The 55,652-nt window shown below is 40.2% G+C and overlaps 1 protein-coding gene and 1 long non-coding RNA gene across 4 annotated transcripts; one reads left to right on the top strand and one right to left on the bottom strand.

Moving 5' to 3' along the window:
* Positions 1–11,143: 11,143 nt before the first annotated feature.
* Positions 11,144–44,089, top strand: tbl1xr1b (tbl1x receptor 1b). 3 transcript variants are annotated; one of them, XM_041992807.1, is made up of 16 exons: positions 11,144–11,356; positions 16,065–16,118; positions 21,988–22,091; positions 22,246–22,391; positions 22,562–22,775; positions 26,004–26,136; positions 28,903–29,044; positions 30,461–30,524; positions 30,611–30,708; positions 34,094–34,154; positions 34,474–34,595; positions 34,703–34,777; positions 35,525–35,652; positions 38,192–38,357; positions 38,434–38,535; positions 41,824–44,089. In XM_041992807.1, exons 3-16 carry the CDS (start codon positions 22,034–22,036, stop codon positions 41,848–41,850), a joined length of 1,536 nt encoding a protein of 511 aa, XP_041848741.1. In that variant the 5' UTR covers positions 11,144–11,356; positions 16,065–16,118; positions 21,988–22,033; the 3' UTR covers positions 41,851–44,089. The 3 variants fall into 3 exon arrangements, with proteins under 3 accessions (XP_041848741.1, XP_041848740.1, XP_041848742.1); XM_041992806.1 differs by lacking the exon at positions 11,144–11,356 and adding an exon at positions 11,593–11,748; XM_041992808.1 differs by lacking the exon at positions 11,144–11,356 and adding an exon at positions 11,593–11,744.
* LOC121644714 lies at positions 25,266–41,729 on the bottom strand. The gene is made up of 3 exons (XR_006011304.1): positions 41,660–41,729; positions 35,501–35,504; positions 25,266–25,278 (listed from the first exon to the last, which is right to left on the bottom strand). It is a non-coding gene; the product is annotated as an uncharacterized LOC121644714 (long non-coding RNA).
* Positions 44,090–55,652: the final 11,563 nt, after the last annotated feature.

Consider the following 55,652-nt stretch of genomic DNA (forward strand, 5'->3'; position numbering starts at 1 on the left):
TCCTCTTTGGGCACATCAGTCTCTTGCTTCTGTCTCTTCTTGCTCACTGCAGGTCCTGTTATTAGCAGAAAACACATCCTTCAATGCCAGAAATGCAGCATTTACACATTCAGATGAACGAGCACCGTGAGTACCTCTTTAGTCCATGATTTAGTTATGATTTTATCAGTCTCTTGAATCATTGTGGAGGAATTTTGGCTGACCAGTGCTTCAGGTCATGGAGGTTTGTTTGTGGACAAATCTTTTAAAGTGTCATGATGCCATATCAGTCAGGAGTCTGGAATTTGGAGCACTGCAACACCTTGAACCTTGTCTTTTTCAGATATTCTGTTGCAGATTTACTGCTGTGTTTGGGTTTATTGTCCTGTTGTGTGAAATGATTTGGCGGTCACACAGATGATCTCATGTTTGACTCTAAAACACTTTCCTATTGGGTGGGGCCTCTGCCTTGGGGGGTGAGTCACTCTCGGGTTCCTGGGGCCCTGGCAGGGCCAGCAGCTGCCGTCCCTGTCCTCTTAGGGCCTGTGCCTCATGGCCCCGGGGTACTCTAGCCAGGGCCTTCCACTGCCACCCTCTGGGCTGGCTGGGACACGTGCTCCAGGGTGGCGGCTGGTCGCCCGGGTCCTGGGGGCCCCCTGGTCTGCCTCTGATCTTTGCAGGGACCTGGTCGCATTTGCATGATTGTCTATTGTCACCATTTTTATCGTTTAGTTCATAAACTCAGCAACTCTATTTGGTCTGAGTTCGCTCATGCGCCCCCTAGTGGAATCATCTTGTAACATGCTTACTACACAAGCAAGTATGTCAACAATTACACTTAAAATGAAACCTACTGCCTACTTAAACATAAGGTTAAAAAGCAAAAATATTAATGGCTTTGTTTCTTTGTTGTTAGTCAGGTAATTTTATTGATGATTTATACATTAAAATTAAACAGGGCCAGAATTAAGAAGAGATTTCTTTCCCTGCTTGAAAAACAAGAAAAACAAAGTTGTAAACATATTATTTCATAATAAACATGCAAATTGTCTGGTTAAACTCTGCTCCCTTGTGGTGGTCACTTAAACATATAGTTGCATAATTCGCCTTTAAATAAATGATCACAGTGCAACATGTCTTCAGCTGAGGTGGATTTAATAGATCTTTTGACTTGGACAGGATGAGATCGTTTTTAATTATTTTCCTAAACTCTAGAACTGAAAGCGTCTGTACTTTCTTTTTCACAAAACAGGCATATTTTGGTTCTTTGATATCATTCATTCATTCGTTTTCTGTACCACTTATTCCATTATTTATAAAAAAAAACAAAACAATATGCTGCCATCCATGAAACCAGAATCAGGAATCATTCGTCAAACATCAGATGATGGTGATCATGCTGTTTATTTACTTCTCTTCAGATTGTGTTAGATCTTTTATTCTGCACTCAGTTGAAGATGAAAGCAGAATGAAGAGGCTTTTTTTAATGAATAACAACCTCTCCAGAGTGCTTTAAGCTGAATAGTTTGAAAACAAGCCAACAAGTTCCTCACAGATGAGTAATTTCCTCCCAGTTGCTTATGGGAAAGGTTGCTGAGAGGCAGCCTGGGTGTGACACAAGACGTCTGAAGGAAAGCAGACGTGTTATCTACAAACACGCTCTCTTTGAAACATCCCACAATGATTTGCATGCACACCCACAACAAAGTCTCCCTCACATAAATTTTATGCCCTGTGTTGCTACTAACCAGCTTTTCTCCTCCCTGAAAGCGTGCTGACCGTTTCTATTGGAGTGCCTCAGGTTCCACACATAACTGTATTGATTTCAGCTAAACATGGACACACACCAGTTTCAGAGGAGCCGCCTCGCTCCTTGTGTCTGCTGCTCAGCCAAGCAAAAGATTTTTAACTGTGCAAAGGCTGTCAATGTGTTGTTGCCTGATGCTCCATGCAGGCTGGATTTATAGCGGCAGACTAACTAACTAGAACGGACTTAAAGATATATGGTGCAGACAGGCTCTGCCATGCTTTGAACTGACATAATGGGACCAAACAAGCTCCAAATGTTAGACACAACCCAAAACATTTAGATAAAAATGTGTTGAAATGTTGTTTTTATATGAAAAGAGGTTATTTGTGCGAAAAGACCTAAACTGAGCTGAAACTGAATCATTGTCAGCTGTGTCTAATTGTCTGAATGAAAACTTTGGACCATCCTTCACTGCATGAAGCTCTGGAGGGTGATTCTTTTAAATCTGAACTCCATACGGCAGAATCGGGTTGTTCAGGCTCGTCTCACATCACCTTAATAATGAATATTCTGAGCTCTGGGCAGATAGAATCAGCTGACCTCTCTCTGTGCTCTTAATGTGTGCACACTTGATTCCTACTTCTTCCAACTTTCTCACTATAATTTTGTGAGTGAAAATAAGCTTGAATGAGAGATAGTAAACCGAAATGGCATGTGGTAGACCACATAATTGTGAAGCAGGTGTTATCTTATACTGTACACAGAGCGATTACTGAATGGGCCTATTAGGTGCTGGCTGGTGGAATAAAAGGTGCCCGACAGCGTTTCCTCATCTCAGGTGTTGACAAATTACTGAAGTCCTGCAGCTTTTCAGCCAGCAGCTGAATATTCAGCTTCACCTCCAACACAGAAAGAGACATAAAGCTACTATTACCCCAGAAAACATGCCAAAAGTCTACAAAGAATCACAGAATAATCACAATGAAAGATGTGCAAAGTTAAAACAAAGGCACAATGCATGTAAATGTGATCATCAAAAAAATCACAAATATGAGAAACTGACCACAAAAAGCAAGTATGTGAATAATTCCTCTCACAATGGAGCTGGTTGCTTAAATGCTTAAAAAGCTTAAAAAGCAAGAATATTCTCCAGCTTGTTAATTGTTAGTCAGGTGATTTTCTTGATGATTTATACGTTAAAATAAAATAAGTTGTAGATGAAATGACTACATCCTTGTGCAAAGTTGTAAAGAAATTAAACAAACACCTCCTAGACTCAAAGGGATATTAAAAACTGACCACACAGACACAAAATCAAACATGTTCAGTCATTCAGAGGATACTTTTACCCAAAGCGACTTACGTCACACTAAGAAAAGATGTTACTGAATGTCAATGCAAAACAAAAACAGAATATTGTTTTTTTCCTTTTATGCAAGCAAAATATATCCTCCCGAGTACAAAAGGTTCTGGGGCTCTTCATTACATGAGGCATGTTCGTTTCATCTTGGTGCAGATACTGAACAACCTCCTATGATCACACTTTGATCCGGAGTGTCTCGGGACGTATTTATTGCTGTGATTATTGCTTCTCGTCATGTGTTCCAGTGATTATTACTGCAAGAAAAACCACTTGTTCTGCATTATTCCACACAGACGTCTACTAACATGCTGCTCATGGTTTGATATATATGTGAGATTCACTCAGTACACAAGAAAGCCTGTTCTGAACGACCTTATTCAGAGGGTCAGATACAAAACCTGCTCTGTAGTTAAATCTGGTCACTTCAGATTCAGCATCACATGTGAAGACCAGCACATGGTCTGTGTTATCTCTGGTCACCGTCTCAGGGTTTCCTCTCTCTTGCTTGTAATAACCTCCTTCTTTTGAGTAAGCCCCAGCTTTTGGGAGTGATTAGTGTTTTCTGAATTTACATAGCAGTGGTAATATGTACAATCTGTGAGGTCCTACCTCTTGTCGCTGGGTTGTTACTGTAATCCATACTCTGGTCTCCAACTGTCAGCAGTGGCTCTCCCAACGAGGTCTGGACTGCGAGGGGACGGCAGCTGCCTCCCTCTTATTTAAACTCTTAGCCCAGATGAACGGGATGCCTGCCATACCTGTGCTCGTAATATGAGTTCCCTTTATAATGCCGTCATGAGTGGCTCCAGCACAATGACTCTCCACTGTACCTCTGAATAAGTGGCCCTGACTGCGGGCCAGCTGCTATATTTGTTACAGGCACTCCTGCACATCTACGATTCAGGAATTTAAAGAGCTTTGCCTTCGCATGTTACAAATGTACAAAATGTTTAGGCAAGTTGAAAGTCAAGCTGTGTCCAAAATAAAAAAAAAGAAAAGAAAAAGAAAGTTTGTGACCACAAGGTGTCACTGCAGCCTCAGAAAGTGGAGCTTGGTGACTTTCTGGTGGGTTTGTTGCTTTGATTTCTAGTAATAAATAAAGATGGAAAGCTTTTCGTTCTGTCAGATGATTATTTAACTTGTCAGTGAAAGAAAAACCATTCTTAACCATGACTTAGTATAAATGTTGTTTTTGTTCCCTTTCAGTCTTAGAAGGTTAGGAACCTTTCATCTGTATTCCGTTACTTAACCGGCAAATGGATAGAAATTAATGTGGAAACACACTATTTTATTCTACAATAACATCACAAATAAATGAATTAAATTCCTATATTTGTTACTTAAACGTACAGCATGTGTGATACAGTATTGTGCAAACGTGTTAAGCCACCCGTCGTTTCTTCATTACTAAAAAAAACTGGAAATGGATGCCATGTTTTATTAGGGTGTGTGGAAACATAAATCTAAATGCTGTTTATGAGAAAAACCAGGGTTTGTGCTTTTATAAACATCAGTTTTATTCACACAGTCAGAACTCTCCTAACTTCTTTAAACCCTGTACATATTTCTTAGGCCTCTGCTTTAAAATTGCATACTCACAAGGTCAATTTGATTACTACTAATAAAGAAAGATTAGTTAAGATGTGTAAATGTCAGTATATTACTGGTAAAGAATAGAGAAAGATGGAACATAGCACATATGAAAACAGTTTCAGGCTCGCCCCAAACACTTCCAGGATGTATCTCAGGATGAACATTGCCTCTATAAGGTCATCTCTGTCAGAATTAGAGGTTTTAGTTCAGACTGGTCAGGAAATGTCTGACAGTTTGGCACAGCTTGGCCATCTGTTCTCAACGTCCCCAGATTTGGAGACCTCTGGTTTTAAAAGTCTAAACAAGTTTTCTTGTATTGATGTCTTGTACTTATTTGCTGAGCTGCTTCATCCGTATACGTCCTGCCGCAGTTTGACGTCATCCAGTCAGAGTCTTTTGATGGTCCTTCGCTTTAGGAGATGGATCTTTCCAGGCAGCTGCAGCCAGACTGCAGGATGCTCTGCCCTTATCCTTACGTAGTTTGGATATTGTTAAAGCGGAACTGAAGACATTTTTATTCTAACAAGCTTTTAGTTTAGACTTCGGCTCTTATGACTGATTTTATATTTTGTTGTTGGGAATTTTATAGGCTTACTTTCTCTGTGAAATCTGTGGAATGTGCTCTAGGAACAGGTCCCCAGACTTCCTGAAGGACTCTCCATTCCTTGTCCAGATGATTTCACGCTGCTTTAATATTGTTGAAGTTCAGGTTCTGTGGAGGATTCATCCTCCGTCAGACCTGTTGTTGCTGATTTTCAGTCCAGTTCTTGTGTCATGTGGCATTCCTCAGCCTCCTGTTTCCCTTCATTAGGAATGACTTCTGGACAGCCACGTTTCTATGGAGACCATTAATGATGAGGTTTTGGACAACAGAAGATGGATAAGTGTGAGCAGAACCATCTGCAGATCAACATAAGAAAAACTCAAGAACTGGTTGTGGACATGTGGAGGTCAAGACCACCGATGACCCGTTTCCATCGGTGGTGTAAATGTGGACGCGGTGGAGGACTATAAATACCTTGGAGTGGACTTCAGCAAAAACACTGATGCCATCTACAGGAAGGGTCACAACCGATGGTGGAGTTCCTTCTACATCTGCTCTACGATGCTCAGGGTACTTTATGAGTCTGTGGTTGGCAGAGTCCTTCTTCATGCTGTTGTGTGTTGGGGCAGCAGACTGAAGGTGGCGAACACCCAGATGACTCAAAAAAATGATCCCTAAGGTCGGTCATGTTGTTGGAGTGGAGCTGGACTCTCTGAGGGTGGTGTCAGAGAGGGGGATGATGTCCAAGCTAAGAACGATGTGGACAGCCCTTCCCACCCTCTCCACAACATGGTGGAGAACTTCAGGAGCACATTCAGCTACAGGCTGGTTCCACCTCACAGCTACACCCATGATACGCTGCATAACTCCGCACTGAACCAAGTCTCAGCCATAACCTCGTGTAAATATTGTAAATACTGTAAATATTTTGTTTTTAATTTATTTTATTTCAGCACATTATTCTACTTTTCACTTGCATTCTCATTTTTCTATTTTTTCCTTCTCTCTCTGTGTCACGGTTTTAGGGACTAAAGATGGAAAATAGTCATTGGCTATAATCTTCCATATATACATGAAAATGTACATTAATGTGGCTCGTCCCTATTTTTAGATAAATAAAATATTCCCTCTGGGATTAATAAAATACGTCTGATTCTGGTCAACTGAAGGTCCAGATGCATGTCTCGGGTCCTGTGTCAGGCCTTTTATGGATTTATTCTTATTTCTGGAACATATGACTCTTCCTCTTCATCTGCTGTAGATCATTTTTTAGTTCTGAAACTTCTTTTGTCTTCCAATTGTCTAGTTTCCTCAGATGTTTTAAGGACTCGCTGCACACCATGCTGAGATGTGCCAAGTTTCAGCTCTTTGGTGATCAACCTGCCAGTAGGAACAAAGTAGGAACAAGTTTTGTCTTTCCAACATGCTGCTGTTAACAGAGAAACTCATGGATATCATCTAAAACTGGTTCTTTGCTAAATGTGTTATGTGTGGAGACTGGTTTGTCTGTTGAGTTAGGAGCCTTTTTCATACATATATATGTCACAGGACAGTTTTAACCCTTTAAAGCCCAATCCAAGAAAAAAATGGATATAAAATTCTATTTGTATTTTTACCTGAAGTCTTTGTTTGGCCCTTTAACAAAATGTAGAAAATAATTAACAAAAATATGTTAATATTAACGTTTATTACTGTGTGATGGCTAATTTATTGTAGTGTAAAAGGTATCCACCAGGGGCAGAAGACAATATCAGATTATGTACAACAGGGTTTTGAGCAAAGTATTTACCATAAAGTGATGCAAAAGGTCTCATAAACTGGGTTAATGGCTAAACAAACATTCTCTGAAAATGTTACAAGGACTGGTGGGCTAACAAGTAGTGGAAGAGCAACAAAGCTTTAAAAGATGTTCAGAAAGTCAGGAAACTGCTGCTCAAGTCCAAGGATTATCTGATTATAATTAAGACTGGCTGCTTGGAAAAGAAAATATCCTTAAAAATCATCCCTCCATCAGACCTACTGCCACTGATCTTCAGCCTAGTTCTTGAGTCATGTGGCATGCCTCAGCCGTTTCTGCCTGTTTTCCTTCTTTAAGAGTGGCTTCTTGACAGCTACGTTTCCATGGAGACCACTAATGATAAGACTTTGGTCAACGGTAGATGGATCAACTGTAGATCTAGGTGCATCCTTCTGGTCCTAGCTCAGGTCTTTGATGGATTTTTTTTTTCTTTTTCTTCAGGACATCACTTTCACATCCTTTTCTTCTGTAATGTTTTTTGTCCTGACATTTCTTCTTTAGTCCTTCACTTGCTTCCTCATGTTCTAGGGACAACATGCTGAGATGAAACCAAGTTTCCAACGCTTTAGTAACAACCCGCTGCAAACATACGGTTTCATATCTGTCAGCCTGAGTCATCTTTGGCTTATTTTATAGATTTAACTGAAGAAATGGGAGCAAATTATGCATTTTGTGACAGGCTGCTACTAACAAACAGCCTAAACGTACTATTAAAATGTTCTTGGTAATGTTGTCTGTTCTGCGTTGACAACAACACTAGTTCATTTCTTCAGTTGCTCGACTGAAAATGAGTGAAAAAGCAGCAAGTAACTGAAGAAAACCTTTAAAGAGCTTCAGAAGGTCTGGAGAACGGTTGATTGAGACCATTTGGCTGCTTGGAAGCAAAAGAAATTAGGGCTGGATCTGGACTTTTGCACAGTATTGGTCCATTCTTCTTCTTTCCTTTTCTTTTTGTTTTTTGTTCCATGCTTTTTCTGTAAGCAGTCACTTCCTCAACAGTCTAACCAGATGGAGGATTAATGGCTGACCTAAACTGATCTTGCAAGCTTTCCACATCCTCTTTGGCGTGTGAGATTATATGAGTCTGTTTCATAGCAGCAGCACATCCGATACCACTGGAGTCCCAGAGGAACTCTTTCCCGCCTCTTAGCTCAAATGCTTTGCTCTTTAATTACATTATATCTCTACCTTAGATTATAGCTTATAGACAGCTAGAAGAAAAACAATCCTTCCTGCAGCATGAATAAAGATGCACAGATATATCGAGATGAGAGGCGGCAGATGGACAGCCCTTTGTCTTTATTTGTGTTGAGGACTAAACATAGCCACGTGGTGCCAGCTGTCTTCAGGCACCACATTTAGAGGTGAAACAACACGTTTACGTGGGGCTTGAAAGGCGATGCCGCTTCTTTTGTTCCTTAGGGTCTAAAAATAGCTCTTGCTGAGCAGGCAAGCTGAGCAGCAGTCCCTTTGCTTCCTTCCTTTTTCCTCTTTTTTCCTGCCTTCACACACATCTGAGATGCCAGAGAAGTTCAGGTCTGAAACCTGAAATTCACAAAGTTGCTCTTGTGTTTATGATTTATATCACTGCTGAAACAAATGATGCAGTAAATGGAGCCTCAGCTGGTCTGGGTTCCACACAACGCTGGCGGGAGGGAATAAAAACACGTATTAAGGAACAACCTGCTATAAGTTATTATCCATGTCGTTATGGGTTCTTTTCTCAGATAAACTGGGCTTATTTATTTTAAGTAATATTTAATTTAATCTTATTTAAAAAAAACTCAAATTCAACTGAATTGAACAAAGCTACTGGCATTTTTCATTTGTATTTATTAGATTTAATTTCATTTAAAAAATAATAATAACAAAGAAAAATAACATGACACTGATTTTGTTTTTTGTTTTTTTGTTTCTTTACAAAATATCACTTTAATTTATTTGGAAAAATTAAATATTGTAAAACAAAATAAAAGTAAGCTAATATAAGCAAGACTTTAGCAAGCAAGAAATTATTTAATTTAATCTTATTTATGAAAATAAGACAAAATTCAATTCAGTTATGTAAAGGAACTGACTTATTTTGTTGAACAAAATAAAATTAAATAAAAAATAAATAAAATAAAAAATGAAATAATATAAATCCACTCAGTTTTTATTGATTTTATTAGAAAATTTGAATAAAATATTCTACAATTCATTAAAATAAAATAACATAAACTAAAAGTAATTTAATATAATCCTATTTAAAGCTAAATAAAATTAAATTGGATTCAACTAAATTAAATAAAGCATTGACTCTTTTTACAATTAAATTTTTATTTGATTTATTTGATTTATTCTTATTTTAATGTGTCTGTCGACACATAAAAAACACATGACCACAAATGAAAAGACAATCCTGCTGTTGCTACGGCAGCTGATAAGGCCTGATCCGGAAGCAATGATTAGCTTCTCACCTCCACACAGATATCAGACAGAGTCCTTCCACGCTCACATTTATGAAGGGAAACACTGCTATTCTCACTTTGCAGACGACAACTGCACTTATTTTTGGGGTGAAATATGAGCACATATCTTATATCTGTCCTTGTGTAATGTAGGCCAACATGTGTACAACAAAGAAAATGAACGAGTAAGATTTACAGAGACAGAGAAGAGGTGAGTCAATTCACAACTTGTCTCAGGAATGAAAAATATACTGGGTAACGCCTGGTGTTGGGCATGAAGAATTTGCTTCACATTTCTTCTCTGTTAGCCAAAACGCCCTCGCCAAGTGGGAGTGATGGAGCACATATTTCTGTTTCTGCTTGCTGCAGAAAAGAGAGCGTTAGGCAGACAAACAGGGACAAGCAGCTCTGAAGCAGCTTTTGCTGAAGTTTGTGCAGAATGTTGTGAGCTTACCACCACTGAGACCAGTCCTCCCAGCTTTACACTTATTGCACTGTAACATCAGTGCAGCTTGGCTTGATATACTTGACAGGAAGGCCAGGTTGACAAGCTGAAAGGATGATGACATGTATATATATGTATATATATATTACAATCAGATATTGTTATTGGTGGTTGAAGGACAAATGCATTTAAATGAATATACTGCATGTTATCCAACACTGCAGGGCCAGCCCAAGGCATAAGCATTTTAATCATGGTTGCATGCAAATAATAGTAGTTTAATTAATTCCTGCCTCCTCTGCTGTATAGTGCATTGGCAGTTTTCTTTCTTTTTTTTTCTTTTTGGTGCAGCAGACTGCTGTAGAATCATTGAGTTTCACTAACTAAAGTCAAGGACAAGCTGGCTGAAGTTTTATGGTATTTTGAAGACGAAAGCATTTTTTGCACACCATTGTGCCTTTGTTCAAAATTTTATATACAAAAGTCATCAGACTGGTTAACTTGTCAGCTGATGCTTTTTCTTTCAAAACAGATTAGTATGCCCCACTCAAACATCACATTTTTTTCTAAATTTGCTACCCAGTTAAGGTTAAAAATCATAACCGAAGTGACACCACTTTCATTTCAACCAACTACAAATAAATTAAATGAATGGACGGGTTACATTTACAGCATACGAAATGATCAGTCACTATTAAAAGTTAAGCACAAGTGCTGTTGAGGTGGCCTTGCCCCCTAAATCAAATTCATCTTGAGGTCCCATCAAAGGTCAGGCCACACTGTATTTCAATGGATGTCATCATCTCACACTGGAAAAGTGAAGCTGTGCAGATACTGGAATTAATGCAGCCTGTAAGAACAAACAAGCCACTTATATTCAGATGCAGCGTGGACTTATATTTGATTTTAAAGGTCAGCATTTATAAATCAAAATAAATCACTGTAGGTCATTGATAAAGAATAAAATGTTAAATGTTTAAAGTGAGAGTGAAAATATCTGGACTGTAATCATCATCCTCAGCATTGAGGAAATGGTTATAGATGATGTGTGCAGCATAAAAATCAGTGTAAAATACAGATTGCAATGATGATGTAAGCTTGTTGTTGACTTTCTCGTCTGAATGACTGAGCAAAGGAGAGGGGGTGGGGTGTCATTAATCCATAGCTAGTGGTGACCAGCAAGGCAAAAATGAGGTGTAGTGGGGGATGGGCGCGAGGACACTGTTATGACTGGTGCTTGGCTGCGGTACAAACTTCTCGAGGCCTTGGCAGTCTATTTTTTTTCCATCTAGGTCGGATTCAACGTGGAAATGCGGATTTATTTTGCGTGAGTGCGTCAAACCCACCAGGAGGAGCTGCGATTTAAACAACGCTGGAAGACGCTGAGTAACAGAAGAGAAAAAGTGCAGGTGTTTGATGGCTTTTTGAAAATAGGTTAGTGACATTTATAGGTTTTCCGTCCTAATTACTTTCGATACAAATGAACCGCTGTTTCTTTACCTATGTGTACCCCACTCCAATTTGTGTTATTCAACCGACGACGCGGTGAAAACACGCCTTACTCCAGCTCGTGGTGGCGGGTTAATAATCTTTACAGTAACCTATAAAGTGGCGCTTTGAAATAACAGTAGTTACAGGCAGCCCATTTTTGCATGTCGGGTCACCCCTGTGTCTGAAGCTGTTGCTGGCTTCATACCGGCGGGCTTTAGCTTCAATATTATAACCTCACGATAGTTAATCTGTGATTGAAACCAACCACTTTTGCAATCGATTAAAGAGATAGCATGGTCTGACTTGAGCACAAGAGCTGTGGAAGATCCAAGTAGGTATGAGATTGTAGCTACACTGTCAGTAGCTTAGCATGCTAGGATAGGTTTAGCCCAGCTAGCTAGTTGGCAAATGTACAGTGGGAGCGGGCGGACGACCTTACGGTACTCGACAGAAATGTCTTTTGAAAGAAACCAAGTTGACATTATTGTTTTAACAAGCAGTATACATAAAACTGGTCAAATCTGCGTTAGTGCTATTTGTCTCGGAAGTAAGTTGGCGTCCTATATAAAAAAATAAATAAACTGCAGTCCGCCTTGCTTGACTTACATGTGTGGTGTCGACACGGCAACCGCCATGCCCAACTTATGATACCACGCATGTTAGCTTGCAAGCTAACATGTAAGGCGCTGCCTTAAATCTGTAACTAATAAATATTTGTTTGCATCATAAACTAGTTGAATTGAAAAGGAAGCATAAGTTAATACTGATCTGTAGGAGAATCAAAGCCGATAACGCTATTTCCAATTTCCCCCAGTGCACACACGTTGTGACTCATGACATGTGGTAAGCTGTCAGCATACCATTACTTCATTGGCTTCAATTACTGTTAGCGGTCAGAAAAAAGTGTGCTGCAAATAGATATCGGGTCATTGTATTTAGAATTGTGTGAGGCACAAACGATACAGTATGAGTCAGCCATGAACCAATTTGTCCCGTGAACCTACACACTGAAGTTTGTGTGCATATGTGTGCGTGTTTTAGTTTGGTCTCAAGCTCATTTCGCTCTGGTGACATAATTACCGGCACGTTGACGTGTGTTTGTACCAAATTTCCACAAAACCAGTCATATGGAAGAAGGCATGTCACAGTGGGAGATCTGTTTGACCCAAATGAGATTATAACAGAATCTGAATTGTGCAGCTGAATGTTGTAACACACAAACCTGCGTGTTTAACCCATAAATGATCCAGCATTAGAAACAAGATGCCGAGGAATGTTATAAAAGAAGCATCTGATGCATGGAAGCACATTTTGACCTGCATATGTCAATCTGCATGAAGCTAATATAAAAGGCTTTTACAGTGCTTCTAGCTGTAGTGGTACATAAGGCCTGCTAAAAAGTAGGAAGATTAAGTCATGCACCATTTTTCACATCCATTACATCACGGTTTGTTAGATTATTATTCAAATGGCTATGATGCAATTATAAAACTGTCGGTGCAACCTGATGCATCTTTTTTTACCTGTGTGATTACTTAACACCTTTAAAAGCAAAGTATTTATTACCCATAATGAATTTACTTCCAGTATCTTATTTTAGAGAATTCACTGTGTTGGGGGAATACTGCTACTGCTTACATGTACACTTTCAGGCTTTTCACTAGCAGACTATGTTAAAAACATGTTTAAATATGCTGGAAAAAGATCTACTGCGATAAGCTCACAAGAGAAACGCAGTCGTTACGATTCAAAAACAGCACTAATTAATGAATAACTAAGACCCTTACAAGCTGCTGTACAATGAACGAAGTTCAGGTTTAGATGCGTGGCCACCCCTTTCAGTCCTGGACATCAGTGTTTACATGAAGTTCCTACACCTGTCATGAATTTAAAAACTACATATCAAATATTCATTTAGCGATTTTATAACCAGATGGATGAATACCTGCGAGTCTTCGTACCATCGTACTGAAAATGTTCATATCAGTGAAATACTTTGCTAAATCTGATGGCAGTGACATTCTGAAACTTCTGAAAAGAGTCAATTAATTTGTGATTGGGACTCGTGTTAATCAGAAAAGAAAGCTCACAATCTAGTCGAGTGAAGTGATGCTCTCATCTTCACATGGGAGCGTCATCCAGATCTGTACGGTTCCATTTAACAGCATTTTAATGAACTTCACGAGAGTCAAGTGCGACGGTTTTTAAGACACCGTATGCTGTTTGTAAAACATGTTTAGTTAATGACATTTAGAAATGAGTGAAATACAACTATATATGTTCAGTTTGAGTTTATTTAACTTTGGTGGACATGGTGTGAACCATGTACTGTTTTATTGTTGTTTCCTCTTGTTTTTTGGTCTAAAAAAGAAGGGTGGAAACATTTAATCAAATTCAATGTATTGCCTAAAGACTAAATAAACTTTTTAAAAAATGGGAGTGGGAGTCATCCTAAATGGGAGCAGGATGGGATTGGGAGTCATTTTATCGGTATTGGTATGGGACAGGGTTTTTTCTTTTGCTTTGGCCCAGGATTGGGAAGATTTTTTTTTATCTGTGGGAGTGGGATGGGACAGGAGTAATAATGCACTCCCGTGTCATCCTCTACTACAAAGCAATGTTGTTCTGCATGAACCAATAGATGAATGGCGTTTCTTCTTCATGTATGCTTCATCTTCTCCTTCAGTAAATCTTGGTGTGGCGCCTGGCAGAGAGTGGAGCATGTTATTTAAAATGTCTGATTAGTTTGAGTAATCCAGAGTGAATGCAGTTTGTCTGGAAAAATGTAAATGTTCGAGCATTGCAGACGTACTTCCGATGTACACAAGGTCCGCTTTACAAATCCCATATGTATTTAATTTATTTTGTACGTTTAACGTGAAGTAATTTTAGACTTTCGATGTCGTCTGCCACCGTTTTATTCCTTGGTCGGCCGCCATACTTTTCCTCTGGCGGACTTTATTGCTCATGTGCATTGAGCAACTCTCAGCAGAGATGGGGAAGAAACTAGGGCTGCTCGATTATGGGAAAAATGATAATCACGATTATTTTGATTAAAATTGAGATCTCGATTATTTAACACGATTATAGATAAGGGGGGGGGGGGGGGGGGGGGGGCGTGTACCTTTAGTTTACTGTGGTAATGCCGCCTAGTTTCTTTCCACCAGGTCCTCATAGCTATTGTTTGTCTCAGACCAGCAGCTACGTTCCGCCTGGTGTGATCTGGAAAAAAATAGTCTGGAGACATTTCGTTTTCACGTTGAAATCCGCGTCAATTAAATGTAGCGCGACATTTCTATACGGCTCTGGTGCAGCTTTACCACAGGTCCGCAGTGGTGGCGAAACATCGGACTGTCACCACGTCTTTCACACACCCTCACTACACTCATCATACAGGGAAGAAAGAGACAGTCCACTAACATGGTGGTGAGATGGCAGTGATGCCGTTTGTCCAAAGTGTTGATGAGTTTCTGAAATCCCGGATTGTTCACTGTGTTAATTGAGAAAAAAGTTCTGTTTGTTTATAACGTTTGTCTCTCTGTCACTCTGGGAGCTGGTGGATTATTTAGTTGTGACTCACAAAAATTGAACATTTTTCTATTTTTTTGTGATGCGTCGCAAGCCCCCGTGTGCACGTCTGTGTGCACGAACGCAACTTTTAACATGCACGACTGTCGCCTGTCGCTTGGCTGGAGGAGGGCAGCGATTTTCGCTTCCTCGCGCAAGTTTACATAGAAAATGATGGAGAAGGAGCGACGCCGCCTCCCGTGTGTCCAGTTGTCTGCAACTCGATCTGAATAAAACTAAAGCGGTCAGGGCTGTGGGAGGAGTCTGCAGCAATGACAGCTGCGCTCGATTTGAAAACAGCACAAATCAAAGGACAAAAAATAATCGGACCATTTCATTTTTATGATCGTTGAAAACCCATATCGTAATTGCGATTAAAATTCGATTAATTGCCCAGCCCTAGAAGAAACGATGTTTCTGTAGGTTTTTTTTTTTTTTTTTTTTGCGCCAACAATAGTCGACGGGTAAATTCGTTGTCGAATATTTAGTGTCGACTATTGTCGACAACGTCGACTAACCGTTGCAGCCCTAGTTTGCTCTGCTCTCACATATAGACGCTCACATATGAGGAGGAACATAAGGGCAGGTTCAGTAATTTGATTTAAAAGCAAAAGGTTTAAGCTCAGTTTTTGTTACATTTGTAGTTTCTTTAGAGGCTTAGAAATAAAGTGTTGTTGTACATTTTTAACCCCCAGGTGTTAGAAAGCTGTTTTAAACAAAGCCTCGGCTCTGAATGAGTTTTTAAACTCCAGTCGCTCCATCCCTGTTTGTGTTGGATAGATTATGCAAAGCTGCCACAAATAATTGTTTAAATGTGCCCAGTAACTGTACATGTTTTTGTAATGGTGATACCCTTGTTGAATTAATCTTAATCTTTTTTTCTTTTTTAATTTTTTATTGTTTTCTAATTATTATTATGAATACTATTATGTGTAGATGCATCCAGCTTTTTTTTCATATGTTGAGCATGAATGAATTCATATTGGTGAAACCACTTAAACCTGATCACATGATCAGTGCTGATGTGTGTTGTGGTAAATAACTTGGGTTGGGTGTATTCATTTTGTTTTCTTTTTTTACTCAGGGGCTTAAATCAACAGAGGCGCAATGTACCTTTGAAGCCATCCTGATCACATGGGTACTGTATTTTATTTTCATACATACCTTTTTAATGATCTGTTTCTGTTATTACATTTTAGGAAGCAGTAATGCTAACATGTAGCATACCGAAATGACATGAAGAAACTCAGCTAAAAGACTGGCATCCAAACACAGCGCTTATATGAGAATGTGACAAAAACATGAGCGCAGCACTGTCCACTTTAGAGCTTCTGCTAATTTCTCCACTTGTCAAAGCTGATTACAGAGATGTCTGTCTCACCACCGTGGGACACAAACTCTGGGAGTTAGCAGCCAAAATCATAAATAATGTCTTACTTTTGCTGTTTTGTGGTCAAAAGTTTTATTCCAGCTCTAAAAACTGTGTTAGCCTTTGTTTGAAATGAATCATGAAGGTCTTGCTAGTTGCCATGGAGATAAAGGAGGTTTTATAGTGAAGTATTCACTTTTCCTGTCATAAACAGTAGGGCTGCACTATTCAGAAAAAATGTGAATCACAATTTTTTTTTGCTCAGAATTGAGATCACGATTCTCTGGCACGATTTTTTCACAAAATGTTTTTTGCACTGAACTTTAGGGGGAAAAAAAACTAACAAGTTGAGGTCCGGACTGGTTCAATGTTTATTAAAAACCTTTTTATAATGACCTTATTGCGCAGCCTATTAGTTCTTACCTATAAAACAACATTAATCGTTAAATAAGTTAATTAAAAATATGTTGCATTAATTTCTTAGGCACTTTTTTCAATTTCAATTGAAAACATTTTCTACAGGCTTTCCTCATTTGAAAAATCAAATGCCGTTATAGCAAGATAAAAATGCAAAAATTTAAACTGCACTTAACGTCACTTTTTTCCAGGTAAATATTACATATATATTTGTGGCGTGGCCTTGCAGAGCTGCAGCCAGGGGAAAACACACTCTACAATGCAACTCATACTATTTGTCATCATCTGGCTTAAATCCAAAATACTTTGACACCGCTGCTGAAAGCGAACATTTTTTGGATACGAGTTCGGTTTGGGTGAGGGGGGAACTCTCGACACTACCCATTAGTTTTTGTCGCTATGCATTTAAACCTTTTTTACCACAGACTTTCCTCCGCTTTCACTCTCGCTCTCTCTTTCCAAACACTGGCCTGCAGGCGGGCTTCCCACACTGAATCACGTGTTGTAATGGTGCTTTACCATTGGTTGAGAGAGGAGGCAGCGGCAGTGCTGCGTTTGGGGATGCTTGAAAAAATCTGGGAGGAAATGGTTTGTGATGCAGCTCGTGGTGTAAATGCTTCAGAATCGTTGTGTGTAGAAATGAGATCACGTGTATGTGTGAATCGAGATCGCTTAATAATTTATCGTGCAGCCCTATTAGGAGCATCACTAAAAACGTTCTGGATTCATTTTGATAAAATTTTCAGAAAATCGCAGAAATGGAATAATGGTGCGTTCCAGTTGTCTTGGAAGTAGGGCTGCACGATTATGACCAAAATAATAATCACGATTATTTTGATCAATATTGTAATCACGATTATTAATCGCGATTATTCACTGTGTTTGGAAAAACATGTATTTTTATTGCACCAATTATAAACAAACTACTTTGCAACAATTTTTTGTGAAAAAGTAAACTTTAAATTAGAATAGATGATAAATAATGCAATAAATACATTTACCATTCATTTTTGAGAAGTTAATGTAAATTTTGGGGCTACAAAAGATGCTAAATCAAGAGCCGTTTAGGTGCCAAAAGAACCGGTTCTCTGAAAAGAGCCGAACATCCATCACTAGTAATGGATGCTAGTGTGGGAGGGATGTTGTGAGAAAGGCAAACATTGAAGAAAAGACAACATAAAAATGTTTAGAACAGTAAAGAAATAATAAAAATTTAATTCTTCAGTCAATATTTTCTTTGTTTTTTAAGTTTAATTTTATTAAGTGTAATGTTTTTTTTAATTAGGAGTCTGCAACATGTCACAACACTTTTTAAATGTTAATGTCGACACTCTTCATTAATAAACATTAATATCTGACGGTAAGCCAGCGCGGGACCAGCCAGCAGCAGTTATGTACGTTTCATTTTCAGCCTGGTCATGAAACAGATCTTCTCCTGCTCTGAGTCCAGCTGCTGCGTGAGGACCGAGCCTCTTCTGAGTGCTTCTGGACGGGGGAGGGGTCGGAGCACCCCCCCCCCCCTTGTTGAAGAGTAAACTATACGCTCTTTCACGTCAGTCTCCAAAAGTCTCCAATATCACCAGAAAAAGTCGTTAGATTAGTCGCTAGTCGTTTTTTGAAAATAAGTCGCTAGAGGTGAGTGAAAACTAGCAACACTGAGTACAACTAGCTGCCAACTGTAAAAGGTGCACGCCCTTGTTCTTTAGGCAGCTTAATGAAGCTTTGGCCTCGCGTTCGCCCCCTGGTGGTTGGCCGACTGCAGGTTGAGAATGTGTGTGATCAGAGAAGCAGCAGAGCTGCGTTTTTAATGTAAATATCGCTGACGATCAGGTTCATTTAATTGTGGCCACCAAAATCGTGATCACGATCAAAATCCGATTAATTGTGCAGCCCTACTTGGAAGTCCCAAATAGTCGAGAGCAACGTCATTACCAGGTAGCCGGCGTTCCAGCTGCACCAACGCGGATGAAAATGGACGCCCCCACAACAGCCAGTTTCTGAGCATCTACAAATAAAGTATAAAACAAAAAAATAATCACAAACCCAGCGTAAAAATGTGCACTATGAGACCAGCAGCCAATTTCGGTGATAATGGTTAATAAACCTCACATATTAATGTGATTTTTTACGAATAAGCCCGCCGTACCAATGAAATTATAAATAACAGCTCACAGCTGTTTATGCTAGAAACGTAACAGGCACAGAATTTATTAGAAAGAGTTTTAATAAAGACAACAATAGACTACAAGTGGTACCGGTCGCAGCCATCTTTAGAGTTCACCATTTGGAAAATATGAGATCACTTCGTCATTTCCAGCAAAAATTTCTCAGAATTCTGAGATCTGGTTACAACCGGAATGCACCATTTGGGAGAAGTGGTCAGATTTTGGGGGTGATCTAGATCTCTGGCTGGATCCTGGAATTTTTAAAGGATTCTTTACTGTGGGGAGATCGTTTTGCCAGTAGAGCTTCTAACTCAAAATAATGCCCACAATTATTGGCAAAAATAATTACAGTAGCTTGGTGGAGGTCTGTTCTCTCTGAGTGCTTCTAGTTTTTTATTTATTTATTTTTATTAAATTTTAACCTTGAAGCTTTATCATGCATGTGTTTGCATTATTGGTAGACTTTGTAAATTGGTTCAGACAAACTAAAATATAACCCAGTTTGTGGAAATGCTGACCCACTCTGTGTTAGACCTACATTTACACAGTGCAGATGCAGCGTCAACTTGGTGATGATGCAAAGCAAATGTCTGCAACTTCTCAATGTTTAGAGATCTCTCCCCTAGCTGTCTGTCTGATGTTGTGCGTTGGATTTACAGATCTGAGCTCTGAGATGAGCATTAAAATCTGATAATAGACATATTAATAGTTAATTAATAGTTCATGGAGAGATTCTGATGATTTCCTGTCAAGGCTTAATTTTCCTGCAGCTACCTGCAAATCGCATCCTTTATGACTTAAGTAACGATGTAAATAACTGTGTGATCTCATCTCACCTGATTGAGCAGGTGTTAAGTGCTGATGTTCATCAAACATATTGAACATTAGGTCAGCCAGATGAATTGTTTGACTTATTCTTGTAGCTGAGCCCTGACCCTGCTGGCTGCTTCTGCGTCACTGGCATGGTGTTGACATTTTGTCGGCATCCTTTGAGAGCCAGTCGAGTGTCATACACACCAGCAGCAGTTCTGTACAGTCTTCAACACACACTGAACGTCAAATGAGCTGTAATAAAAGATGCAGCTCAGCCTGACAGCAGGAGTGGAGTATTAGTGATGTGCGACTGCACATCTGTATTTAAAGTCTTGTATTTTTATGAGAAGAGATTGTGTCGTTTAGGATGTGCTGAGTTCTGGATTAGTAAAAGTAGTTAAAAAGACACTGTGACTCTAGCAGTGGCTTTTCTGGCAGGCTGGAAGTTTTGTCCCTTTTCCAAACCTCTTTGTTTATTCCCATGCTCCCATTTAAACAAGAGTGGGGATCTGCATGAACAAATATAGAAGACGGACACAAGCGCTGTAGGAATTATTTCCAGATGTAGGTTAATGAATGGAAACTGGTGCCCTGCCTGGAGCCAAGAGGCTTCTGCAGTGACCAAAAAGTATGCAGGATTGTGATGTTTTTATTAAATAAATGGCGTTTGCATTCGCCTGCTTTTGTGTTTTAAGATGTAGGTTGTGCAGGATGTTGTTTTTTTTCATAGTTTGACAGTGATGTGCAAAATTTACCGATTTTTATGTGTCGTTGTGCTTTAAGCAAAAACAACGGCAAAATGTGAGACAGATTTTTCTCATTGTAAATCTGATGGTAGCAATAAAAAGAGAGTAAAAAGTAGTTACAGGGTGGTGTTTAGCATGGTGTAGCATCTCCTCTTCTTTAAACAACTGTCTGAAAACATCTGGGAAGTGAGGAGACCAGTTGCTGGAGTTTTAGGAGAGGAATGTTGTCCCATTCTGGTCTGATGCAGGATTCTAGCTGCTCTACAGTCCTGGACCTTGGTTGCTGGATTCTTGCTTCCATGATGCTCCAGATGTTGTGTATTGGTGAAAGGTCTGGACTGCAGGCAGGCCAGTTCAGCAGCTGGACTCTTCTCCTGTGAAGCCATGCTGTTGTGATGGATGCAGGATGTGGTTCAGCATCGTCTTGCTGAAACCTGCAAGGTCTTCCCTGAAAGAGACGTTGTCTGGATGGAGCAGATGTTGCTCTAAAACCTCCATGTTCTTTTCAGCATTGATGGAGCTTTATAGATGTGGAAGCTGCCCACGCCATAGGCACTAATACAGCCCCATCCCATCAGAGATGCAGCTTTTCACCTGTGCACTGATAACAAGCTGGATGCTCCCTCTCCTCTTTAGTCTGCAGGACACGCCGTCCATGCTTTCCAGAAAGAATTTTACATTTTCATCCATCTGACCACAGAACAGTTTTCCTCTTTGTCTCAGACCGTTTTAATGAGCTTTGTTCCAGAGAAGATGGTGGTGTTTCTGGATCCTGTTCACACATGGCTTCTTCTTTTTTGCATGATGAGGCTTTAACCTGCTTTTGTGGATTTCAGGGTGAACTGTGTTCACAGACAATGATTTCTGGAAGTCTTCCTGAGTCTATGCAGTGATTTCCAGTAGAAAATCATGTCTGGTTTAAATGCATTGCTGCCTGAGGACCCCAAGATCACCAACATCAAACTTTGCCCTTTGGCCTTGTCCCATGCGCACAGAGATTCCTCCTGATTCTCAAAATCTTTTGATATTATAGACTGTAGATGGTGCTGGTATCTTCAAGTCTTGACAATTTTTCTAAAATTGTTTCACAACTTTTAGACTTTTAGATTTATGATCCTCTGTCCATCTTTCCATCTGAGAGACTCTGCCTCTCTAAAATGCTAATTTCATTAATGCTAATGTCATTTTACTGACATCTTGTATATTCACCTAATTAGTTGTCAAATGCTCCCCCATTTGTTTTTTATCTGTACCATTACTTTTTCCGCCTTTGTTTGCTCCAGATTCAAAGTGAGCTCATATTTTTCATGAAATGGTAAAATGTCCCAGGAGAGAGACACACTGATTTACATTTGGACAGACTGTAATAAGTGTGTGACTGCTCTTATTGACACCAGTGTTTTTCATAGATTTGTTTTTATGATATTGATGTATAAAAGTGTGGAGTTATGTTGGCGGGACAACTACTACAAACTACACTCTGCTTTGCTTTTTTAGGCTCCTATCCTGTGCTGACCCAATGGTTTAATCACCAGGACTGAAAATGAGCATAAGCAGTGATGAGGTCAATTTCCTGGTTTACAGATACCTGCAAGAGTCCGGTACGTCAGACAGAAAGTACCTCTAAATGCAGTTGTAGTTGTTGCAACTAACACAACTTTGAATCATTTAAAAGTGATTATCGATGAGCAATTATACCCTGCTGCAAACAAACAGACTCCATCGGACTTTCTAATTGATCCATTCCTCCTGCAGGCTTCTCCCACTCAGCTTTCACCTTTGGCATAGAGAGCCACATCAGCCAGTCCAACATCAATGGAGCCCTGGTGCCCCCTGCTGCCCTCATCTCCATCATTCAGAAGGGCCTGCAGTATGTGGAGGCCGAAGTCAGCATCAATGAGGTCAGCTTCCATCTTCATACTGTCAAGTTTTAATTAGTGGAAACTTCTGTTAGACCGGCAGAAGGAGGTGTCACCTTTTGTATAGCCATACTTTTTACTTTTATTTTTTCTTGCTGTAAATATTATTCACATAAGTGAAGTTGGGTTGCAAGTTACTTTTTTCTCTGTAGGATGGGACTTTATTTGACGGGCGGCCCATTGAGTCGCTGTCCCTGATCGATGCTGTGATGCCAGATGTGGTCCAGACCAGGCAGCAGGCCTACAGAGACAAGCTGGCCCAGCAGCAGGCGGTGGCAGGCAGCAGCAGCATGGGACCCCAGGGAGGCGCCAAGAATGGAGAGGGGGCTGCCAACGGGGAGGAAAACGGCTCGCACGCCTTAGCCAGTAAGCAGGCTCCCAAAAGCAGGGTGTTTTTTTGGCTTTAAAGTGTGGACACACCTACCCATTCATTTCACATTATTCCTTTTAAACTTTTTATTGGTACTGAGGATTAAAGATAATAATTTTTTAACTTTGAGCCTTTAGTATGACCTAAACTCAGACTTGTTGGCCTGAGTATGTTCTAAATACTTAGAACATTTGTTTAAAAATAAATGAAATATGCTTTTTCTTAAAATTCCTCAAAGTTTATCATATATTTGTGACTATATTTCCCACTATTAGTAAGCATTTTGCTTTCAAGTTACTGATGTTGGTCTCAAATTTCCAGCAAAAAGGTAACAAGGAGAAAAATTTTTCCAGCTTTCCTCAGTTAGACGGAGCAAAAACAGCTTCGTTTAGACAAGCTGCTGTGCTCTCGCCATGTCTTCTGATTAATTTGAGAGCTCTGGAGCTAGGTGTTAATGGTAAAGAGCGGAGGAGTGTTACTTTTTGCCACAGGGGTCTGTGTCTTTCCACCATACTATTTTTTATGTCCTGGTGGGTTTTGATGAAGATAAGAACCATCAGCTCTCAGCTGTTTGCCATAATACTTTTATTACAGCTTGTTTGGCTCCTGTTGTAAGTAATAAAATTTAATGTTATTTTTATTAAATTTTTTTTGCATCATTCACAGATAAAAGATATAAGACATAAAACTGTTGTATCAATACAAATAAAATGAGCAAAGACAGACATAGATCTGAGATTATCTGTGTAGATTTTAAAGGAGTAAGAATGCACTGAAATTAGGTTTATGATGCTGAAAGTTGGAGGTGTGGATATGATTTTTTTCCCATAAAACATCCGTATACAGGGTCACTTTTCTCTACTAAAAAGCTCATGTTTAGGGAGACATTCATGCCATTTCTATAAAAAAGTTAATGATTTTTGATTCCCCCATCAACCTCTGACTGTTTGCGAGGTGTCAGGACCCTTATTGTTAATGTCACTTCTGGTTGGCATTCACTCACAGCATGAAATATTTATCACTCATAATAATAATAATAATAATTATTATTATTATTATTATTATTATTATTATTATTTGGGTCTGAAATTTAGTTTTGAAAATGGCGGGGGAGTCTCCTTTACATCTCATTATTTGTACACTTTTGGGGGCGAGGGGGGGCTTAACTTCTGGTCTCGGGGTGTCCTACTTGTACCTCAGATTTAAATGCAGCTTCCATTTGTCGTCTCTTTCTCTGTTATTAGTCGTCATCTCGGATAACTCTTCTCTCCAGGCTCTTAACTTGCTCACATATCAGTCTTTACTGACTTGTTATAAAAAGCTATTTTCTTTGCTGTAAATTGTCGACTCTTTCAGCTGCATCAGTGTAATAAGTCATTTCCTTCCACCCTCTTTTCTATCTTCTCTCCTCTACTTAACCTCTTTCCATTTGATGGAAGTTCTAGTAAAATCAAACTTGTCTTGGGGAGGGTCGAACTCTGAAATGAGCATCAGACTGGTGAGCTTTGTGCTCTTCAGTGAATTTCTTCATTGTTTTTTATCCTCTTTTGTGCTGCATCCATGTTCACGTGATTTTAGGAGTTCCTTAACAGTTTTGTTTTAATCTGTTTATCATCGGTGTATCTTAATGAGTTACTTGGTGTTACGTACGGTGGACTCATCCATTATAAAGGGAAACATGAATTTTAGCAAAGCTTTGTCAAAATCAAGTTTACCTGTAAATTCTTGGTATATTTCTGGCAGACCTGTTTCATTCCTGCAGCTACCATGTCTTGGTGTTTCTAGAAGGATACTCCATCTCTTTCATGAGTTTAACCAGATGTTCATGCTTTCTTAAACCGCGGGCAGGATTACTAATGAAACTCAGTTACTATTCTATAATTACTCTCAACATTAAAAAAAAAAAAAAAACACGTGGCCACAAGACACCCGTTAATTTCCCCTTCAAACTGCAAGTGTGCCTGTTTTCTTTGCAGCTGCTGGGTTACAAACGGCACAACACCGAACATTAAATTGTGCGGTTTTTGTTCAAGCCACGGATATTTTCTGAGCTGTTAGCCTGAAACTTTTATTTGTGCTGCTTGGTAACGTTAGCGGCACCGGTGCTACGTCGCTGACACCAGCGCCGCTACTAGCACCGATCTTTTCTCCTGATGTTTTTTTTACTTCAGACGATGTGAGATTTGCATTTAAACCAGCCGTCGGCGTTACCGGCCGGAAATTAGCCGACAATGTTTGGTTTGCCAGCTAAGTTATCCTGTTTGTTCAGCACACACACATGCGCACACACAGATTTCAATCGAAGTGCACGTGTCGGAAAACACGTCAACCAGCTGAAAATCAGACAAAAATGAGTTTTCTAGATTCTCTCAGGCAGGTGCAGATGGAAGCATCCTGCTCCAGAGAGAAGCAGATGGAGGATTTCTCCTGCTGCAGTGTTTGCCGATAGCATCGCTGTCGTCACGGCAACACACACAGCTGGCAACAACTGGCTCGAATCTGCCGTCATTGAAGGAATTTCTGAGACGTATTACGGGTTAAAATAGATCCAGTATTCTTTGTAAGTTTTATTAATAACGTGTTATCTAAGATCCGAACTTTAGGAATATTTAGAGTGACTCCACTTAATGAAATGTAATTTTTTTGTAATTAACCGTAATTAACACGTAAAAGTCCCACCCCTAATTATTACAGTAATCTGATTACTCCCAGATAACTGATAACTGCTCTGTGTTTTATAAAAATAGTTATCTGAGAATGTCTTTATTAGTCAAGAGAAATAGGTGGTGTTATACAATTACCAGTAAATGATTCGATATAGAATTGAATCGGAGTCAATCGAATCTAAATAGGTTGTTGTGAATCAAGTCGAATTGATTCAGGAAGTTACTGACGATACCCAGCCCCAGTTTGATACCACAAAACTGAACTTGTTAAACAAAGTTTAAGATTTTTACTGTGAGCCAAACAGTTAAATCCTTTCACATTAAATAAGATGATTTACAGATAAAATAAGATATAAATAAGATGATTTACAGATAAAATAAGATATAAATAAGATGATTTACAGATAAAATAAGATATAAATAAGATGATTTACAACTGAATTTTAAGACACAGAATTTTCTTTTAGAAATATGTGCATCTGTGGTAGACAGAAATCCATGGTTACGGGTTTATTGATGCTTTTGAACTTGACTTGTTGAGTCTTGCTTCTTCTGTAGATCACCACTCAGAGATGATGGAGGTGGACAGGGATGTGGAGATCCCGCAGAGTAAAGCCATGGTCCTGAGGGGCCACGAATCCGAAGTTTTCATCTGTGCCTGGAACCCGGTCAACGACCTTCTGGCCTCTGGGTCAGTATTTTTCTCCCTTTGCTCACATTTATGACTTATTGCTCACTTTCTAGAATTTAGTTGACTCCACTAATGCTTCAGTTTCTTAAAACTCTTTAGTTTCTGTCTGTATGTTTATTAATGGAAACAGCCTTTAAAATGACACACCAGCCAGTTCTTTTCTCCATCTGTGGTTAACATTAAATAATTTAACCCTAAATGGACGAAATCTTTGTTTTAACGGCTTATTTTCCAGCTTTAACTAAACTTTCGTGATTCTGGTTTCTCAATATGTTTGTGGTTTTTATGGAAAAATCTGAACTATAAAAATAATGAGCTGGTTTTTTGGAAAGATCTTCTTACTATTTATTTTTATTATTAAAGAAAGTCTTAAAATCTGAACCAGAAACTATTTTATTTTGTAGTTGTCTTGTTAATTCAGAATAACAGAAAATAATAATAATAATATTTATTTCTTCTTTCTTATCAAATAAATTCTGGAAAACTGAAAAATAGTTTTATTTTGTAAATTTGTCCTCTTAATTTAGAGAACAGAATTATTACTAATATATATTTGTTTTAATTTATACACTCTCGGTGGTAAGAGATGGCGGATGCGGTCACGCTGCAGATCGCTAAAGATACGATGCTTTTAACAGGCCAGAAAATCCCGACTTTTTTTATGGTATTCAAAAGGGGGTTCATGTAAACATGAGGAACATTCACATACAAAAACATGACTATTAATGAAACTTTTGTTTGCATTTCGTCCCAGGTGTGAAAACAGCATGCAAAGTTAAATTTATGTGTTTTTTAAAAGTACTTTTAAAAACACCCCAAAGCAGGGATCAGCAGCTTCGGACCTCTTGGGCCAGTGTCCTGCTGATTTTCTATGTTTCCCTGCTGCAACGGACCTGATTCAAAGGAAATATTCTTCCAGCTTGTCAAGTTCTGCACAAACCTCTTAACCGGTTATTTGAGTCAAGTGTGTTGCAGCAGGGAAACATGAAAAACCTGCAGGACGCCGGCCCAACAGGTGGAGTTGCTGATCCCTGCTCAAAAAGGAAAACTTATTTTCCCAAGAGGAGGAAGTTTTATCCATTTATCTTTTTAGGTTAGACGAGCGTTGGCCAATCAGTTAACTTGATTTTCTTGCTGTTGGTTAATGGTGGTTTTGGGGAATATCGCCCCCTGGCAGGCGGCTGTGGTAACTGCGTGGCTTTGTACAGGCGGTTTGGTCTGCTTCAGTAAAGTGCAGGGGGAAACAAACCAAACAAAATGGAGGTGTGAAATTTTATTTTCTCTGTTAATGCTTTCTGTGTTATACACGGGGGAGTGCCCCTCCAATACGCACACACACGGACACACGCGCACACACTTTTACCTACTGACAGACTGCATGTGAGAAAAAATGTGGCTTCATCCACCTAAACATCAGACAGAAATGCTGGTTTTTCTCCAGCGAGGTGAAGATGGGAACACTGGTGTTAAACTGAGAACTTCATGTCCATCAGCGGAACAAGCTGAATCTACATCATTTTAAGTTGTATCACAGCTTAAAATGGATCCAATATTCGTTTTTGGTTTTATTAACGCTAACACATCACCTGATATTTGAATATTTAGAGCGACTCCACTAAGTAAAACTGTCTTTATTCAAGTTGTTCTGTTTTCTGTCCTCTTGTTTTGTCTGTGTTTCATTCTGTTGTATTAAATTAGTCCATGATGAGGTTTGAAAATGCGACTTGGCGGCTGAGTGTAGCTGCCGCGTGATGTTTAAATGACTTTTGCACATGGAAGACGACAGGAATTAGACTGAAGCGAGTGGACGCTGCAGGTGTGAAACCTAAATCATGAAAATGAATCGCTCTGCTAGCGACTTGCTAATTGCAACGTTTTAAATTGACATTTGTCTCACTTCTTCTGGTTCTAGCTGGTTGTTCTTCACGTTAATGACAAAGTTTTATCATTGTTTACATTGACAGTGTTGGTATCTTGTTTTGCGAACATGGAGTTAGTTAAAATTTCTGTAAACTCCCAGAAGATCAGGATAGAAGCAAAACTTGTAGCATGTTTTTAAGAAAGGGGCGCATGAAGTGATATTTTATCTTTTTGCCGTATCGCACTGCTCTAGATGCAGAGGTGAACTGCATTGAACATTTTCTGTAAAATCAAACAGGACGACTTTAGTTTTCTGGCATTTTTTAGGCTTGATGTGTCGTTTGTTGTGAAACGCTCCGCTGTTTGGGTAGCTTTTAGCTTTTAGCTCATCCATCAGGATTTATTTCTGATTCTCCAAACTGAGAGACATCTGACTGCTCTCTAATGAAGGTTAGACATAGATGAAACGTGAGGGAGCAAATCTTATTTAATGACTGGAACGATTGTGCCACTTTCTCCTTGTTCGTTTATAAAAGCAGCCAGCTCAGTACAGGTGAGTATTTATCTGGACAGACTGTTTTAAGCATGGGCACGCCTGTTGAAATGAGACAAAAATGGCTCGGGTCTGCACAAGGGAGCAGATAAACACACAGACCAGGCTAGAATCGATGACTTTGTGCTTGTAAAATGTCCTTCTCCTTTTGTTTCAACAGATCATGTGAAAAAGTTTGGTAGGGATTTAAAAAGGTTTTGGATTTGATGATTTGGGTTCACGGTTCATAAAATGCCTTTAAGCCCAAAACCCAACTCAGGAGCTCTGATGGTCAGTTTTAACATTTTCAGTAAAGATCTTAAACAGTCCGTCCGTTACCATGGTGACTAACGTTGACGTGTCCACTTGGGTAGGTCCGGAGACTCGACGGCGCGGATCTGGAACCTGAGTGAAACCAGCACGGGCGGGTCCACGCAGCTGGTTCTGAGGCACTGCATACGAGAGGGGGGCCAAGACGTCCCCAGCAACAAAGACGTCACCTCACTGGACTGGAATGTGAGTGTGTGTGTGTGTGTAATTAAACTGTATGATTGCGAGTTCAGTTTTTGGTAATCAAATCTGTTCATGCTTAAAACGGCTTCTTCTGCTTTTGTGCTTCAGTCAGATACAGCAGGGCTGCAGACTGTCTGCACTGGTGCACCCAGATTTTCTTTTTAATACACGTTTTCTTTCAACTCCTGTCTAGTTTTTCTTGTTCTTTTGGCTCAGACTCCATTAAAAAAAAAACCTGGTGGAGGTAACAGATTACACCCGCATATGAGCAAATTTCACAGTATTCCATGTTTTACATAAATTCCAGTTTCATTGTCGACTGCTGCAATTCTGTGTTTTCCACATCATGGAAATCGTTGTCCTTCCACTCAGGGGTGGGGAGAAAGTTGTTCTTTAGATGTGGATGATTCTGAATCGACCCACAAGTGTTAAAATAATAGATTCTTTAAACCCTAAAAATAGCACAATGTTGAGGAACGCAAAAAGTGGAACTAGACATTACAGGAGTGCAGCGCCCGGACTGTCTGTGGCGTGCTCACAACAGACGCGATCTTACTACTTCAGCTTCTGTGGGGGGCTTTGTTTACTTGGAAAGTCCACTACGTTTAGGGAGATATGAATGAATCAAACTTTGATGTGGATCAAAGAAGCAACTCTGGTCCAAATACAGGAAGCAGACTACAACGCAAAGGCGACAATAGCTGGGAGAAATGTCTGACGGAAGAACGCAGTACAAGTTCTGATAGAAATCTGATCAACCCATGACAGCCAGGATCTGATGTTGCTCCATGTTTTACTCTGATGGAAACAGAAAAGTTTTCCTGCATCAACCAACAGATGAACCAGTTTTCTTCTTTGGTTGTCAAGACAAATATGAGCGACCATGTTACACGTTTCTGCTGGGGAAGTAGTCGTAGTAGAGTAGTTGCACAGGGAAAAAGGACGCACCAGTAATTGTATAATGGCATCACGATCATCTGGATCGTAACTTGTGATGTGCTTAAAGATTCCCACCCCCACTGCTGATGTGTGGATAATTACCTCAGTCATGATGTCGTCAGGAATCAACAACGTGGATTTGATGGAGCCGTTTGTCCTGATGGTGTCCGACTCATCCGTGTCGCTCTTTGCTGTACTGCATGTGCACCGGCCGCTGTTTCAAACATACCACATGGTGTCCAGCTGTGGCTCAGAGCCCCTTTCTGCTTTTAGCTGGTTTTTAATCACAAGTCATTCTTTGAACATTCAGGAAGATAAAAGTTTGACACCTAGACCTGCAAAAAAGTTGGTAGCACAAATCTTTGGTTGCACTCTAGAGAAACCAAGTCTAATATTTCATCTCATTAACCATAACCAGAGGACGACAGCTGTATATGAAACTAAGAGTCAGCCTAACAAGAATTGTGTGTTTTCTTCCAGAGTGAAGGCACCCTGCTGGCGACAGGCTCCTACGATGGCTTTGCTAGAATATGGACAAAGGATGGTAACGCTCACATCTTTTACTGCACCAGCTTTCTCAGCGTTGCTTTGTGGCCTTATTCTGAGTTATTTGATCATTCTGTTTTCTAGGGAACCTGGCCAGTACTTTGGGCCAACACAAAGGCCCGATATTTGCACTCAAGTGGAATAAGAAAGGAAACTTTATCCTCAGCGCAGGTGTAGATAAGGTAAGGCATACAAATTTTAGCTGAATGTTGGCAGATTTCTTTCATATCTGTGTCAATTAATCCGCCTCAGGTTTTTGAGCCTGCTGGTTGGAAACAATCGAGCTATTTTTAAGACATTAGCTTTTTTGTTAATGTCTTAATGATATAATGTGTAATTTCTATAAATATCAGCTGAAGAATAAGAAAAAGCAATACTCTCGATGTGTTCTACATGGGTCAATACTGCCCTCTAGTGTGCTGAAGTATGGTACATGCCCTGTATTGGCACGTACAGTCATGGACAAAGAAGACTCTTAAACTAAATTAATTAATCTCTTCAAGTCAAAAACAAGTAAAAATGCTTCACAAGCTGAACGAGACTAAAACCCTCAACAATCTCCAAGGTACAAAGCAAATATAAGTTTAAATAATCAGTGAAAACATCTAATAAATAAATCGGTTAAGGTTACAAACCAAAATATGCGACTAAATCAGGGCTAAAAGCCAGCGAGAAGAAGTTAGTTTCAGCAAAGTTTTAAAATGTTTGAGAGTCTGAGCTGCTTTGATGTGAAGAGGCAGGCTAGAGTCCACAGCTAAAAACAAATAAAGGCTCCATCACCTCCACCTTTTAGCCTGGATGTAGGGATGTCCAAAAATAACTGCTTCATAGACCTCAGAAAGCTCTGGATGCAGGATCAGGCTGTAAAAGTTCAGACAAGTAAAGTGGCTGTGTGCGAGGGATAGGGTGATACCAACATCTTTTCTGTTGATGCAGTACCTTTAGTTTATGAAACGTTTTCATCGGTATGGATATGGATACTTCTTGGCCCCTGAAGGAAATCAACATTGTACAATGTGCATTAATCTCTTCATTGCAAGGGCAGTATGAAATATAAATGAACTCAGTATTTGCAAGTACTCACCTTTCTTAGGATCATTGAGACCCCACGAGGTGAGATCTTGCATGGAGCCCCAGTCCGAGGGAGATTGACAGTCATGATTAGCTTCTTCCATTTTCTAATGATCGCTCCAACAGTGGATCTTTTTTCACCAAGCTGCTTGGCAATTGCCCCGTAGCCCTTTCCAGCCTTGTGGAGGTCTACAATTTGGTCTCTGGTGTCTTTGGACAGCTCTTTGGTCTTGGCCATGTCAGTAGTTGGATACTTACTGATTGTATGGGGTGGACAGGTGTCTTTATGCAGCTATCGACCTCAAACAGGTGCTTCTAATTTAGGATAATAAGTGGAGTGGAGGTGGATTTTTTAAAGGTGGACTAACAGGTCTTTGAGGGTCAGAATTCTAGCTGATAGACAGGTGTTCAAATACTTATTTGACGCAGTATCATACAAATAAATAGTTAAAAAATCATACATTGTGATTTCAGGATTTTTTTTAGATTATGTCTCTCACAGTGGACATGCACCTACGATGAAAATTTCAGACCCCTCCATGATTTCTAAGTGGGAGTACTAAAATAGCAGGGTGTTCAAATACTTGTTTTCCTCACTGTATACTGATGAGAAAATAAACAAAAATAACAAAATTATTTTTATTTAAAATGGCATCACAGCAAAACCTCATCATTAACAGCAGCAGCATCATTAAGACATCTGATAGGCTGCCGTGATCATGTGACGCAGATGGAACACACATACATGCATATTGTAAGCATATTAAGTGTTGAACAATAAAGAAATAGTCAGTTAGAAACAATCCCGATTTTACAATCGTATCATTTTACAAACAAATTATTTTTTCCATTTTTTTACTCATGTTTTTACTTATTCTATATTATAAATCTGAATTAGGCATTAACTCGGTAAGAAAAGCTGATTTGGGCACAAATCCATCAGGAGTAGGAGTAGGTATCAATAAGCCCAGTCCTACTCCTGTCTGCTGTTTGCAGCAGCCTACAGACCACAAACTGACATCTGGTCAACTCCAGCATTAAGGACTTACAGTCAACAAGAGATGACAGAGGCATGAATCATTGTCTCAGAGTCGTGTAAGGGGATGTAGGCCTTCACCTTACTGAGGAGACACAAACATCACACTAATGTTAAGAATGTAGGAAGTAAGAAAACCCAAATACAGCTGCTTCCTGGTTATTTACTGGGTTTTAAAATGTGGTAAACACAACTTCACATTAACAAAACACATGACATTTATGTTGATATTAATTAGTTCTAATTAAGCCATAATGCAGTGTGTGAAAATCCTAAATCCACTGCTTGCTTTTAAAATTTAGATAAATCAGATAAACCAGATTAGCTGATTATCATCAGTGTGAGCTCCTAAAAAACACAATGCCAAGGAGGAAGGATGTCAGCAATGATCTCAGAGAAGCAGCGCTTGCTGCTCATCAGTCTGGGTTTTAAGGTCATTTCCAAACTATCTGGAGTCCATTATTCTACAGAGAGCAGGATGATTCACAAGAAGGAGTCATTCATGTCTCCTGGCTATCATACATCCCAGCAAGTTCAGCCCAAAGTCTCACCCTGCAATGCTCAGAAAAAGACAAGAACATACCAGGAGATGCATCTCAGACTCAGGCCTCACTTGGTTAAATGCAGCAGAAATGTGACAGAAAAGGAACCACTCATGCTTCCTGTCAACTCAGCAGTTTCCAGGCTGCCGCTCTGCTGGTTTTATAAAAGCAGCATCATCTGTGTAACTTCGACGTCTGTCAGTTAATTTGGCCATGCTTACATGGACAATGAGCTCCCATAGAGAAGGTTAGAAACAGCAGGGTCTCTTACATGTCGTGTTTTTTTTTTTTGTCTTTATTTTTATAGTTTACATAATTATTTTATCAGACACACTTGCTAAATTCTCAAACACAGGAGCAGATCTACACCAGCTGGGAAAAAGTCCATGTTTGCCTCATTTTAAGCCGTGCTAAGGACCCGATTACATCTTTCTGCCCTGATTTGTTAAAACCTGGAACTGAAAAAGTACCTACTCTTTTTTTAGATAGAAGTACATTTTCATAATAGAGTTCAGCTCTTTTATTGGTTCAAAACCTCATAAAACTCTGCTACATCACTGGCGCCTCCAAGCCCTATGACTTATATTGTCAACAGTTTTTCAGGGACAGTAGTTTAACTCTGTGGGGTGAATTGGGATGGATAGCTTACCCTTTAGGTGCAGCTGAGACTGTTCTGAAAACATATCTGGATGTTTACTGGAATTAAAAGCGTTTAGATTCACATGCAGTTTTAGTGGCTGTGAGTGGTGTGTGAGATCTGTTAGCTGCTGTGTGTTTGGGCTGGTTATACTCTGGTATACGCTGGTTAACCGAGTGTGACTTGCAGAGTTTGAGGAAGACGTGTGAATCATGTTTGACTTATTTCATGAAACGAGTTGTGTTTGTTGATTGTGAAAATGAAAATCTTTCTTCATGCAGACGACGATTATTTGGGACGCCCACACAGGAGAAGCGAAGCAGCAGTTTCCTTTCCACTCAGGTGAGTGACAGGAGTCAGCTGGTTTGTTCCACATGACTTTTCATGTCTGTTTTTAGACAGAAGTTACCTTTTGCTGAACTGCAGCGAGACTCAGCTGGTAATAAAAATGGCTTCTGCCTGTCATCAAGTCTTTCTGCACATTGTGATGGATGTGGAGCTCAGTTTCTGGTTCAGTGGGTCTTGAAACTTCTCAGATAGATGAATGATTTTAGATTGAAAACAGCTAACTGCTCCTGTAATGCAGGGAGAAGTTATGGATGCAGTGTGATAATAAAAAGCCTGATTTCTGGCTGTAAGCTGTGTCTCTGCCTCCCAACAGCACCTGCTCTGGATGTCGACTGGCAGAGCAACAACACGTTCGCCTCCTGCAGCACAGACATGTGCATCCATGTATGTAAGCTGGGTCAGGACAGACCTGTGAAGACCTTCCAGGGACACACGGTAAGACGGCATTCACAAGACGGAAACAGGAACGCTTGGACAACCAGACACAGCCACACAGTGTTTACACCTTGTTCTTCTTCTTCTTTGTTCTGATGTTGCGGTAGAACGAGGTGAATGCCATCAAATGGGACCCCACTGGCAGCCTGCTGGCCTCCTGCTCTGACGACATGACGCTTAAGGTCAGTTGGCACAATAAAACAATGTGTCGCTGACGTCACAGGTGCTTTGTCCGCCATTTTGGGGGATTAACGCTACTATTTACATCTACACCACCAGGTTTCTCTCTACTAAACTGTGTTAAAAACATGTTTAAAATTATTATAAAATTATTCACTTCTTGTTTAAGCAAAAGAAGCTGTAAAAATATGACAGCAAAAAAAGTGTAGAAGCAGATTAATTTATGACAAGAATAACGAAAAAACTTCACGTCTGATGGGAATGAATAGATGAAGTAAAATATACTTTATTTGTTCCAGAGAGAAATGATAAAATCATGAATGAATAAAAATATAATATTATTATTATTACACATTCATTGAATAATAATAAAACATTATTAAAATACTAATTAATAATTATTCACGTCACGTTAATCAGAGAACAACAAACATCTCAGTCTGGTGGAGGAAAGTGATGGTCTCATCTGTATATGGGAGTCTCATCCACACACCCTTTTATTTAAAATCCTGCAACTTTTTCTGCATGAACTCTTGTACATGAACGTTTGATTTTCTGAATGAGACAAAGATGAAAAAGATGATGGTCTCTGGTGAACTGCTGTAGACAGAACGCTGGTTCCCCCAACATGGCGGCTCCGTCCCACAGTTCTCTGCACATTCTCTGTAAGCTGATGCCATGGCTGTCCTCAAACGACCAGTTAGACACTTTGTGCATGCAGAGACTAACCTCCATCTTTTGTGCAATAGATCTGGAGTATGAAGCAAGATTTGTGTGTCCACGACCTGCAAGCCCACAGTAAAGAAATTTACACCATCAAGTGGAGCCCCACAGGCCCTGGGACCAACAACCCCAGCGCCAACCTCATGTTGGCCAGGTAAGAGTGCAGAGAAACCTTTTCCCTTTTTCCCACATCAGGTATCTGCCACAGAGAGAAGATAAATAATAATAATAAATTTTATTTGTATAGCACTTTATATTGTAGGGAATCTCAAAGTGCTTACAGAAAAAAAAAATCATTAAAATACTATTTAGCAGAAGGCTTTTTTAAAAAGGAAGGTTTTCAAGATGATAGATGATCCACAGTACCCTGAAGTATCTGTATCTAGGCTGTATCAGTATCTGTTTATCCTCAGTGATTTCAGCCTGAATATAAAAAGTATTCACACCCACGTTAAAATTGTCCCATTAAAAAAAGGCACCACAAATCATCTTTAAAGTTTTCCCACCTTTAATGTGAGCAATTCAACTAAAAACCAAATAGATCTGTTAAAAGAATAAAAACAAAAAAAAACACAACAATAAGCTGGTTGCACCCCTAAGTTTGGGCACCCCTAAACTAATACTTGAATTACTATAAAACTTTTTTTCAAAACAAAAGTAAAATTTTAAAAATTATGAACATAAAATATTGCAATTACAACAGTTTACCAACATAACAGTAAATAACAATAAACTATAAGTTTAGTATTAACTTTACACTAGAGTAAAGCAGTAGCAGGATGCGAAAGCTTTTCAAGCCCCGACTTTTGTTGAAGTTAGATTTAATTCCAGCGGATCGTCCTGGAACATCCTGACATGGTAACGTTCCCACTCCTCCTCACGAGCCTGCTCACAGCCCTCCACAGATCCGCACACAGCCTTTCTGACGCATTTAGGTTCAGGATCGGTCTAAACTTTCATTTTCTTCTGGTGAATCTGTTCTTTGACGATCAAAATGTTTAGGGTCATTGTTGTGCTGAAAGCTGAAATTCTTCTTCAGCTTCAACTTTCAAGCAGACGTCTGAGGATTTTGAACCAAAAGTGACTAAAGCTGCAGTTCCATCAAGAGGCCGAGTACTGATCTGATACCCGTGTTATTAAGAGGTCTAATAAATTCATAATTTAAAAAATTATATTTATTATAGACTTTGTATGATATTGTTGTTATTGTAATTCAGCGGCCTAGCTTAGGTTAAACTATAAACATCAATTAACACATGAAAACTGATTTCCACAGCCATTTTTAATTACTGAGCACATAAACTTGACGGACAGGAGCTGGTCATTCAAGACCAGAAATTCTGAAATTTTTTTCTGGCTTTCTTTTGCAAAAGTCTTGCTGTTGCTGTTTTGGGATTTTCCAACTAGCAATAGCGCCAAATTGCTAACATAACAATAATGCTAATAAGTGTTAGCACAACATTGACTCATGTGACACCAACTCAAAACAATCATCACGAAAGATTCATGACTTCCTGCGTCTGTGTTTGTTAGGCAGAAAAAAGAACTATGACTCCCTTTCTGTGGTATCAGATGGTGTTTTGACAGAAATACTCACCAATCCTGATCCCCTTACTTGTGGCAGGATCGACGAGTATTTCCGATGCTAATATCGATATCGGCCCAACTGTCAAGGAAAGTTTCATGAGGAAAAGCTGAACTTATATTTTAATGTTCAAACCTCAAAGAAAAAAACCACAGAAGTATGTTGTGTATACAACTACTCTGTACTCCACTCTTCTGCTATGACAGCTGTTATCAGTCACCTCCAGTTTGTTTCTACTGGAGTCCACTGGCATTGAATTCATTGGAAAATATTTAGGAAGCACATACCTGTCTATATAAGGTGTCAGTGTTGATGCGGTGAGCGAGAGAAAACCAAACCAAGAGGTTAAGACTGGTCTCTGCAGATTCAGGAAGATTTCAGCTTCGAGTGTAGATCAACCAGGACGTACATCAGCTCAGTCAAACCACTGAAGATGACTCAACACGGAAAAAAAGGGATGAAAAGCCCTCAATTTCCTTTTTAACTTTTTGGGTCCTTCATTAATGAAACATCTGACAAAGAACTCAACATCCTGCTGTTGGTTTGGTTGAGAATCCACCACATGTAGCAGCTTTTTATTATTATTATTATTATTATTATTATTATTCCCAGCTGGGAAACTCCTATTCTGCATTTAACCCATCCTGCTTCATCTAGGATGGAGGAGTTTGGGTTAAGAGCCCACATTGATCCACCATTGTAGCCAGACTCAGAAACACAGAAGTAAAGTTGCTGACAAATGTAATTTGACTAAATAGTCCAGGAGGCTGGATCGTGATAAGTGTAAAATCGTGATTATTTCTTTGACAATAATCGCACTGACAGAATCGTGAAATTCCTAAAATCCAGTAAGACAAAATTGGACAGACTTACAGAATTCATGCGGATTAACTGAACTTGCATTAATAGTTATGATCACAACATCGCAAATTCCTGGAGGGACTGATTTATAGAAGATGAGCAGATGTTAAGTTTCCACAAGTAAAGTCTTTTCTGTCCCTGATTCTGGACGTCCTCCGTCTTTTTCCAGCCTGTTTTCCAGACGATCATCCAGGTGTTTCTGCTGCATCCTCCACTCCTGACTCAGCGTTTTTTTTTCTCTCTGCAGTGCATCGTTTGACTCGACAGTGCGTCTGTGGGACGTGGAGCGAGGGGTGTGTATTCACACACTGACCCGCCACCAGGAGCCTGTCTACAGCGTGGCTTTCAGCCCCGACGGCCGGCACCTCGCCAGCGGCTCCTTCGACAAGTGTGTCCACATCTGGAACACTCAGGTGTGATAAAGACGTTGATGTAGACACAAAAGATGAGAAGAAGTCGTTGCTGACTGCTGGTTGTTTGTGTTTCCAGACGGGTGCTTTAGTTCACAGCTACCGAGGGACAGGAGGGATCTTTGAGGTTTGCTGGAACGCCACAGGGGACAAAGTCGGAGCCAGCGCATCAGATGGATCGGTGAGTTTTGCTGCTTGACTCTGTCTCCATAAACAGATGCCGTAAGATCCCTGCAATGAGCTCCATCCAGCTCCTCTGTGCCGGCTTTACGCCACATTTAGCTTGTTTTCAGACCTCAGTGTTCATTTGTTTCACTTCTCTTTGGTTTTTCTTATACACAGTTTTAAGAGTAAAAATTTCCCTCCTTTGGTACTACATCAGCTTGGGGTTACAAGTGAGCAGAGCCGATTCTGTACGGCCATGTTGAAACCACCCTCTGTGGGTGTGAACACCACCTTCTCCCACGCAGTCATTTGCAAGTCCAGCAGAAAGTTTCCAACATGAATCGTGAATTTCCCTTTTGTGTGCTCAGATCGCAGACTGAGCATGACCAATGAAAAAGACTCATTCAGTGGAATAAACTGGTCTCCTCCTCACTGGAAGTCATTTTAGATACAAGAAGTTGATAAATAACGTCATCAACACAGAGGAGCTGATTGTTTTAGTGTTATTCAATAAATGTGAAATCAACATAAACAGAAAAATGTCACAAAGCAGAAGAGAAATGTGACATCACGATGCCAGGATGTTTATTATCCCATGACGTCATTTGGTGACTGTTTACAGGAAGAGTTGGGATGAAGAGCAAAGGAGGAAGATTTAAACACATCTGTAAGCTGAGCAACTTGTGTTTTAACATTTGATGCCGTTCACCAGCACTAGATGGAGCTGTCAGTTCAGGAAATCCAGTGTTCTCTGTTGATGAATTTAAGCCCAACCCAGACTGCGATTTGCACATCCAGCATTTCCTGGATGGTTGCTAATGATTTCAGCAAAACTCAGGTTGTGAAGGTTTGATGTGAGTTTGTAGAAAACTGTAAATGTGGGAGGTAAACCACTGCTCACAAACCTTCTGGGCTTCTTTAAGAAGACATTGCCTATAAAATATGTTGTCATCAGGACTTCCCAGCTTAAATGAACCTTCAGCCTCCATAAGAGTTTGAAATTAGCATGAGCCGAGTAGAAGAAGAAACAGGCTCGTTGAAGTCAAAGCGTTCAGCACGGCGCAAAAACTCAAGCAAGTACTGGCAGCCAGTGTTTGCTGGAGTAGCTGAATTTTAACAGGTCCCCCATATACGAGTATCTTCTCAAGAATAGATTAAATTCATTCAAATCATCTTGTATTAAGCCCCCCCCCCCAAAAAATATATATATATATATATATATACACACACACACACACACACTACCTCTCAAAAGTTTGGGGTCACTTAGAAATGTTGTGATTTTTTAATAAAAAGCAGCATTTTCTTCATTTAATATAACATGAAATTAACTAGAAATACAGTCTAGACTTTGTTAATGTGGTAAATGACTGTTATTGCTAGAAACAGGTTTTTTTATTGGAATATCTACACAGGTGTACAGAGACCCATTTTCAGCAACCATCACTCCTGTGTTCCAATGACATATTCTGTTAGCTAATCCAAGTTTAACATGTTAAAAGGCTAATTGATCATTTGAAAAGCTTTGTGCAATCATGTTAGAACAGCTGAAAACTGTTGTACTGATTAAAGAGGCAAAAAAAAAAAAAAAAAAAGGTCTTCCTTTTGCTAGTTCAGTATCTGGAGCTTCAGCATTTGTGTGTTCAATTATAGTCTCAAAATGGCCAGAAGAAAAGAACTTTCTACTGAAACTCGTCAAGTCTATTCTTGTTCTGAGAAATGAAGGCTGTGCCAGGAGAGAAATGGCCAAGAAACTTAGACCTCCTACAATGGTGTGTACTACTCCCTTCAAAGAACAGCACAAACTGGTTCTAACCACAATAGGAGGAGAAGTGGGAGGCCCCGGAGCACAACTGAGCAAGAGGACAGGTACATCAGAGTCTCTAGTTTGAGAAACAGAAGCCTCACAGGTCCTCCAGGAAGCTGGCCTTCTAGGCAGAGTAGCAAAGAAAAAGCCACATCTGAGACTAGCCAACAAAAGGAAAAGATTAAGATGGGCAAAGGAACACAAACACTGGACAGAGGAATACTGGAGAAAGGTCTTATGGACAGATTAATCTAGGTTTGAGGTGTTTGGGTCACAAAGAAGAACATTTGTGAGACGCAGAACAAATGAAAAGATGCTGGAGCAGTGCTTGATGCCATCTGTCAAGCATGGTGGAGGAAACGTAATGGTCTGGGGATGCTCTGGTGCTGGTGAAGTGGGTACAGGGTAAAAGGGATACTGAATAAGGATGGCTATCACTCCATTTTCAAATGCGATGCCATACCCTGTGGACAGCGCTCGATGGGAGCCAATTTTGTCCTACAACAAGACAGTGACCCAAAGCAGAGCTCTAAACTATGCAAGAACTATTTATGGAAGAAGCAGTCAGCGGGTATTCTGTTTATAGTGGAGTGTCCAGCACAGTCACCAGATCGCAACCCTATTGAGCTGCTGTGGGAACAGCTTGACCACACGGTGCGTAATAAGTGTCCATCAAGCCAATCTGACTTGTGGGAGGTCCTTCAGGAAGCATGGGGTGAAATTTCCTCAGATTACCTCAACAAATTGACAGCTAGAAAGCCAAAGGTCTGCAAGGCTGTAATTGCTGCAAATGGAGGATTCTTTGATGAAAGCAAAGTTTGAAGGACAAATCATTATTTCTAACCTTGTCAATGTTTTGACTATATTTTCTATTGATTTTGCAACTCATTTGTTTAATAAAATATGTTTTCATGGAAAAAACATGACATTTTTGGGTGACCCCAAACTTTTGAGCAGTATCATATATATATATATATATATATATATATATATATATATATATATATATATATATATATATATATATATATATATATATATAATCAACCAAGGGGGCAGGAAATAAAATTCTGTCCCCATAAAGACCAAGAAACTCGTCAAAATAGATGAAAAATCTTCAAGCATGAAAATCTTGTCTGTTTACAAGGTAACAGGTAACCTGTCCATGACAGTGTCAGTAAAAACTCTCTGGACAGAAAAAGGTTTTAAAAAGCTTTTTTTTAATGTTGATGAAACCATTTCATTCTGAAGTCGCTCTAAATATTCTTACAGTTCAGATCTCAGATGAAACGTTGATGTTGGTAAAACCTACAAAGAAAACTGGACAGAAAACCAACTTCATATTAACTGGGATTTCTTTCTGGAAGAAGTTAGATACATTCTCTTAAAATAACAATATTATTTTAAAAAAAGAGAGAAAAGTCTTGATTTGCTGATGAGCTTATTTCCACCATTGCAGAGAAAGTAGAATAATCCAGCTGGTTTCCTGCTTTACAGGTTTGTGTACTCGACCTGAGGAAATGACACTCGTGAGAGGGAGCCATGGGCCGACTACGAATGTGTTCATAGCCAAATGACTGTCCCTGTCTGTTGCAACACTGCTGTAGTCCCGTCCGATGCCATGGCCTGTCCCGCCTGCAGCACTCCCTCCCCACGTACATGCAAGGACCACACACACCGTTTTAAATGCACATGCAGCAGACGCCATGGCTGTACTTGCTCCACACGTACCCGCACGAAGAGAAATCTGTCATCAGACTCATGCAAACCAAAACGCCAGCATTCTTCAGGCTTTCCTCCTTTTTAACCTTTGTATGAGAATTGTAAAGAATTTTTTCTGTTGGTGTGTGCATATGTCAGCATTTGGTGTCCTGTGGACATTGTTAGTGGAGTTTGGATTTTACTGATCTCTACTGGATTTATATAACATGTGGAGTGGGAGACGAGGGAGGGTGCAGTCTTAGGACGTACGTTTTGTATCTTGTTTTTTATCTCCATGTTTGAAAATTGTATAACAAGTATAGGTACAAATCATGTTCAGATTAATTTTACAAGTCAGAAAATACAAGTAAATTCTTTTTAAAGTAGAAAAATACGCGTCAGAAAAAATAATAAATTTTACAAGTCAGAAAATAGAATAAAAAGTACAAGTTAGAAAATACAAGTCAGTTTTACAAAGTTTCCAAATGTTTCGTACTTGGTAAACTGACTTGTACTTTCAGACTTTCAGAGCTACTCCATACCTACGGATTTCATTTATATCTGTACGTCCAGCTTCAAATAGGCAGGTATGAGGAGTAAACAAAACTAGATATGTCCCTATCCTAACTCCTTACATCAGTAACTTAACATTTAACAACGAGCTATAAGCCTCCTGAATTTGTCTGATATGAACAGTTAAACTTCATAACTCTGCTCGTTTCCTGTTGCTGCCCATCGCTGAGTGATAATCGGACTAAGTCATGCCACATCTGGATTCCCTCTTCCTCTACAGGCCCACTCAGATCGCTGCGCCATTTTCTTCGTCTTTTTAGCATCCTCTTGTCGCAGTCTGTCACTTGGACAGCAACTGTTTGCAGAAGGACTCTATATGTGCAGCTTCTGCATCCAGCGCAAACCTAAATGATTTATCATCCCCGTTACAGTGCGGAGCTTTCAGCCAAGCGTGGCCACCTGCATCAACTCAGAGAGGCTGTGTTCAGGCACATGCTCCGAAAGATGCCGCTTTTGTTCATAGTTTGCATTTTGAAGCAAGTTTGTGCTTGTTATAAAGCAGACTTGCAGCATAAAACTGTAACACAGGATCCATGATTTAACATATATATGAATAGACATATATAGATATATACAGATGGATATATCTGTGCTGTTACAGGGGATTCTTTTGTATGCTACCCCTACGCTGAGGGTGAACTCTTTGAATGCTTGAAACACAGTCTGCGATGTCGTCATGCGTCACAGCAGGTCAAAACAAGGAATGGTTTTATAAAATACCATTCAACAGTCATGGATCTTTAAAAAAAAGAAAAAGCTCTAGGTGGGTGTTTGTATTTTTCTGCACTTTAAAAAAGAGAGAGAGAGAGAGATGGAGGACGCGGAAGGTGTGTAACTCAAGCTGTCAGTCACATCTGAGCATGGTTAGGAGGTTCGTTTGGATCTCTTTGGTACATCGAATTTAAACCCAGCCGACTTCTGTCTGGATTCGTGCACAACAGCTCGTTTAAAAAGATTTTCTGACGAAGTTTAAGGTGATTTTGGAAGTTTTTGCTTTAATAAAGCCAGCAGTGATTGGACTATACCTTGAAAACACTATTAGAAACGATGTCTATGACAGTGGGATGGTATTTTATAATGCTGGTGTTTTTTAGAATTTGAGGTTTTTACACAGCATTTAAGTGCATTTGCTGGTTGTTTTTTGTTTGTTGGTCCACTTGTTCTTACCAAAAGTACTAACGTTGATTTTATCTTTGCTATGTCGGAGAGCCCTCAAAGGTTTTGTACTTATCAAAACTTTTGTAATCTTGATTTATTTGTAGCTATGTATTCAAAATGAACAAAAAAATAAATAAATATAGGATGAATAAATTTTTGGGTGTTTCACAGAACATGTAAATACCAGTTTTCAGACTTTTGTGTCCTTTTTTCCCCTAAACTACGTTGTACTCTGTTTCTTTCTCACTCATGGTTGCATCTGCAGCCCTCTGATCAGACTGTTGTAATATCACTGAGCTCAAGGTCTAGAATAAAGTCTATTTTGATAATATCAGTGTGTTTGACCCTTCATGTGTGTTTACATGTTTTACACATTGCTCAGGAAGAGGTCTTGCATGTAAAATGTGTCACATGTGGCATCATGACCATTCAGATACATACAACATGTCAACATTCAAGGCTACAACAGTATGATGAGAGCTTCATTCAGTCCAGCACAGCGCAGGTCTAAATGTGTAAAAACACACTGACATTCAGTCCACTTTTAGTGTGGTGGAGAAAAACAATATGACCAAGTGTGTTTCTGTTCAACGTTTGTTGCTTTATGAAGCAATAACGTAATAAATATAAACATAAAAAGAAACTTTCTTTATGCTGATGTGAGCTTCCAGCTCCCTGCTTGTCATGCACAGAGCTTCACATGCATCACCACCACGATAAAAATAATATTTTTTCAGTAGTTTGGGAATTTACATTTCTGCATTTTCTAACTTTACTAGATGCTGGAGACGTATATCCAAAACTCCTGAACAGCTTCCTCCTAAGTCATCAAAGCCATCGGTTCAAAACATGAACCTCTTCTTCAGTTCGTCTCATTAAGGCGTTTGTGCAAAAACACGGAGAAAGTTTGAAAGGCTTCGAGTTTCCCACGAGTGCAGGCATCTGACTAGAGATCTTCATGAACGAATCGATTCTTTTGAACGGCTCTTTTGAATGAACAATGGGAATCGAGGTGCAGCTGGAAGCTGTTCATTTGTGAGACTTTCTTTTTATATACAAATGATCCACTCTGCTTTTACATGACTCGTCCCATCATCAGTCTGATGTCCAACAAGCTCCATTCATGTGACGCATCTGAGACTACAGAGTTCTTTTCAAGACGTTTAGTAAAATTTGCACTGATGGCGCTCAGGTTTCTTCTTTTTTAATTGTTTTTCTGATGCATATATTTTTAAAATCTTGAATAGCAGATTTCATATAGGTATATATTTATTATTTTTATATAGTGTGAGTTTTTTCCATCAATAAAATAACCATATGTGGAAAATCTTGGAGTAAAGTTGTTTTGCATGGAAGTTAATTGTAGCACCAAGTATTTTAGTGAGAGAAAATCCAAAATGGTGATCTTGCTGTTAAAGCGCAGGGATGTGGAGCCAGCTTATGGAAGGAATTATGACCAATATTTGAGAATAATTTCCACGTCTTTTGGTGAGAAGTTTAAATTATTCTGTCCAAATCATACATTTTGAATGGCTCTTTGAAAGGAACGACTCCTCAAGATCCGACTCCCTTCAAAGAGCCATAAATCCCATCTTTACATCTGAGTCAGTGAGGAAGGAGGGTGCTCGCTGTCTCTCTGCAGTTTGTCTCACACTTAGCTTCCTCCTCACCCTCCCTCTCCTGTTGCTGTCTGAAGGAAAAAATAGCTGTCACTAGTTAACTGATTATTTTTTTAATCTAACTAGTGAGACAAGTATGTATTATTAACTAATAAAAGATCTTGAGTGTAAATAATTAACATTTAATTAAAAATCTCCAGTAAACTATTTCCTACTAATTATTAAAATAGTCCTTTTTTTGTCTTGACAAGTTAATATGTAATAACAGTGAACCTCATATAACTAGTTGGGTTCAAAGGACTACCTTGTGTACCTAGTGAAGAATTGGCCCTGAGTAATTAAAATATAAACTCTAATAACTTGCCACTTGTAAATTAAAGCCATTTTACGTCAACATGTCTCCTTTGCACATTTCATGTAAAGGAAGTAGGCGGCACAATGATTCTGATTGGTCAGAATTCAAACTGCTGCTGAGTCTGAAAGTGTCATTTTTAATGGACAGATTAAATATATGATGAGAAATTGTTTTTCTCTCTTCTGGTTTTTTTATTTAGTATATTAAAGACTATTTATCAATATACTGACAGAGGAAATTAAATAAATCGTGTCATTCAATTCTAACTATTTAAATTTATATTCTATATATAATACGTGTTTCTGTCTGACATTAAATTATATATTTTATTATTATTTATTATATAGTGCATCCTAGACATGTCAGAGCTTTAGTCATTTAGACTTGTCTGATAACGAGTCAGAAAGGAAGTGTTGTGGTTTAAAAGTTCAGGTTTGACACTGAGGTTGGAAACTCCTGCACGTCTAACCTCCGTTTCCTGGCTTTATGCACTGAAAGTGAAGTCTGACTCATAACGCAAATCACAATTAATTTTAATGCTGCTATTATCACCAGTGAAGCCACGTTTCACACTATTTAAATTCCTTTGCTGAACTTCACTAGTGCCATTAGTTACACTAGTAGAGTAAATGATTCAGTAGTTATCTAGTGAAATATTAACAGGTAGCACTAGTGTTTCTAGTGGGCTGTAATTTAATGAAGCAGTTCGAATGACAAGAGGTTTTTTGTTGTTTTTTCATGGGTCAGGTTTCAAACTGAACTGAGAGCCTTTACACGTCCTCTCTGAGCTGCAATGACCTCCACTACTTAGCAATGTGTAGGACAATTATTTTGTTATGAAGAATTAGTTTGATTACATATTGATGCATTAGACAGCCTGTCCCTAAACATGTCTGCAATTTAACAACTACCACATTAAATTTAAATCAGATAAATTATTCATGTGTATTTACTCACCTCACAAAACGTTGGGGATATTTTACTTTAGGGTGAAACTTACAGAAATTCTAAAAAGTTGATGCATAGCTGATTGTCAGGAATCAGCAAACTGGACCCACATTAAAAGTCAGAGAGCTGAGGATTGGATGAATAAGATTTATTACAGAGATGAGGATATTTCCAGAAGTGCAGAATCTGGTTACTCAGTCCGCTTGCCAGCAGAGGAGATGGGAGCCAACAGGGCGGTCTCAAGAAGAGAGAGGCCTGCAGTGGGAAACTCCACCGGGGCTGTTGGGACTGCTGAACCAGAAACAGTGTTAGTGTGATCAGACGGTTAAATAGTGCTGAGTTTTCCACTTTGGGTTGAGCCTTCAGAAAGGTCCAGATAAATCCTCCAATTCATCCAAAAAGGGGAGTAACAAGTTCCATAATCCACATCCAATCCAAAAATACCGTCCAGAGGTCAGGGTGCCAAAAATCCACACAAGAATTAGATAGTTTTACCAGATTGGGGCAGATGGGGCCAAAAGCTTCTGGAAGAAACAGGTCTGCAGGCTGGAGAGCTGGCTAGAAACGTGCTGGAGAAAACACAGACGATCTGGCAATGAGAAGTTTGCCAGATCTACTGTACTGTTTGCCAGATTTGCCTGTTTAAGTAAGACAGCGCATCAGCAATTAATCAGAGGAAGAGGAAGAATGCCTTCAGGGACGGCTGGGAAATGTCAACCTCAGCCCGAGAGCCATGACAGTACCCTGCTCACGACAGCCCACCAGGCTGACCAGGATGGCAACGATGGAAACGGGACAGAAGGACCGGGTCCACCACAAAACGAGCAGGAACCCAGGAGCGCTCCTCAGGACCATAGCCCTCCCAATACACAAGGTACTGGAGGGAAGAAACCGGGTTGGCGGAGGGGGTCTGGAGGCGGGAACCAGCGGGCAGGAGAAAGCAGGCTTAACAGAATTCGGCCCAAAACCTGGAGGTGAACTGGGGCCCACAGTTGGAAACCACATCCTGGGGAAGGCCGTTCAGCCTGAACACATGGACCGCTAGAAGGTCTGCCATCTCCCTCTCAGAACAGAGGCAGTAAGTTAAAGCAAATTTCTACGAATCAATGGTAAATTATTTTTTGTATGTTGCATCCCAGTGCATGTAATGTTTTGCTTTTGCAACATTAAACAATGAAACTACAATTAAACTTTAGCTATTTGATTTAAATAAGATTTTAATTAGGGCTGTTAAATTATTAAAAATTGTAATCAGATTAATCACAGCTTACAAATGAATTTATCATGATTAATCACCATATGCCTGAACTCGTTTTTACTGTGTTGTTTCAACAGAAAGAGCTGAAGCTCACTTGGGTTTTTCATCACATTTTTACATCAGATGATCACTTTAGTTGTAATAATCAGTTTAATATTATATAAAAGATATTATATAAAATCTAGACCTGCATTGTAGCAATAGCATTTGTGCCAACCTGGTCAGTGCCGCTATCTGGCCCCCGTCAAAACTTTTCTAGACCCGCCCCTGCATAGCTGAAGTATAAATCCTCTCTGCCAGCTGTCAGCTTCTTTGTTAGTGAAGGGTTCTGCTCTGATTTGTGTTTTAGAACCTGTTCATAATGTCTCTCTCCACATTCATGGCCCCTAAATGATCAATAAAATAAATTTATTAAGTAAAAAGAAATAAGATAAAGTTTAGAAGGGTTTGACGCAAATTTGCTGCAACAGTTGTCAAGTTAATTCTTACAGCACTGACACCCATATTTAACTAGCCATTTTTTTAACAGCTCAAAGGAACTTTATTATTTTTCTTCCAGTCTCAGTTACGGAAAACATCGATGACTCTTACTTCAGCCGTAACAACTTATTAGATGTGTCATTCACTCGAGTTTAAATAATGACTTCAGTAATTCATGTGAACTTTTAAAAATAGCTCATTACTCTTTTACATGATTCATATGACTAAATAGTGATCGAAACCAAATAATATCAAGTCATTAGTCATAAGACTTTGACTAAGCCTAATATTTACTGTCAATATGAACCCTGTAGCTCTTTGTTCGTGTTTTTATGTTTGTTAAAACTAAAATTATGTATTTAATGCAGGTAAAACATGTGTCCAACATCTATAATTAGGTTTATAGGTTAAACCAGATCTAACGGGGTTTAAATAGCTACAAACAAATAAAAAATAGAGAACTCTCTGATCACAGAAGCGCTAATATAAAGTCAGGGGAAGCAAATCTCAGTCAACATGTGCAAACTTTATCTTTCTGACCTGTTGCTCTCATTGATGACTCACACACACATTGGCCACACTTCACTAACACAAGTAACTGCTCACTGAAAAACATTACTCTTCTATAAGCTATAGCTTTCAGGAGGTCACAAATACCAAACACGGGCCTCTCGGCACTGTCCTTTCACAAGTTACATTAATGTGCAACAAGCGTGTTTTTATGTGTTTGTAATTAAACCTGCGGTTCCATCATCTTCACTGTTTGACTGTCTGTGTGCAATGATACAAACGAGTGACTGACAGAAACTTAATGAGCACAAAAAGTTGTTAATGAATTATTTATGAGAACATGCACAACCCCAACTTCTAAAATAGTTTGGCCTCTGTGTGAAATATAAATAGAACCAGAATGCAGTGATTATCTTTGCAGGACATAAACAACATATCAGATGTTAACCTAAGAAATTTTACCATTTTATGGAAAATGTAAGCTGATTGTGAATCTGATGGCAGCAACAAGTCTGTAGAATGTAGTTCCAGGGTGATGTTTAGCATCGCATAGCAGCTCCTCTTTAAAATCTGTTTGTAAACGTCTTGGAGGTGAGGAGACCAGTTGCTGGAGTTTTAGGAGAGGAATGTTGTTCCATTCTGGTCTGATGCAGGATTCTAGCTGCTCTACAGTCCTGGACCTTGGTTGCTGGATTTCTGCTTCCATGATGCTCCAGATGTTGTGTGTTGGTGAAAGGTCTGGACTGCAGGCAGACCAGTTCAGCAGCCGGACTCTTCTCCTGTGAAGCCATGCTGTTGTGATGGATGCAGGAAGTGGTTCAGCATCGTCTTGCTGAAATCTGCAAGTCCTTTCCTGAAAGAGACTGTTTCTATTGTCTGGAGCTTGTATGTTGGTTTTGCACAATAAATGCCAATCACACTGATAATTCGGTTCTTCTCATTTAAGCTATAAAGAACTGTTACCATTACAGTTCTGTGGGCATGCATACAGTTTAGAAATAATCTTGGGAGGTAACTGCTTGTAGGCCTCTAACAGCATTTTTGCCAGCACTGTTGATATTGTTGTTTTAACCTGGGTATCACAAAATGTCATTGGTATTGAGATAAGTCTTTTTTTTCTTGTTTAAACTCACTTTTAACCTTTCCAGATGATTTTAAAAGGCTGAGGTTTAACACAGAAACAAAATGTAACACTGGTGGCATTAATTTGTCCAAACTGTCTCCAGCATTGTTGTTGTATTTCAGTCTGTTTACTTGTAATTTGAGGTGCAATAAAGAAACATATTTCATTTTTTTTTCCTGCTGTGCCATTAAGATTGTTTCATTCACCACAGAGTTTACCCAGAAACTGTTGTTTTAGTATGTGTCCCTGGTCCTGATCAGGGGCGTAGCACCAAATTCTGGACCCTAGGTACAAACCATCTCGGTGGGCCCCTACTTGATCAATAGCTCTCACATCTATTTTTCCTCAACCTCCTCACAACCTTTAGCACAACCTTCTCCTCCCAGTTGTTCACTTACATCTTCTATATTTCTCTCTCTGCTACAAGGACAGAGCCCACAAAAGCAGAACAGATGCTAGATTACATTAACCTGCTTATAGCATAACTTACAATAGAATAAAAGCTACTTGGTAAAGTTGTTGCTAAGCATCAATTTCAATACATATGATTGCTATGCAATAAGCCATTTGCTAGACTACACCAACAAACACTTGGATCATGTTTTGTATTGTTCCTCCTGTCTTGCTGTGAACTTATTGTGCTCCGTTTCTCATAACAAGCAGGCTGAATACCTTTTGGATTCATGGGACTCCCTTATTTTCTAGTTAGTACAATGAATGAAGTAATTCAGTGATAATTATCAGACAGACCTTTTCAAGGTCAGATATTTTATAAGGTATTAAATCTGACTTTTTACTCTTGTTTTATTGAATCCTTTTTAATTTTCTCTTTTATCTGTTGGTACGGCTCCCTTTTCCTAAAAAACAGGAACAGATTGCAGGGGATTAGAAGACTGTTTGGGAAAATTGCAGGGATCTCCCTGAATGATCTCTCAGCCCTGTACCACACCAGAGTCCAAAGCAAGACCTGTTGTGGATTAAAGTCACCCCTTGGCTCATGAGTTCCTCCTGCTTCCATCAGGGTGCAGGTACATCCTACCAAGATTCAAGACTAATGGGCAAAACACGCGGGAGGCAACGTCACTCCTTCTCCATCATTTTCTATGGAACCTACACGATGAGGCGAAAATCTCTGCCCTCCTCCAGCCAAGCGACAGGCGACATTTGTGCATGTGAAATGTTGCGCTCTTTCACGTAGACGTGCACATGGGGGCTTGCGACATGACACAAGAAAATACAGAAATTTTCAGTTTTTATCACTGTCACTACAACCAATCAGCGATTGGCTTCATGGACTGACCAATGAGCTGTGTCTGCAAACACTTTCAACACGGAGGAGCAGATCATTTTAGCTGTCTGGCTTTCTCATACTTAATGATGCTTCACGCAAAGATTATAGAGATGTAAATAAAAGCCAGCCGTGGTGAATTTGTCCAAACATAGGTCCTGGATTTATCTGGTCTGCCATCAGATGATGATATTCACCATGCTGTTTCCTTGTTTGTAAAAAAAGGATGAACCCAGGGTTCTCTTTCTTTGTACAGCAGAGTCAACAGCAAGATTTCGATTTGAGCAAAATCTTGTGACTTCATCCTTCATACTTTGTCTGTCGCGGACTGCTTTGAAAATGTCAAAGTTCCCTCCAATATCATAACCAATCAGATTTCTTGGAGAAAAGCGATCTCAGAGTGCAATGCACTGGTCTGTTGTTGTCTGCTCTCAGCTCGTTGGTATGGAAATAATCGTCTATGTGAGAGGACAGAGTCCACAAGTTCTGGTGTCAGTAAAACCCATTTTGTGCATTTTGTAAGTGACGTTCTTTGTGGAGACTCTTCAACTGGATTTGTTGAATTTTAGTGTTACATGACATTAAATTTGTACTTGCTTATGGTTGGCCAGTTGATGTCTACTGGATTCATTTAATAATGATGGTAGATCATTTGTTAACAGTTTTGGGGGTCAGTTTTCCAAATAAAGTGATGACAGTGACATCTTCACAATCCTGAAAAGAAAAGGAATCCATTGATGCTACTTATGTCATGTTTGATCAATGGAAGAACTCAAATATTGGAACCAAGTTTTTTTTTTTTTTTTTTGTTTATCTGGTTGCTGTATCGGGCTGAACAAATTTGCTCTGCCAAGGGGAGGCCTATGGGTAAGGCTCCTCTTGATAATCTGATTCATTTATTTATTTATTTACTTTGAATCACGGAATCTATGTAATCTTGCTGGACCTGACCGGAGGGGACAGAAAAAGATGGAAAAGAGCAAAAGGGAAAGAAGAAAGGAGACAAAAAGATCACAGAGACAGAAGGAAACGACCCTTCAATCCACACCATCACCAGACAACAAACTGTTACACCTGTACATGAACACACCAGAAAATTTCCTACAACTTTTACAAAAACAAAAACAGTTACAGAAACACCCCCCCCCCCCCCCCCCCCCCAAAAAAAAGACATAACAGCGACCAGATACTAACTCACAGGAAAAATAAAAAAAAAGAATTTTCGCTCAGTATAAAACCCCACTGGACAACTCAGTGACTGTGTCAGGATGCAGAGCATGAGGAATGAGGAGTGATCAGTGATGAAGAGTGGTGAGTGAGATCGTACAAGTGCGACCACGCCTCTACGGAGGTCAGAGACCCGGGCCCTCAGCAGCAGCCCCGGAGCACCAACCCAAGCTACCCCACCACGAAGACGACTCCAGCCCCACTCGAAGGGCGGCAGAGGAGAGCCCCAGCAAGAGCCCCCCACGGTCTTGGGGCACAGGTCCCAGTGGGCCAAGATCAGCAGCCACCTGCCCCGCCAGGGACCGGTCACCCAGGGCAGCCTAAGCGAAGGGCCCAGGGCCCCAGGAGCCCAGAGGCGGCCGCCCCACCCCCCAAAAGCAGAGGGCCCACAACATGCCTACGAGGACCAGGCCCCCCCAGACAGCCACCCGGCGTAGGCCAGCACACACCCCGATGTTCCAGAAGCACACCTTGGGAGCCAGGGCGCCATCGACCCCCTCCCCCCACTCCCCACCTACTCCAATCTGCACCCCATATAACCCCACACTCTCCCCTGTGCCGTACCCACAAGCACTCACTATCACACAGTCACGTCACACATAACCCACCCACCATGCCCCGTGAGGGACACCCCAGGCGAACCAGAGGACAGCGAGCCCCAAGCACCCCCCCTTGACCCAATACCCACAGAGCCAGCAGCCCACCAGCGCAGCCACCACGGGACCCGGCCCCGGGGCAACCACCTCCCCCTGCCTGCCCCCGGCCACACACTGGGGGGGCCTCCTGAGTGGCTCTGCCCGACATGCACTGCATGCCATGCCTCCCAGGTGTTGTTTGTTGTGTTTCTTGTGTTTCGGTGTCTCGGTGCAATTAAAACTGAGAGGCGAGTTGCAACGGGGTGCATTCAAGGAGACCACTGAATGGCCCCCTCCGCTACACCCTGCATGGCTCCACGTCTCCCAACTCCCTACGTGTGTGTGTGTGTGTGTGTGTGTGAGACAGAGAGAGCGGGAAGTAAGAGGGGTCCGGGGATGTACGTCCAGAGGGAAGCAAACTTCCCTCTGGATGTTGAACCTCTAGTGGCATTAGGCACCCCCGCTCCCCAGGAGGCCCCCCAGGGACCACAGCCAGTGAGCCGTCACCCACCCTAGAAAGTACCCACCCTCCCACATCCCTAACGGGGAATGAGTGGATGGGGACAGCGGCAGACCCACGGCCCACCACCCCCAGGCCCGCCCAGGCCCCCCCACAAGTGCACTTAACCCCGCCCCAACCACACACAGAAACACATGCACACACCTATTTCCTTGCACACTCCCGCTCATCCTAACACATACATGCCTCCTCAGCCCCACCCACTCACACAATATAAACACTCACACAGAATACAACCCTCCCACTCTCACTCCCCAGACACACACATGCACACAAACATACCCCCACACCCACACAAACATCATCCAAAATATAGACACACACACAACATACCAGCATCCCTGTCTCACACCCCAGCACCTCCCCCTATAATCCCCCGAATCCCACTCAGCCCTCCTTCAAATCCCTACACCCCTCCTGCCCCCGGGCCATACCCTGGGTCCCAGGGCGACAACCAGACACCAGGGCATGCACCAACCCACACCACGGCAGCACATCCGAGCAGGCCCAGACCCCCGGCACATACGGACCCCACCACCCCGGAGGGAGGAGGACCACCCCCAGGCACCAGAGCCCAGGACCCTCGCCCCGGAATAGCCCGGCTGCCCGGCCCAGGACCAATGCAAACCAACCCAGGCGTCACCAGTGGCCTCACCCCCTGAACCAAGTTTAACTAATTTTAGTTTAACTTTTCGGGAAATGTCTGGACAAGTGAAGTTATCTGCAGTAATTAATGTCAAATCTGTGATTAATCTATGTTGTCCCTAAATGAATCCTAACATGGTGCTGGTATCAGATCCAACAGTGTGTTCGCTCAGGCACTGCTCAGTGTTTACAGTTTCTCAAAGAAACAAGGAAGAAGCTGCCTGGAGGAGACATTGTGCATTAACATTGTTGTTTGTCTCCAGCATGTGAACCACACCTAAAAAGATTCTTTGTCAATGATGGACCATAAAGTTTTTTTAAGAAAAAATAAAAAGAAAGAAATCCATTCAGCCTTAATTTGGTTGTGGTAATAAGAAAGACACACACATTTGATCTAGTCCAGCAAAGACAATTAAATTTGCTCCGATGCAGCCTAATGAAACTAATTTAACTAAATGTTCCTGCATTCAGCTCTTATCTTAGAGTTTTAAGTGTGTTGAAACTTAGATTATTTATTTAATTCAAGTGAACTATGCTCCCAATAAATTTTGTGGGTTTTAAGTGGTATGAAAATCAGATATAAACGAGTTTAAATCAGAATCAGACGCACTTTATTGATCCCAGACTGGGAAATTGCAAAGTTTCAACAGCATTAAGATAAGAGAAGAAATACAATAAATTAAATTACATTAACTGCATAGTGCAAATATCCCATATACAAAAAACACACTTATCAACATATAAATATCCACAGAAAATATTGTTTACAGAATACAGTTAAGCTGCTGTAACAGGTGGCCATCTACTACCGCGCCTTATTGGGAACCCCCCCCCGCCAAAAACGATCAGATGAAATCTCTGTGACCACACAAGCTCTACAGAGAGAGGAAGCATATCTGAGCCAGCTACATGCCACCAGAACAATTCTTTTTACCTCGCCCTGTCCAGCATGGTGGCAGCAGAATGATGGTCTGGTTGCTGTGTTGTGCTGAACAAATTTGCTTTGCCAAGGGGAGATTTATAGGTATAAGGCTCAGCTGGACAATCTGGTTTATTTATTTATTTATCAACTGTTATTTATCTACTTTGACTTATGGAATCTATGTAACCTTGCTGGACCAGATCGGAGGGGACAGGAAAAGGAGGAGGACAGCGAAAATAAGCAAAAAGCAGAAAGAAGAAAGAGACAAAGACACAACAAAGCTGACAATCATCAAGAGTTTCTAAAAAATAACCAAATCAACAACACAAGAAGCCCCACCAGTTGTCCATTATTTCATTAAGGG

The sequence above is a fragment of the Melanotaenia boesemani genome, chromosome 8 (genome assembly GCF_017639745.1).
Source record: "Melanotaenia boesemani isolate fMelBoe1 chromosome 8, fMelBoe1.pri, whole genome shotgun sequence".
In the NCBI taxonomy this organism is placed as follows: Eukaryota; Metazoa; Chordata; class Actinopteri; order Atheriniformes; family Melanotaeniidae; genus Melanotaenia; species Melanotaenia boesemani.

What these genes read in the sequence shown, in the direction of transcription:
- tbl1xr1b (XM_041992807.1), top strand. Translation starts at nt 22,034, where the DNA reads ATGAGCATAAGCAGTGATGAGGTCAATTTCCTGGTTTACAGATACCTG. An exon ending in CAGATACCTGCAAGAGTCCG is followed by an intron (nt 22,092 to 22,245) that starts GTACGTCAGACA and finishes TTCCTCCTGCAG; the next exon opens with GCTTCTCCCACTCAGCTTTC. An exon ending in CTGACGACATGACGCTTAAG is followed by an intron (nt 34,778 to 35,524) that starts GTCAGTTGGCAC and finishes TTTGTGCAATAG; the next exon opens with ATCTGGAGTATGAAGCAAGA.